We start from the raw sequence: 66,719 nt of genomic DNA, 5'->3' as shown, positions 1-66,719 counted from the left end.
ATGGAGGCTGCAGAATCCAAAATCTGCAGGGTGGGCTAGCTGGCAGGCTGGAGACCCAGGAAAGAGCCAATGTTGCAGTTGAAGTCCAAGTCCAAAGGCCATTTGCTAGGAGAATTCCTTCTTGCCTGAGGTACTTCAGTCTTTTGTTCTATTCAGGCCTTCAACAGATTGGATGAAACCCACTCACATTATGGAGGGCAATCTGATTTACTTGAAATCCACCTATTTAAATGTTAATTTCATCCTAAAACATCCTGTATTAGTCTGTTCTCATGCTGCTAATAAGGACATACTGCAAACTGGGTAATTTATAAAGGAAGGAGGTTTAATTAACTCACAATTCCACATGGTTTGGGAGGCCTCACAATCATGCTGGAAGTTGAAGGAGGAGCAAAGGCACATCTTACTTGGTGGCAGGCAAGAGAGCTTGTGCTGGGCAACCCCCCTTTATAAAACTGTCAGTTCTCATGAGACATATTCACTATCATGAGAACAACACAGGAAAGACCCATCCCCATTATTCAATTACCTCCCGCTGGGTCCCTCCCACAACACATGGGAATTATGGGTGCTACAGTTCAAGATGAGATTTGGGTGGGGACACAGCCAAACCATATCATTCCACCCCTGGCCCCTCCCAAATCTCATGTCCTCACATTTCAAAATCAATCATACCTTCCCACAGTCCCCCAAAGTATTAACTCATTTCAGCATTAACTCAAAAGTCCACAGTCCAAAGTCTCATCTGAGACAAGGTAAGTCCCTTCCCCTCTATGAGTCTGTAAAATCAAAAGCAAATTAGTTACTTCCTAGATATAATGGAGGTACAGGCATTGGATAAACATACCTGTTCCAAATGAAAGAAATTGGCCAAAAAAAGGGGCTACAGGCCCCGTGCAAGTCTGAAATCCAGCAGGGCAGTCAAATCTTAAAGCTCCAAAATGATCTTTGACTCCATGTCTCACATCCAGGTCGCACTGATGTAAGAGGTGGGTTCCCATGGTCTCAGGCAGCTCCAGCCTATGGCTTTGCAGGGTGCAACCCCCCTCCTGGTTGCATTCATGAGCTGCCATTAAGTGACAGCAGCTTTTCCAGGTGTGCAGTACAAGCTGTCAGTGGATCTAACATTCTGGGGTCTGGAGGATGGTGGCTCTCTTCTCTCAGCTCCACTAGGCAGTGGCCCAGTGGGGACTCTCTGTGGGTGTTCACACCCCACATTTCCCTTCTGCACTGCCCTAGCAGAAGTTCACTTCTGAGGGCTCTGCCCCTGTAGCAGACCTCTGCCTGGACATCCAGGTATTTCCATACATCCTCTGAAATCTAGGCAGAGATACACAAACATCAAGTCTTGACTTCTGTGCACCCTCAGACACAACACTACATGTAAGCCACCAAGGCTTGGGGCTTGCTCCTTCTGATGCAACGGGTTAAGCTGTACATTGGGCTCTTTTTGCCACAGCTGAGATGCAAGACACCAAGTCCCAAGACCGCACAAAGCAACAAGGCCCTGGGCCCAGCCCACAAACCCATTTTTCCTTCCTAGGCCTCCTGGCTTGTGATGGGAGGGGCTGCTGTAAAGACCTCTGACATGCCCTGAGACACTTTCCCCATTGTCTTGGTGATTCACATTTGGCTCCTCATTACTTATGCACATTTCTGCAGCCCCCTTGAATTTCTCCTCAGAAAATGGGGTTTTCTTTTCTATTGCATCATCAGGCTGCAAATTTTCTGAACTTTAATGTGCTTCTCTTCTGAACATAAGTTCCAATTCCAAACCCTATCTTTGTGAATACATAAAACTAAATGCTTTTAACAGTACCCAATTTACCTCTGGAATGCCTTGTTGCTTAGAAATTTCTTCTGCCAGATGCCCTAAATCATCTCTCTCAAGTTGAAAGTTTCACAAATCTCTAGGGCAGGGGCAAAATGCCACCAGTCTTTTTGCTAAAATATAGCAAGAGTCCTCTTTGCTCCAGTTCCCAAGTTCCTCATCTCCATCTGAGACCACCTCAGCCTGGACTTTACTCTCCATATCACTGTCAACATTTTGGTCAAAGCCATTCAACAAATCTCTAGGAAGTTCCAAATTTTCCCACCTTTCTGCCTTCTGAGCCCTCCAAACTGCCTGTTACCCAGTTCCAAAGTCGCTTTCACATTTTCGGGTATCTTTACATCAGCACCCCACTCTATCAGCACCAATTTACTGTGTTAGTCTGTTCTGGTGCTGCTAATAAAGACATACCTGTGACTGAATAATTTATAAAGGAAAGAGATTTAAGTGACTCACAGTTCCACATAGCTGGGAAGGCCTCACAATCATGGGGGAAGTTGAAGGAGGAGCAAAGTCACATCTTACATGGCGGCAGGCAAGAGAGCTTGTGTAGGGGAACTCCCCTTTATAAAACCATCAGATCTTGTGAGACTTATTCACTATCTTAAGAACAGCATGGGAAAGACCTGCCCCCATGATTCAATTACCTCCCACTGGATCCCTCCCATGACAGGTGGGAATTATGGGAGCTACAATTCAAGACGAGATTTGGGTGAGGACACAATCTATTGGGGGAACCTGCCCCCAATATTTCAACGTAGGTTCTTTCTGTTTTCCATAAGTGTCGGCCGGCTGAGAAATAAAGAGAGACAGTACAAAGAGAGAAATTTTACAGCTGGGCTTCCAGGGGTGACATCACATATCGGTAGGACTGTGATGCCCACCTGAGTCTCAGACCAGCAAGTTTTTAATAAGGGTTTCAAAAGGGGAGGGGGTATAAGAACAGAGAGTAGGCACAAAGATCACATGTTTCAAAGAGCAAAAAGCAGAACCACTGATAAGGGTCTAACAAAGATCACATGCTTCTGAGGGAACAGGGAAAAGGGCAAAAGCAGAACCACTGATAAGGGTCCAAAAAGATCACAGGGCAAAGGGCAAAAGCAGAACCACTGATAAGGGTCCAATAAAGATCACAGGACAAGGGCAAAAGCAGACCCACTGATAAGGGTCTATGTTCAGTGGTGCATGTATTGTCTTGGTAAACATCTTAAACAACAGAAAACAGGGTTTGAGAGCAGAGAACTGATCTGACCACAAATTCACCAGGGCTGAGTTTTCCCAATCCTAGTAAGCCTGAGGGTTCTGTAGGAGACCATGGCTTATCTCAGTCCTTATCTCAACTGTACAAGACAGACATTCCCAGAGCGGCCATTTATAGACCTCCCCCCAGGAACGCATTCTTTTCCCAGGGTATTATTATTAATATTCCTTGCTAGAAAAAGAATTTAGCAATATGTTTCCCACTTGCATGTCTGTTTATAGGCTTTCTGCAAGAAGAAAAATATGGCTCTTTTTGCCTGACCCCACAGGCAGTCAGACCTTATGGTTGTCTTCCCTTGTTCCATAAAAATCGCTATTATTCTGTTGTTTTTCAAGGTGCACTGATTTCATGTTGTTCAAACACACGTTTTACAATCAATTTGTACAGTTAACACAATTATCACAGTGGTCCTGAGGTGACGTACATCCTCAGGTTATGAAGATAACAGGATTAAGAGATTAAAGACAGGCATGAGAAATTATAAAAGTATTATTTGAGAACTGATAAATGTCCATATTAAGATGAAATCCTCAAAATTTATGATCCTCTGCCATGGCTCCAGCTGGTCCCTCTGTTCAGGGTCCCTGACTTCCCATAACAACAACCCAACCATATCACACCCTCATAGAAACAACCAGAATAATGGTTTTCTTGTCTAGTTTTTTTGAGACAGGGTCTTGATCTGTCACCTAAGCTGTAGTGTAGTGGTGTGATCATAGTTCACTGCAACCTTGACCTCTCGGGTTCAAGTGATCCTCCTACCTCAGCCTCCTGAGCAGTTGGGACTAAAGGAGTGCACTACCACGCCCAGTTAATTTTTTAAAAGATTTTTTGTAGAGATGAGGTCTCACTATGTTGCCTAGGTTGGTCTTGAACTCCTAGGCTCAAGCGATCCCCCTGCCTCAGCTTCCCAAAGTGTTGGGATGACAGGTGTGAGCCACCAACCTGAGCTTCATCAGCCTCTTAACGAATATCCCTACTTCTATCACTACTTGCCTACAGTTTACTCTCAACCCAGTAGTGAGAGTAATTTAAAATATAAGTCAGTATGAGACAAGAACTATGAGAGAAAAATAAAATAAAATAGAAGTCAGGTCATGTCACTGTTCTGTTCACAATCCTCCAATGGCTTCCCCTCATTTCACTTAGAGAAAAGCCAAAGTCCTTACCTTATGTAAGGCCCCATACAACCTGGTCCCTAGTCCTCTCTGCCCTCATCCCTGATCTCCCTCCCTTTTGCTCACTCTACTCTATCCACACTGGCCTCCTTGCTCTTATTAAGAAAATGTTTCAAGCTTGCTCCCATCTTAGGGCCTTTGCACTAGCCATCCCTCTAAGAGTATCTAGTGATATTCTTCCCTCAGATCTCTCATAGTTACTCCCTTACCTCCTTCAAGTCTTTGAGAAAGTGACATCAGGACTGCCCTACCACCCCAATTACCGTATTTAAGGATACATATAACCTGTCCCTACTCTTCCCCCTTACTCTTCTTTTCTCCATACCACTTACCACCTCTGAACATACTGCAAAATCTACTTGATTACCTTTCTCAGTCCTTGTGATGTGGGGAGGGGTTGTCTTGTTTCCAAAGCCTTGTCAGTCATTGTAATTCATTCTTCCGGCCACTATAAAAAAGATGAAAGATGTTTGTTGTTTGTTTTTTTGAGACAGGGTCTCACTCTATCACCCAGGCTGAGTGCAGTGGCATGATCATGGCTCACTGAAGCCTCAACCTCCTGGGCTCAAGCAATCCTCCCACTTCAGTCTCCCAAGTAGCTGGGACCACAGGCATATGCCACTATTCCCAGCTAATTTTTGAATTTTCAGTAGAGATGAGGTCTCACTATGTTACCCGGGCTGGTCCTGAGTTCCTGGGCTCAAGCAATTCTCTCACCTGGGCCTCTCAAAGTGCTGGGATCATAGGTGTGAGCCACAGTACCTGGCCAGAATAATTTTTGACCAAACATTTTGGCACTATGGCCTAGCCAAATTAACATGTAAAATTAACCATTTCAGTTCCTGTGTGTAATAGGTTTAAAACAAAATTAGTTCCTGCCCAATCCAAAATGAGGAATTGGAGCCTTACAGGCCCTTTTAGAGAAAGCCTAGTCTCTGCCTTTTCTGAAGAGTTTGCAGCAGTTAAATGGCTTTCCCAAGGGCATACTGTGCCTTGACATTAGTCCAGAGGAGACTCCTGAAAGTTAGGGCTCTACTCTATGTGACTGTTCTCTTGTTCTACAAATTAGCAGAGTGATGTCTCAGTTTCCTGCGCACTTTAACTGGACCAAATATCTTAGGATTGTATCACTTCTGGGAAGGGTCAGCATCATGGGTACCTGTGCAGTCACCCAGGGCCTACGCTAAGAAGGACGTTGTACTTGGTTTAATGTCTTGCTGTTGCCATCTTGAAATTCTTAATATATTTCTTTAAACAAAGAGTTTGGACCTAAATTGGAAAGTCACGGATGCAATACATGACTAATATTACACCCTTTTCAGGTTTGAGTCAGATCTAAATCGTCTCCCATCTAAACAACTAGGAGTGTTACTCAATTTCCTGTTGGCCTTTATTTTTTGCAGGCAGGAGAAAGGCTAGGTACCCCCTGCCTCATTACACTAAAGTGGCGAGGCATCCAACTTGCTGTACTTAAGATGTGCAAGAAGTCACAGAATCATTGTACAGGTTTTATGGAAAGGAGCCTAAAGACTAAGTCAACTTCCTGGAACATTAAAATCCAGACGAGTGACTTGCCTAGGGTTACTCAGTGAGAGGTTAAATGAGATGATACATGTAAAGTGCCTGGCACACAGCGGTATACAGAGTTGCTTATGAAAGAGTGCTGATCATCTGAGGCAGGAGGATCGCTTTAGCCCAGGTGTTCCAGACCAGCCTGGGCAACACAGTGAGACCTCCTCTCTACGAAAAATTAAAAAATTAGCCAGCCATGGTAGCTCGTGTCTGTAGTTTCCAACTATTTAGAATGCTGAGATGGGAGGATTGATTAAGCCCAAGAGGTGGAGGCTGCAGTGAGCCATGATCCCTCCACTGGTCTCCAGCCTGGATGACAGAGCAAGACTCTGTCTCAAAAAAAAAGAGTGCTGACTTTTCAGCTCCAGGTTCTTAGCGTCACACACGCTGGTTGTCTGCAGATTACACGAACTCCTTTGAAGGGCTGTCAAATTTAAAATTTTCACTTGTGTAATGAGCATCCCTTAATCCTGAATGCGGTTTTAATTAACAGTCTTGTATGTGGCCACTTGGTGCCCTTTTTGTTTTAAAATGGCTAAACGTGTATGCAAATTCTTTTGGATTCAGTACGTTTTTCAAAGCTTTTTTTTTTTCTTGGTACAACTGTTTCATATGTATAAACACTATCCTTTTCATTTTATGGAGAAAGCTAATAATAGTGTTAAATTATAGGGGGCCATTGTTTTGAACTAAGTTCCTGCACTAGGTCTCAACAGATCAGACTAAGAATCAAGAGTCACCCATGCTAAAGTTCCAAGTCACCAAACTAAAACTAAGTTGCATCTGACATTCTGAGAAGTCAGGAAAGAGAGACAACAGCCAATTTTCCAACCAGGCCGTTTCAAAATGCAATCGTCATGACAATTAAGTTTCCTGTTTTAGTCCTTAACCTGGAGTAACCTGTTGTTAACCAATCAGTTACTTCTCTACTGTTGTTTCCCTGTCCCCTCCTCGCAGTGAAAGTAATTTGAAGTGACCAATACGCTTTTTGTTCTTCGCTTCTGCTTTCTTCAGCCCTTTTTCTGTCTATAAAGCCAACTTCCTCCGCTCGACTCTTTGGAACACTTATTCTATTTTATGGAATAAGGTGTTGCCCGATTCTATTTTTTGTTTGTTTCCTCAGAGACCCCTGTTTTAGTGTTGCCCGATAACAGAATCACAAAGTCAATGGAGATCGAGTTGTAAAAAATTACAACTACATTTGTCGTAATTTTTTTGCCTTTTGCCAACAGGAATTCCTTTTACATTAAGTATTCCTCCTTTACAGTAAGCGACCACGATGACCCCTTTTTCTCAAGTAAGGATGAGGAAAGCTTCAGTCCACGCCGCCGCCCAGCCTGGCAGACTTGGATTGCATCCTGCGGATGCCACTGCGCATGCCCGCTGGGGAATGACGTCAATCCGAGCTCTCCCGGCCTCCCCAGCGCCATGCTGGGCTCGCGAGCCGCGGGGTTCGCGCGGGGCCTGTGGTCTGTGGCACTGGCGTCGCTGCCGGGCTGGCGGGGCCGCTCCTCCGCCCTGGCGCGTGCGACTGGCGCGCCCCACGGTGGTGACTTGCAGCCCTCCGCCTGTCCCGGGCCGCGCGGGCGCCAGCTCAGCCTGTCCGCGGCGGCGGTGGTGAACTCCGCGCCCCGCCCCCTGCAGCCGTACTTGCGCCTCATGCGGTTGGACAAACCCATTGGTGAGTGCGGGCGGGCGGGCAGCCCGGGAATTTGCAAGTAGCAGCCTCCGACTCCGCTCCGCGGAGCTGTCCGCGGCGGCCGGCCCGGAAGTGATGGAAATGAGAGCATGAAAGCTTGGGCTTGGCTGCCGACTGCCGTGCGCCCAGGGGCGAGTCGCTTCGGGACACGCAGTCTGGACAGTCTCCTAAAGGACTCGACAGTTTCACGTCTGTCTGCATCCTGAGCACCTGAAGCGGGCAAGATAATTCTCTTTCCACAAATACTTGTTTAAATGGTGACTCAAGCGGAAGGTTCCGTTCTCGTGGCCCTCATTTATTTATTAGAATGTTTGATCCTCCCCGCAATCTTGTAAGACCCACAAAGACAATAATTAAGACAGTTAAGACGCTGAGGAAACTAAGGCTCCTCGTCAGAGCCAGACTAGAAGAACTCTGTGTTTTGATACTGAGTCGGAGCTCTTTTGCCTGTGTCACCCATAAGGCAAAGATTTAATTCATTTGAACGCAGCAGAGACAGCGCTTACGGACTGCCTGTCAGCTCACAATCGCCCCCGACAGGAAGATTTCCCTGACTTTCCTATTTTAATTAACACCTACCAACCTCACTTTCTATCGCTTTATCCACAATTTTTCTTAATAGCACCACTAACCTTATGCTCTTATTGGTTGATTGGCTACTCAAGTAGTGTTAAGTGAATTAATAAGTTCCTACTACATTGTCCGGCCATAGAGATAGAAAGAGCTATGGAAACTCCTTGCTTTCAAGGAACTCTGGTCTAGTTGAAAAAGACTATTTGGTGAGCTAGGAAAATACGGATCAAATATGAGTGGTACAGATAGCAAGTGCTACAGGGAAAAAGAGAAATTGCTGTGGGTCCCTTGCTGGAAAGTTTCAAGAAGAAATTATACTCCAAGGGACAAGTTGATTTTGCAAAGGAGAGAAGAGATCTTAGTGCGAGAAGTGTTTTTGCAAAGAACCAAGGATGGGGTGTTAGAACACTACGATTATAAGCCTGACCTGGAACACCAAGTGGGTGTGGAAAATGGGAAACGAGACTAGACAAGAACGGGTCTGAAGAAGCTGGATAACGTGGAGGGAGAAGTGGAGGATGAACTCCAGCCAATCTAGATGATGACATTTGCTATTGCAGTGTATGGGGATGTATTCAAAGGCCTAGGTACATTCACTCCACTTTTGCCCATACAAGACCCAAATTAGGCCTTGCTTTTGGTATTCTAGATTTATGCACGACCTATTTGGGATTAGAGCACTAAGTTATAACAGTCAGCTATTAAAACATAAAAGCCCATTGAATGATAGGGACAGCCCTGACATCATTGGGAGGCTGTGTATGACCCCCATGCATTTTGGGGAGATTCATGTTGAGAGGCATACATTTCCAAGCCCAGTTCCAATCTGAAGCCTGACTATAATTCTGTTCTTGGAGTCTGTGGCATGGAGTGGCAGTGTAGGCTTATAGATGAACATCTGCCATTATTCCCATTTCCCCAGTTAAACCTCTGGCTTCTATCTTAGTGGCTGGACCTTCCGCCGTGTAACAGGAGGCAACAAAGGGGTTATGAACAAAACTCTGGCGCCAGACCTCTTGGATGTGAACCTCCACCCTGCTTATCTAGGGACCTTGGTTAAATTACTTCACCTCTCTGGGCATCCATTTATCATCTGTAAAATGAAGATACTATTAATGATAATGTGGACTTTGTGAGGTCATGAAAATTCATTAATATATGTTAAGTGCTTAGAACAGTGCCTGTCATAATATGTGCTGAAGAAACAGCCATTATTATCTTAGAAGTGGGGATTGGAGAATATTGTACTTACAGATTGTATATGTTAGGAAGATACTAGCCTGCATGGTTTGGTTCTAAATAAGGTGATCATTACAGGATTTTTCAGAAAACTACATAGTACAATGTTAGAATTCATTTGAACCCCTAACACATGCCAGGAACAATAATTGACAGGAATAGAATTCCAGGTTTGATAATTCTTTATTTAAATTCTTATTTTGTGGGGTAATTGTATGTTCATTGTTTTACTTTATTGAAGTTTTAGCTTGTTATCTTCGTTGATCAATAGCAGGTTTCATTGTTTTTGAGAAGGCAATGGTTTCTTTCAAATGGGCCAAACTACCTTATTCCGGAAAGTTTCAGCAGGTGGCACTCTTTCCACCAAATTGGAAGTGTAATTTTTTGTTTTACCACATTTATGGGTGATGATGTCTTAAAGATCATCTGTCTTTGATCTGCTCATCACCCCTCAGAACTTGCTCATTTTATTTCATCTCCCATAGAGTTTTTTTTTTTCTACAAGAAACATTTCTTTTTGCAATGTACTTGTCTCTTGTCTGTGCTACCTCTGCATCTTTCTTCACAGAAAAGTGTGGGGAATGAAAGTGTCATATGGAAGACAAAAAAATGTTGCGAAGAATCAGTAGGGACAAAAGAACAGGTGAAACTGAAGTGTATGGAGAGATTTAGGGTGTACAGAGTGACAGCGCTGGACTTAGGACACAGACTGCAGCCAGACCATCTGGGTTGGAATACCACCTTGGCCACTTTTTACCTGTGTGGTCCTGGGCACAATTACTCCCTCTCCGCATCAGTTTCTGTACTTGTAAAATGGTTGTAATAAAAATAGTGCCTATCTCATAGGCTTGTTGTGAGAGTCAAAAGTGTTCTTTGAAACCACCTGGTACAATAAGGGCCATGTATCTGTTGTTATTGTTATAACATCATCATTAATATTGTCAGCTCATAACGACTCTTTGAGGTAGCTGTTCTCTTCCCTCATTTACAGATGAAATGAAGACTTAAGCCTTAAGATACTTTACTGTCTAGTGTCACTCAACTTACAAGTGGCAGACATAGAACTGAGAAGTCTTATTTTCCCCTTCACTGTAGGAACCCATGTCATCTGTAGGGGAGCTCTGCAGATTCCTATCAGTAAGTGAATATGGTACTTTTAATACAGATTTTTGGCCAAGCAAGTTTTGTTCCTGATAGAAAACACTATAGGTGGTTACACATCTTTCTGTCTAGAATTTTTTTCTTTTTAGTGGAACCTTTAGTTCTAATTGTACCAGGAAATAATAGCTGTGAAGTGGTATTCTTTCTTCTCTAGCCTAGGAGGATAGGATCAGCTATTCCTCTGTCCCTTGTGAACTATACTCAGAGCTCCAGGGTAAAGAAAGTAGTTACATCTACTATGTTTTACTTAAACCACTCTGTTTATCTGTTTCCTCATCTGTAAGATAGGGTTATTAACAATACCTACTATGTAAGGTTGTTACTTGGGAGGCTGAGGCGGAAGTATTGCTTGAGCCTAGGAGTCAGAAGCTGTAGTGAACTATGATCTTGTTACTGCACTCCAGCCTCAGCACCAGAGCCAGACCCTATCTCTAATATAAATATATAAATAAATAATTAAGTTTAATATAAAGATGTCATTGAAGATTAAATACGTTTAGACATATAAAGCATTTAGAACACTGCCTGACGCTTCATGAACACTCCGTAAATGTTAACCATTGTTACTGTGGGGTGTACCAAGTATGAGTCTGTCCAGGACAACCTGAATTTAGGTCTGGACTGGCCATTTCTCAAGGTGTTAGCTTGAGGCTTCTCCTTAACTTTTTTTTCTGTTGTGGAAATGTAAATCCCCTTTGGAAAAGACACTCTGATTCCTCTCTACCGCCTCCCAAAACTAGCTAACTAACTTGGACGCTTTGTTTTATGCCTTTGAAGGACCCTGTTCTTGTCCTGTTGTTGGATTGATCTTTTATTGTTATTGCTTATTTAACTGCATTTCTTCCTTTTGATTTATGAGCTGCATGAAGGCAGAAGCCACCTCTGTCTTAGCCACCATTGTATTCCCAGTTCTTAGCACAGTTCTGGCACAGAGTATATGCTTCATCAATATGTGTAAATGAATACAGCTTAAACCTAGTGAAGCTTAAACATGATTCCAGAGACTTTGGTCATTTGACCATTTTTGCTTCAGGATCTGAACTTTCTTTAGCCCCAAATCCCTTTTCTCTTGTATCCCTCCGTAGGGAAGGAAAGCTCAGAATGTATCTAATAGGCAGCATATCCAAACATCAGTTGAAAGACTTTCTTTTAGAAGTAGAATATTAAAGTTCATATTTGAAGTCTTTTATATAATCTATTTGTTTTTGTCTTAATTTCATCTAGTTTATTGGTTAAGTACTAAGAACTAACCCCATTTGTACTTGTGGCTGCAAAGTACTCAGTTCAAAATAACAAAAAATCTAACACTTATAATCCCAGCACTTTGGGAGGCTAAGGTGGGAAGATTACTTGAGGCCAAGAGTTTGGGACTAGCCTGAGCAACATAATTACCTGGGCGTGGTGGCTTGCACCTGTAGTTCTAGCTACTTGGGAGGCAGAGGCAGGAGGATCACTTGAGCCCAGGAGTTTGAAGCCACAGTGAGCTACAATTATGCCATTGCACTCTGGCTTGGGTGACAGAGTGAGATGCTGTCTCAAAAAAAAGATAAAAATTAAACTAGACCATCTTAGTGTATTGTACTAACAATAGTAAAGGAAATTTTTGCTAACTTTTTTGAGTAGGTAATGTGTGTATATGATACAATATTCAGAAGGTGCTAGGGTGTAGAGTGAAAGGCAAGTCTCTTACCCCTGTCTCCTGTCCACACAGTTCCCCTCCCTAGAAGCAACCATTATTATCTGTTTCTGGTGTGTTCTTCCCGACATGGTCTGTGAGCATATTAACATTCGTGTATGAATGTTTTATATGTAGGTACATATATATATTTATATACATGTATAAACACACAATAAACAATTTTTAAGTTGTCCTTCACAAAGGTAGGGCCATTTTGTAACCTCATTAGAAATACATAAGAGTGTTCAACTCCTTCGAGTGCGTTGTCAGACATTGGGTTTTGCCATTGATAGGTGAACATTTTTATCTCAATGTAGTTTTCATGTGGTTCTCAAAGTTGAGTATCTTTTCATACGTATAAGAGCCATTTGTATTTTTTATGTGAATTTTTATTATGTGTTTTGTCTAGTTTTTAATTGAACTGTTGATCTCTTTCTTCTCTGCATTCTGCATAGTAAGGAGTCCTTTGTGATTTGAGTTGCAAATTTATTCTCTCAGTTTTGTCTTTTTTTTGTTTTTTTTTTTTACTTATAGTGTCTGTATTTCTTTGGTATGTGGTGTTTAAACAAATGAAGACAGTTAACTGACTTAAATGTATACCTTTTTTGTCTTTTTATTTTTGCTTAGGAACCTGGCTGCTGTATTTACCATGTACCTGGAGCATTGGTTTGGCAGCTGAACCAGGTTGTTTTCCAGATTGGTACATGCTCTCCCTCTTTGGCACTGGAGCTATTCTGATGCGTGGAGCAGGCTGTACTATTAATGATATGTGGGACCAGGACTATGATAAAAAGGTAATTTCATCCTGAAAAGGAATAGAGAGGCTCTTCTCAATTCTGCAGAATAACATAGTGGTATCGCTTTTGAATGCCATATAAAGCAACAAGATCATTCAGTGACTACAGAAATCCAGCATAGAAAGTGCCAGGATCAGTTGAATAGCTGGTATTGCAAAGTGCAGAGTACAATACTTCCTTTCTCAACACAAGAGTAGCCCCAGGGGCAAGGTGTGTACTTTATTATTATAAAGTGAATTGAGAATTTGGAAGACTGAGGATGAGGGAGTTAAAGGTTAGGAGTGAAAGTGAAAAATCCATCCTGAACCTTCAAGTGTCCAAAGATCTGTCATCCCTTCCTTTGAGATGTATTTTAGAGCCCTAACTATTCTTACATAAATCAAGTGAATCAAGGCAGCCCTTGTTAGCGTTTCCTATAATTGTTTCTTTTAAAAACATAACTTTACCCATTTTTTCTCCTTAGAAAAATAATACATGCTTGTTCTGAAAAATGTAGACAATATAGAATTGCAACCAAGGAAAAGTGCAAGTTGTCCTTATCTCCTCCTCTTATCCCCTAGAGAAAACTTCTGTTAAGAGTTTGGTGCATTATTTTTCTCTGGATTTTTTTTGTACCTATTCTAATGCATGTGTATAATTATTTCCTTGTTCTTCAATAGTTATTTTCTCAAGGAAAGGGGCCATCTTATTTGCCTTTTTATCTTAGCAAGTATGCCATAATTAGTACAAGATCATTAAATGCTTGAGTAAATAATCAATTGAAATTTGATTTTAAAAGAAACCCACATTGAATTATAAAAAGTGAATAATCTTACATAAACTTATATAAAGTTAATAATCACTCCTAGTTTGCCTTTTATGTAGTCTGATTTTTCCTTAAGCAAGGCATACCTATAATAATTTTTCGTTAATAGAATAGTGTTACGTGTGTGTGTGTGTGTGTGTGTGTGTGTATTTGAGACGGAGTTTCACTCTTGTTGCCCAGGCCTGGAGTGCAGTGGTGTGATCTCGGCTCACCACAACCTCCGCCTCCCAGGTTTAAGCGATTCTCCTGCCCCAGCCTCCTGACTCGCTGGGATTTCAGGCATGCACCACCATGCCCAGCTAATTTTTGTATTTTTAGTAGAGATGGTGTTTCTCCATGTTGGTCAGGCTGGTCTCGAACTCCCGACCTCAAGTGATCCATCTGCCTCGGCCTCCCAAAGTGCTGAGATTACAGGTATGAGCCACCGCGCCTGGCCATTAATATATTTTTTAATTCAAAAGCATTTATTGGGTACTTGCTATGTGGAAGACCCAGTGGCAGGTTCTAGGATTGCATTGATGAAATACAACATTCCTGACATTCAGGGTTTAGTAATTATAATACAGCAAAAGTCTTTTGAGAATAGTATTCACCAGGGAACTCGCTGAAGACCACTTACCTCAACCTAAGGGAGAGGATTAGAGATAACTTTCTAGGCAGGGGTGACCTTTGAACTCTAAAAGAATAGGATGGCAAAAAAGAGTGGGCTAGAGGGTGAAGGTTTCTCTAGACAGAGGGAACAGCAGGTCCAGAGGCATGGCTGTGAGATGAGTATTTGTTTGATAACAGCAACTACATGGTCTGCGTGTGGCTGGAGGATATGGGGTGTAGTAGAAGAGTGGCAGGAGCTGTATGGTAAAGCATTTCTCTGACACAATTGGGATGCCTTAATTTGCCAGGAGATGCACACTGTCCTTTTTTCTTTTTCTTTAAAAATGTTTTTGTTTTGATGGATTTAGGGGTACAGTTACAGTTGGGTTACATGGATATAGTGTGTAGTGGTGAAGTCTGGGCTTTTAGTGTACCCATATGTAGTATGACCTAATGGGTAGTATTTCATCCTCTGCTTCCCTCCCACCCTCCCACCTTTTGGAGTCTCCAGTGTCTATTATTCCACTCTGTATGTTTCTGTCTACCCGTTGTTTAACTCCCACTTATAAGTGAGAACATGTGGTTTTGACTTTGTTTCTGAGTCATTTCACTAATAATAATAGCCTCCAGTTCTATCCATGTTGCTTTTACAAATGACATGATTTTATTCTTTTTTATGGCCTTGTATTCCACGGTGTATATATACCACATTTTTTAATCTAGTCATCCATTGATGGACACTTTGGTTGATTCCACGACTTTGCTATTGTGAATAATGCTGTCATAAATGTACGAGTGCAGGTGTCTTTTTGGCAAAATGATTTCTTTTCCTTTGGGTCGATACCCACTAGTGGGATTGTTGAATTAGTTGTTCTGTTTTTAGTTCTTGAGAAATCTTCATGCTTTTTTCCATAGAGATTGTACTAATTTACAGCCCCACCAACCATTTATAAGTGTTCCCCTTTCTCCACATCCCCACCAATGTCTGTTTTTTGACTTTCTAATAATAGCCATTCTGACTGGCATAGAAGATGGTATCTCATTGTGGTTTTAATTTGTATTTCTCTGATGATTAGTGATATCTGACTAAGTCCCCAAAAGGAAACACAACAGAAACAAAAATAGACAAATAGACTTAATTAAACTAAAAAGCTTCTGCATAGCAAAAGAAATAATCAGCAGAGTAAACAGACCACCTACAGAATGGGAGAAAATATTTACAAACAATGCATCCAACAAAGGGCTAATGTCTAGAATCTACAAGGAGCTCAAACAACAAGAAAAAAATAACCCCATTAAAAAGTAGGCAATGCACATGAACAGACATTTTTCAAAAGAAGACATACAAGAAACCAACAAACATGAGATACACACTTTCTTGATTTGGAGGTCCACACATCCCGGTCAGTTTTTATTCTGTACACTCTATGAATGAGGCTTCTGGCATATATCACTTCAAGATAACTCTTGAACATGTTAATAGTAGTTCATCACTTAAAAAAATTTCTAGCTTAGTATAAGCCTTCCAGAAAATGAAAAATAGTGCCATAAATTACTAACAGTTTATGAAGCCTGGGTCTGTTTACATAAGTGAACATCTGAGATTAAGTATTTGAAGCCAAACTGCAAAATTCTAAATTGCTTTATCTTATTTAGTAGACAGACTCTCCCCTAAACGTTTACATCCCACACTTTTGACTAGAGTTAAAACTAATTACACAGATTCTGACTTCTGCTTCCAGGAAGATGGACTAGATGGAATAGATGTATTTTTCCTATTCTTTCCACTAAGTATGACTAAAACCCCTGGACATTATACATAAAAAAAACATAAGAGGACTGTGGAGAAAAGGTGGCAGACTGGCCAGGGACCTCAGTACCCAAAGAATTTCCTAGATTTTGTTTTTCTTCATATATCCCAGACTTGGAACTGAAGAAGCCAGAAATCTGGAAATGTCATTGGGCACAGACAGGAAAAAAATAAAAATAAAAAGCCTACTGGGCAGGGACCTGTGGAAACCAGATTGGGAACTTGAACTTGTAACCCCAGCTGGTAGCAATTAGGCAGCATCTCCCACCCCCTTCTTTTGCCAGAGCAGTGTCAAAAAAAGTCAACTGAAATGAAAGGTTTAAATAAGATTCATAGTCTCATGACATAATACTTAAATGTCCAGATTTCAGTTAAGAATCATTTGTCATACCAAGAACTAGGAAAATCTCAACTTGAGTGAAAAAAAGACAATCAGCAGATGAACAACACTGAGATGGCAAAGATGTTAGGATTTCTTAGAAAGATTTTTAAAGCAGCAGTCATAAATATGCTTCAGTGAGCAATTACAAACATGCTTGAAACAAATGAAAAATACCACCTCTCAGCAAAGAAATAGAAAATATAAAGGAGAACCAAATGGAAATTTTATAACTGAAAGATAATAATAATTGTAATAATAATTCAGTGGATGGGCCCGACAGCAGAATGGAGGGGACAGAGGAAGGAATCAGTGAACTGGAGATAGAATAATAGAAATGACACCATCTGGAAAACAGAAAATAGACTGAAAAATTGAAGACCTTTGGACTATAACAAATGATCTAATATTCGTTTCATGAGTCTTGGAAAAGTAGGAGAAAGGGGTTGGGGCTGAAAAATGATTGAAGAAATATTGGCTGTAAAAGCCCCAAATTTAGCAAAAGACTTAAGCCTACATATTTAAGAAGGTGAGCAACCTCCAGACACGATAAACACACAGAATCCTCACCTCAATACATTATAATCAAACTTCTGAAAACTAAAGAAAATTTTAAAATCTTGAAAGCTGTGAGAAATACGAAAAGCACAACCATAAGAGGAAAAATTGAATTTGCACTTCATCAACAAGTTTTTATCTGTTAAGGACCCTGTTAAGAAGATTAAAAGGGCTGGACGCCATGGCTCATGCTTACAATCCTACCACTTTGGGAGGCCGAGGCAGGCGGATCACTTGAGGTCAGGAGTTCGAAACCAGCTTGGCCAATATGATGAAACCTTGTCTTTACTAAAAATACAAAAAATTAGCCGGGCATGGTGGTGGATGCCTGTAATCCCAGCTACTTGGAAGCTGAGACAGGAGAATCGCTTGAACCTGGGAGGCAGAGGTTGCAGTGAGCTGAGATTGTGCCAGTTCGTAAATATTTTAGGCTTTCTCTGTGGAAATTGAACATGTTATAGCTAAATAGCTGATAAGGAAGTTGCTTTGTCTTTTATTTATTTATTTATTTATTTGACACAGGGTCTTGCTGTGTCACCCATGCTGGAGAGCTTGGTGCGATCATGACTCACTGCAGTTTCAAGCTCCTAGGCTCAAGCAATCCTCCTGCCTCAGCCTCCCCAATAGCTGGGGCTATAGGCATACATCACCATACCTGGCTAATTTTATTTATTTTATTTTATTTTATTTTATTTTGTAGAGACAGCACCTCCCTATGTTGCCTAGGCTGGTCTTGCACTCATGGCCTCAAACAGTCCTCCCACCTCAGCCTCCCAAAGTGCTGGGATTACAGGCTTGAGCCACACTGCACCCAGCCAGGAATTTCCTTTGTTTGTTTAGAGATGGGGATGGGAGAAAAGAGAATTAGTGGTGGGAATTTTTAGTTCTTTTCAAAGCTGTTTTAAATATGAAGTTTTGATTCCTGCCAGTACTTAAAATGTTGATTTCTCTCTTCATTCATATTTGTGCCCACCATGGGCCAGTCTCTTCACTAAATGTTTAAGTAAATGATTGAGTCATTACATGAAGTTCAGGTATCTGTTTTTATGTTTTAAGGTTACAAGAACAGCCAGTCGTCCAATAGCCGCTGGAGACATTTCAACTTTTCAGTCCTTTGTTTTTCTTGGGGGACAGCTAACCTTGGCACTGGGTGTTCTTCTGTGTCTGAATTACTACAGGTATATTAAACATGTTTCCCACATCATGTATAAAACCTCTCCTTTGAAATGGAGAAAGTAGGAATAAAATGAAATATCTTTATCACAAAGTTGTTCATTTGCTACTTATCAAGCAACTGTAAGTTAGCAAGTGTAAGTAACTCACCACACATTTTTAAATCTGCTTCAAGAATGCTTTCAGCCAAAGGAGTTAAGAAATGAACATTTGGCCGGGCGCGGTGGCTCAAGCCTGTAATCCCAGCACTTTGGGAGGCCGAGACGGGCGGATCACGAGGTCAGGAGTTCGAGACCATCCTGGCTAACACGGTGAAACCCCGTCTCTACTAAAAAATACAAAAAACTAGCAGGGCGAGGTGGCGGGCGCCTGTAGTCCCGGCTACTCGGGAGACTGAGGCAAGAGAATGGCGTAAAAACCCGGGAGGCAGAGCTTGCAGTGAGCTGAGATCTGGCCACTGCACTCCAGCCTGGGCGACAGAGCGAGACTCCGTCTCAAAAAAAAAAAAAAAGAAAAAAAGAAAAGAAATGAACATTTAATTTGTTTTGAACCACCTTCAGTATTTGTACTACTTTCCCTAAGTGACACAAAGCAATTTCATAGGTTTTCTAAGTGCATGCGTGGATGTGTGTGTATACAGCCACACATATGTGTATAATTTTATTTATGCTGACAGTATCTCTAAAGTAGACTTAAAGCAGAAGTGATTGTACTCATTTTGCAAAAAGAAGAACTATGTCTTTCCCAGGGTGGTGTTACTAATCAATGACTGAAGAAAGAAGTGGGAGGACTCATTCCTATATCTCTTAAATGAGACAAAATGAAACTTTTGTGTATCAGATTGCTATTTACAAAGTACTTCAATGCCAGAGAAGAAAGACAAAAAGAGTTACTTTATATAGAGACTAGACTTAGTTTTGCATGCCTTGCCCTGATAGCATCAATTACATGAAAATACCTTTGGAAGGTTATTTCTGGAAGGGGTAGTGTTAGATAAACTTTGAGGTCCTAAGAACATCTTATTTTATCACATTTTCACAGGTGTTTCCTTTTTTCTAGAAAAGTAACACCGCATCATGCATATAAGGAGGGATATCTTGACTCTAATTATTAGTTAGGACGTCTCAGTTTATTAGATGCCTTAATGTTTGCAAACAGTTCAGAGAGGCAGTAACATTTGGTAGTTAACATTTGGTGGTGGATAGGTTGGACTCTGGAGCCAGACTATCTTAGGTTTGAATCTGGGCTCTGCTATGACTAGCTATATAACAATTAGCAAACTACTTAGTTTCTTTGTGCTTCAGTTTTCCCATCTGCCAAAAAGGAAGAGAATAAACATTCATATTATAATACCTGCCTTTTGGAGTCATTGTGAAGATTATAATGAATTAACAAATGTGATTCACTTAGAATAGTCCCTAATACATGAAAGTACTGTATGTGTTAGCTATTATTTTGTTTGGTTGTTTTATAACATTTAAAGTAGTTTTCTACTCATCCTTTATAATAGGGAAAGTCAAAGTCTAGGAAGATAACTTACATAAAATATAATTTAAGATAAAATATATTTTCCAATTAGTATTACTTATGTCGTTGTCTTAAAGTATTTCGTGGTTTCTAAGAGATAGTGGTAATAATCACTTTAATTGTGTTTCCTCTTTTCAGTATAGCTCTGGGAGCAGGATCCTTACTTCTCGTCATCACCTACCCACTAATGAAAAGAATTACATACTGGCCTCAACTAGCCTTGGGTGAGCTTAAAATAACTCTAAGTATTTCCTTTGATACCTGCAAACAACATTTTTATGGAGAGATAGGTAGGTAGATAGGTAAAGATGAAATGACAAATCAGTCATGTGATTTTCCTAACCAATAGTAGATTTTCACATTTTAAAGGAGAGCAGTTGGCTATTTTTATTAGCTAAGAAATATTGCATGTTTATTAGGGTTATCATCATCATCATCATCATTATTTTTTCCTCTCCTCTCTCCCCCTCTCCTCCCCTCCCCTACCCTCTCCTCTCCCCTCTTCTTCTCTGAGACAGGGTCTTGATCTGTTGCCCAGGCTGGAATGCAGTGGCACAATCTCAGCCTACTGCAACCTTGACCTCCCAAGCTCAAGTGATCCTCCCACCTCAGCCTCCTGAGTAGCTAGGATTACAGGCATTCACAACCCTGCCTGGCTAGTTTTTGTATTTTTTTTGTTGAGACAGGGTTTCGCCATGTTGTCCAGGCTGGTCTCAAACGCCTAAACTCAAGCGATCTGCCTGCCTTGGCTTCCCAAAGTGCTGGGATTACAGGTGTGTACCATCGCGCCTGGCCATCATTGCTTTCTGAAATGCTGTTTTAAAAATCTCGGTATGTCATGAAAAAATGTTTAATCTAGATGCCCTGAAGAATTTTGGGAATGGAGTAGGAAGCCCTCTGTGGCAGGAAAACAAGGGTTAAAGTGTATGTGATAGCCTAGACAGCTCCTGTTCTATGAAGCCTCTCAGGAAGAAGTTAGACAGTCTCTTCTGGGCTACCGTAGGATTCTAATCCGGCACTTACTCATTTCAACAGCATTAATTCAACCAAGAATATGTTGAGAGCCTCCTGTGGTCTCCAGTTAATAAACTGTGGCCCAGCATTTAGCATAGCACTTGGCACAGTGTAGGTACTGAATACATACTTGTTGGTGAAAAAAAAAGGAAGATAGTTAGGTAAGCCAGTATCAGAATCTGTTGCAAAAACGTCTATTCCCAGACTTTTCTATTCCTAGAATATTCCTAGAATGACTCTAGTTCTTTGAATCATTTTTTTCAGTAAATGAAAGAACTAAAAGCAACTCAGGAAACTGATGTGAGCCTGATTTGCGGGAAAGTTGTGGTAGAATATTTATCTTTTTCTAAGATCCTCTCATTGAATGTTCTGTTTATTAAATTTGAAATTATATTCTCAGTATAAGCATTTCCTATCTGTAAGATAATATTAAGAAGCTGGTATATTTACTCCCAACATTTATTGAACCCCTACATTTACTTTGTGCCAGGAATTGCAGCAGGTACTGGGAAAATAAAAATGACTAAAACACACTGACCATCTTTAAGGAGCTGGAGATGGAGATGACAGATCAACAGGTCATTGCAGTACAACGTGGCAGGCAGGAATGCTACGGGACCACAAAGGAGAGGCACTTAATCAGTTAAGGAGGGGACATGAGTGGAAATAGGTAATATAGGAGGAGAAAAGGGGTTTCTGAGAAAAGGTATCTGAGACACATTGAGTTTAAGGTACATGAGCAACTTGCAGGCAGAGAAGTCCAGCAGACAGTTCAGTATGCAGTCTGGAGCTTAGGAGAGTGATCAGGCTTGCAGGTGGAGATTTGAGAGCTGTCAACCTGTAGGTGTTTGTTTACAGTCCTCAGAGACGATGCCCTTGTAGAATAAATCAGTGTTCCTATGTATATTCTTGTTTCTGTAGCTGGTAGGGGAGGCAGAGTGCTAACAGAAAGAACATGGGTTTTTGAGTCAGATCCCAGCATCTACTGTTATTGATAGTGCCACGCACCATACTAGGTGGGATAAATCTTCTCTTTAAACCTACTATTTACTTAATTAGGGGATATTATTCTTTTTATTAGCTCTGTTACTTTAGTTATTCACCTCTCTGAGCCTGTTTTCTTTTTTGTAAAATGGAGCTAATAATTACCACCGAGGGTTGAAAGGGTTTAAGGAAGGAACCCACAGAAAGCAGCACACACTGAGTCTGATACCCAGGAGCACTGAACGCGCTCCGATGCCACTCCTTCCCTTTAGGATTCTAAAGTACGTATAGACTTTCCCCCTTTTTGTGTTTTGCTAATTGTAGGCTTGACATTTAATTGGGGAGCATTACTTGGATGGTCTGCTATCAAGGGTTCCTGTGATCCATCTGTTTGCCTGCCTCTTTATTTTTCTGGAGTTATGTGGACACTAATATATGATACTATTTATGCCCATCAGGTAAGGAAATTATCTTTTTCTTAACTTGGGTTTAGTTGTTGCTGTTTTTAAAGAACCAAATTAAGGAGAAAACCTTTTTTCTTAAATTTGTTGTTGTTTTTTAAGAACCAAATTAAGGAGGAAGAATTTTTTTTCTAAAAAGAAGGTCATTCACAGTTCCATGGCTCCAACAAAATATTTTTTTATGTTTATATGTGTTTACCAAAATTCAACTCATTTATTTTATTTACAAGCAATTAAGTAGTATTTACTATATGCCAGGCACTGTTTTAAGTACTTTACAAACTTAATCCCCCAACAGCCTTCGAGGAAAGTACTGAAACATTAACCTCACTTAACAGAAGAGGAAACATGTGAAGAAGTATTTGTCATGTCAGACAGTTAGTGGGTGGCAGAACTATGATTCAAGCCCAGTGTTCAGACACTGCTTTTAACCACTACATTCTCCTGTCCCTCTAATCGTTGAATTATGCAAGTTTTATACTTGGTGTAGTTAGTGAACATTTTCCTATATTTTTACCAATTCTTTGTCGTTGTCGCTTTAAGACTGTGGACTATGAGATAGTCTATGCCCCAATTTAACATGCCATAAATTTGATGTGCCATAATTGAAACAAATTTAGCAGTTTCTCTATTTTGACTACTTAAGTTGTTTGAGTTTTCACAATTATAAGTAATATTGTTCTAATCATTAATACTTCTTGAATAGGAGTTTTTCAGTTAAAGTTTTAGAAGTGGTATTATTGACGTAAAGGATTATATGCGTTTTTATAGCTTTTGATTTTGCCTTTTTGATAAATTCAATTCTAAAAACTCATTTTTTTCTTTTACATTTATAAACTTCCCCCAGCTTTATATGAGGAGTAATTGACAAATAAAATTATGCACATCCAAGGTATACAGTGTGATGATTTGATAGTACATGTTCTGAGAATGCATTTATGAAGTTTTCAAAAAAGTTTTTCTCAGTATTTTTCTGAAATATGATTATGTATTCTCAACCATTTACTTGAAGAATATGTCTGGATTTCATCCTGTTTTCTTCCACTAAACCCCCTATTCCCCGCTACATTTATAGTATCTTGAAAAGGCAGATCTGTAATCAGCCTTACTTCCAAAGTGAAACTTGACTTACGGTTAGAAGAGATGCCTGTACTTTTTGCAGTAAGGTCTGGAACCAGTGCTTAGGATACCGGTACTCCAATTAGATTAACAACTTCAGGAAAACACCACATACTCATTGGCACTTTTGTGGTTCACATAATTACAGACAGTTTGCACCCTGAAGGCGATTGTAGTATGAAAGGAAAAACAGAAACATCCACAGTCATTGTTATTTGGATTTGGGCCCCAAAGGGAAGCCTGTCAGGTTGCTGTCTGCCTGTAGGTCAGTGCAGAGAGTTCAGCATGCAGCCACTGATCTCACGTGACCATCATTATTTACAACAGTATATGAAGATGCTTACAAGTAAACTTACTGGGAGAAACCAGGCAGCTACATGTGGTTATATCATCAAGACCTAGCTCTACCTAAACAGGATTTGATAGAAAAGGCAAGGGATCGATTGGGCTAGAAGTGGAAAATGAGTGGATGTGGTTAGGTGGTAAGTGAGCATTTTTCTGCATCTGTGACTTTTGCAAGATTGAAACTAAAATGTATGGGAGATTATTGAGATTTGAGAACTCTGAGGTAGAGAGGAGCTATGGGAAGAATTAGAGCTGAATTGTAATCCTAACACTGTAAAAATATAGTTAAGAGTCATTATAGGATTATAACAAATACAATGATATATAGAAATGAAGCTGGATGGTGATTTTAGCAGTGGTATTTAACTTTGATTGACCTGCATATTCATTACTGATCAGCCTGTTTCTGAGTTACTGTCATCTTTCACCGCTTATGGTGTATCTGCATGTTCTTTAAAAGACAATTTCTTCTGAAAGTAGTTAGTGGTAATTGGTTGCACAACCTTGTGAATATACTAAAAAACTCTAAATCTGATACTTCAGAATGTGAATTTTATGGTGTGTGAACTAAATCTCAAAAAACAGTTTATTTTTCTTTCTGATATTAGGACAAAAGAGATGATGTTTTGATTGGTCTTAAGTCCACGGCTCTGCGGTTTGGAGAAAACACCAAGCTGTGGCTCAGCGGCTTCAGTGTTGCAATGCTGGGGGCGCTGAGCCTAGTGGGTGTGAACAGTGGTCAGACTGCTCCCTACTACGCTGCCCTGGGTGCTGTAGGAGCCCATCTGACTCACCAGGTTTGACCTTTTTCTTATTTGTCCCTCATACTTCCTTAGTATAAATTATAAAAATTACTTAAACAGTATGCCCTCTGTTTACCTGGCAAGGAACTTCTTAACTACTTGGCTCATACTACCTTTAACAGAGCCCCCTGCCCTCTGGCCTCAACTTATAAGAAAGCTGGCTATAGTATTTTATTTTATTTCTAAACTTTTTTTTGAAACAGGGTTGTCCAGGCTGGAGCACAATGGTGCAATCACAGCTCACTGCAACCTCTAACTCCTGGGCTGAAGTGATCCTCCCACCTCAGCATCCTGGGTAGCTGGGACTACAGTCATGCACCACCATGCCTGGCTAATTTCTTTTATTTTTTGTAGAAATGGGGTCTTAAGATTTTGCCCAGGCTGATCTTAAACTCCTGGCTTCAAGCAGTCTTCCTGCCTGATCTCCCAAAAGTGCTGGGGTCACCAGTGTGAGCTACCAACCCCAACCAAGCTGTATTATTTAAAAAAAATAATACAGGCCTAAATCCAAATTTTCCTCTCTGATTTTCCTGGAATTACTTCTGAATTCATGGTTGGAAAAATTTCAGTAATATCTGAAGCTTGTGGTTTGAGTTGAATTACTCTAAAAGCAAACTGACAGATAAAGCTTTAAAAAAAAAACTGGGTTTCTAGTGATGATTAGTAGACTAATTATTCATAAATTTGGTTTCTGCTGGCATAAAGACCAAGGCCAGATAAGACAGGAAATGCAGACCATGTGAAAGTTCTGCCAGTAGAGAGCAGGAAGCTGTCATTTCAGGATATTCACCCACACCACATCCCCTACCTGTCACAAACTTATGTTGAGAATCTACATTGTTGACTTGTAAAATGAATGAACTAAATCTAATTTTGATTAAATCGCTTGCTAATAAATTGACTATATTTTTATATCAATGTTATTGTTATTTTCATTAAACAGAATCAAAAAGGTATTCATGGTAGATCACCTGAGGTCAGGAGTTTGACCAGCCTGGCCAACATGAACATGGCAAAACCCCATCTCTACTAAAAATAAAAAAGTTAGCTGGGCATGGTGGCGGGCACCTGCAACCCCAGCTACTCAGGAGGCTGAGGCAGGAGAATGGCTTGAACCCAGGAGGCAGAGGTTCCAGTGAGCCGAGATCATGCCACTGTACTCCAGCCTGGGCGACAGAACATCTCAAAAAAAAAAAAAAAAAAAAAGGTATTCATGAAGCTATATTTAGATGACTGATTTTATACAGATTATTGCCAGTTACTAGCAGTGTAGGCAAGACTTACATAATATGGTATGAAGGAAATCAGAATCTGATGTCTATAAACCATATGCTGTGTCCCCTCCACTGTTTTCCTCACTGTGAAAACTAAAATGTGAATTGGTGACTTTCCAGGATGTCGCCATTTTTCCCTTCAGAATTTCTCAGCATCCCTTTTTGATCATAGCTCAGTTCCATGAGGACTGACATTGTCATTTGATTGTCTGGTCTGGATAATGGGTATAGGTTAATATTTAAACACCTGAATATTAAATAGTACAGGAAGGCAAAAATTATTAAGACAATCACAAATATTATAAGAAATACTCAGCCAGGCACAGTGGCTCACGCCTATAATCCCAACACTTTGGGAGGCCGAGGTGGGCAGATCACTTGAGGTTAGCAGTTCAAAATCAGCCTGGCCAACATGGATAAACCCTGTCTCTACTAATAATACAAAACTTAGCTGGGCATGGTGTTGTGCACCCGTAATTCCAGCCACTCGATAGGCTGAGGCAGGAGAATCACTTGAACCCGGGAGGCAGAGGTAACAGTGAGCTAAGATGGTGCCACTGCACTCCAGCCTGGGCGACAGAAGGAAACTGTCTCAAAGGAAGAAAAAAGAAATACTTGGAGCCCACTTTATATTTTAAATTGCATTTATGGTCCTCTGTCCAGTTTTTTGTTGTCGTCGTTGTTTTTTGTTTTGAAACAGAGTCTTCCCTCTGTCACCCAGGCTGGAGTGAAGTGGTACGATCTTGGCTCAGTACAGCCTCCACCGCCTCCTGATTTCAAGCAATTCTTGTTCCTCAGCCTCCTTAGTAGCTGGGACCACAGGCACACGCCATCATGCCCAGCCAATTTTTGTATTTTTTTAAGTAGAGATGGGGTTTAGCCATGGTGGCCAGACTGGTCTCGAACTCTTGGCCTTAAGTGATCCACCCACCTCAGCCTCCCAAAGTTCTGGGATTACAGGCATGAGCCACCACGCCTGGCCTCTCTGTCCAGTTTTCGATACAGTGTTTAGAGACGGTCATAGCTATCTTCTAGTATTTAAAGATAAAGGAAATCATGATGATTGTAAGTCTGCAGACCACATAATAAAGAATAGTCCCCCATGCCTAAGGAAGATAGGAACATACATGAGACTTCCTTCGTGTTATTTGCAGGGCTAGCATGGGGAAAAAGGAGTATGCTTGTTCTAGATTACTAGCAACAGATTTAGGTCTGTAGCTCCCCTTCTCTAAATGTAGGTCCCTCAACAGGAGAGATTTAGAAATGTGGGAGGGCATTTTTGGTTATCATAATAGACTAGGAGGGGTGACTCTATGGATGATGGCCAGATACAGTCAATATCTTGTGCTGCACCAGATTACCCTGCATCATAGAGAGTTGTCCTGCCCCAATGGTACTTGTTCTCCGTTGAGAAACTGCTCCAGACACTAAAACCACAACTGGAGGGTAGGAGTTGCAGGGAGACGGATTTTAGATCCGTTAGTATAAGGAAGAACTTTCTAAATAGTTAGAACTAAAATTAGTATGGGTTGCCTCACAAGCATTCATGCAGCCCTTAACTGAAAGTTCTTAGGAAACAGCTTGGATGATTCCAACTGAAAAATATGGCAAATTTTTCTTTTTCTTTTTCTTGTTTTTAAGATAGAGTCTCACTCTCTCACCCAGGCTAGGAGGGTGCATTAGGGTGATCACGGCTTATTGCAGCCTTGACCTCTTGGCCTCAAGCAATCCTCCCACCTCAGCCTCTTGAGTAGCTGGGACTACAGGCATGTGCCACCATGCCCAGCTAATTTTTTATCTTTTGTATTTGTATTTTTTGTATTTGTTGTTTCCTCCTCTGTGTTAACATGTTCATTTGTGATGACCCAAAGTCCAGACTAGGTATTAATACAACTTTGTATTCCTCTCTTGCAGATTTACACTGTAGACATCCACAGACCTGAGGATTGTTGGAATAAATTTATCTCCAACCGAACACTGGGACTAATAGTTTTTTTAGGGATTGTCCTCGGGAATTTGTGGAAAGAAAAGAAGACAGACAAAACAAAGAAGAGTACAGAGAATAAAATAGAAAATTAATGAATGAAATTTTTCTAGGAATTATTAAAACATTTTTTTTCAAAATATAATTAGATTTGAATATAAAATCTGATACAATATGTTAAAGAATTAAGAACCTGAAGATTTAGAACATATTTACCTGGATTTTAATTCAATTATTTGCTAGCAAAATTCCCCCGTGTCACAGAAACCAGGGACTCTTCAGGATTTGAGATGGCCTTGAGTATTTTACTTGATACATTCTTCTGCCCATTGTAATTCTCACCTGAAGTTATGAGGATTGTACAAGTTTGGGCACTTTAGAAAAAGCCTGATGTGGGTCTTTCGTAAATGAATGTCTCTATAAGAAAATGGACTCTTTTTTAAGGGAAAAATAAAAGCTGCTGTGGAAAGTTGGGGCTTATTGTTCTTTATTGTGACCTTTAGTCACTGCCAAAAACTGTAATTTAGGAAACCAATTCTGTTTTTTTATGTTTTAGGATAATTTAAATAAGCAAATAGAAGTATTTAGCTGTTATAGCCACACGTACCACTGTTTACCAACCCTGACTTTTATTTGGGAGATTTGGTCTTTTATGTGCAGTCACAGTGACCAGAACAAAGAAGTAGGCAGTCACCAGAGACTACCTTGATTTTCTGTCTATATCTTTTTTATCTTATCCCATTATAGTTTATAGGATAGTGATACTTAAATGTTTACTGTTTTTTCCCTTACCTACCCTCACCTTCAGAATGTTCTCAACACAGAAGCCAGAGTAATTCTCTTAAAACCTAAGTAAGGTCATGTCATTCCTCTCCCCAGAACCCTCCAGGATCTCCCTAGGTCACTCAGTACAAAACAAAAGTCCTACCACCTGCCAGGCCCTCCGTGATCTGGCCTCGTGTCTGACTTCCCACACTCACACCTGCAGCCCCACTGGCCTCACTGTTCCTTAATCAGGCTGGGCAGACTCCTACCCCAAGGCCTTTGCATTTACTCTTCACTTTGTCTGGAAAGTTCTCCCCAGATCATGTCTTACTTCTTCACTGCAGAACCTTTCTTAAATGTCACCTTCTCTAAGAAGCTTTTCTTAGCCACCTTCAAAAATCTCACATATACCACCCATACTTCCTGTCCCCTTGCTTTTTTTTTTTCTTTTTCTCTTCAGCTCTTAACATTAGCAACCTAAAATATGTCTTACTTGATTTAAATTGCTCTCATAGACAGTAGGCTATAGGGCAGACAGTCATTTGTATATGTGGGTGTAGGCAGCAGTAAATATAAAATTGCGTGATGACGACGACGATGATGAAGATGATGCAGCTAACAGCACTTACATATGCCAGGCACTGACAAGCATAGGAAAAATTAACTGTTTACTCAGCAAATACTGAGTCACTGAAAATGACTTGGGTCAGTTGTTGCAGCTGTAACTTTGCTATAGCAGCAGTGAGTTGAAGGGAAGAAGAATTAGGAACATAGTACCCTACTTTTGAGGAAATATGATTGACTTTGATTTTAACAGGATAGACAGAGTTTAAGTGTGTTGGTTTCTGTTTTCTTACAGATATGACCCTATGTTTTAAAATGCTTAAAACATCTTAACCCTTTCCAGTTAAAGATGGGCGAGTACAATGTAGTTCAATTTTACAACATTCTCCTTAGTTTATGAAAGTTAAAAATAGAGCAAATTTTTAAATCACTAAAAATCCTGCAACTTTTTTGTGATCCATGGGACAAGAGAACATAACATTAGTTCATATACGCTCAAAAAGCTTATTCTCAAAAAGCTGCTTAAACGTAATTGAATTATTTTAATTCTTTTTCATTTTCCTTCCTTCTCCCAGTAGAAACACTGAAAAAATAATATAAATGGGTAAGGAACAGATTTTAAAAAAGAAAAAACGATCAAGTACATTATTAGTCTCTAGAATCACAGACTTGCAACTCGAGTTGGAAAGACACACAGCAGTCATCCATCTAGATCAGGAGTGTCAGTCCCTGGGAGAATTGAAAGGAGCATTGCAGGAGTTTGTGATAGTTGAAATGACCAGCATCGCCTTGGGAATTTGTTCAGCGGGGAGGGTCCTTGCCCTACTCTTCTGCGTCAAAGTCACTGTGAGTTTTTCAATAGAAATCATGTGAAAGAACTTTTTAAACTGTGGTCAATGATCTACCACAAATTCATGATGGGGGTGGAGATAGGATGGGAGCCACAGGGTCTAAAAACAAAATGAATACAACTATTCCAGCTCTAACTGACCTGCCCTCTGAATTCCCAGAGCAGTTGGTGGGTGCCAGCGGAGCAGGAGTTATGAATGCCAGTCATGGCCATAGCTTGCCAGGGTTGGAATCTGCTTTAATACCTATCAGTTGGGTGACCTTGGGCAAGTTCCCTGACCTCTCTGTGACTCACTCAGGGATAATCATAATACCTTTCTCATGGATTTCAAAATGTTCTGTCTTCCCCTGTGAGAATGGAGATTTCATGATAAGAGGGACCTTGTATGTCTTACTCATTGAAATGTCCCCAATATACCACATCACAAGGGCTGCCTCTCCCTCTTCCCGGATTTCTTTGCTAAATTGTTTAACACCTCTACCAGATTTTTATAATCTGGCCTCACCCTACTGTTTCCTCCAACTAAAAGTACACCCTCCACCCTCTGGGCTGGTTCTCTCTCTAGGCTGGTGGGTGCCAGGGGAGCAGGAAGTAAGAAAGTTATCATGACGACAGCTTGCCAGGGTTGGAATCTGCTTTAACACCTGCCTACCAGTTGGGTGATCTTGGGAAAGTTTCCTGACCTTTCTGTGACTCAAATACTCAAATAGGTATAATCATAATACCTTTCTCATGGATTTAAAAATTATCTGTCTTCCCTTGCGAGAATGGAGATTTCATGATAAGTGGGACCTTGTTTGTCTTAATCATTGAAATACCCCCAATATACCACACTGTAAGCACTCAGTAAACATTTGTAATTTTTGTACATCAGGTGAACTAACATTAGAGTTATTTGTCAGACCTGGTGTTAGGTGCAACCATTAGAAATTATTAATGCTATTCAACTACATACAAAAAGTTGACTATGTAAGGTAACGTTATAAAAACATTTTCATGTACATATCATCAAAACTATATAAGGATATAAGTAATGCTACTCTCTGCCCACCGGGTGGCCTCGCTCTGCAGGAGCAGTCACAGCTCTAACAACACTGGAGCTAACACTGCCTTTTCGATAAAGGTGTTTTCTTCTACCTCTGGCTTGCCCTTTGCCCTTCTTTCCCGGGCAAAGCCAAGAACCCTCATGGACTAAGCTCCACTTGGGAGCTCATTTGCCCTGTATCAATGGTGACGCCTATTTCTTAGGGTTAATGTATAATTTAGAGACTATGCAACACATTTAATATAGCTGCTGGCATACAGTAACTAATTTTTAACTTTAGAAATGAATCAGGCCAGGAATGGTGGCTCATGCTTGTAATCCCAGCACTTTGGGAGGCTAAGGCAGGGGGATCACTTGAGGTCAGGAGTTTGAGATCAGCCTGGCCAACATGGTGAAACCCCCGTCTCTACTAAAAACACAAAAAATATTAGCCGGGCTCGGTAGCACACGCCTGTAATTCAATCCCGGCTACTCAGGAGGGTGAGTGAAGCATGAGAATTTCTTCAACCTGGGAGGCGGAGGTTATACTATACTTCTTTTTTAAAATCTACTTTTTTCACTTAATATTTTCCCATGTCATTAATGCTTCTTTCAATATATTGGTGTTTTTTGGCTGCATAGGTTTTTATTATATGTATCCACTGCAATTTAATTAATCCTATCATTGAACGCATAGCATTTCAATATTTGCATTTTTTTCCTTCTTACAAGCACTAGGGCCATGAATAGATTTGTATCATTGGACATGTCTGTGAATATTTCCTTAGGAAAAATCCTAGAAGCAGAATGTCTTCGTGTATGTGCATGTACATTTCCAGGGACTGGAGGGTAGGTGTGGAGGGTGGAGTATGGTGGTATGCACATTTTAAAGGTTTTGGATTCATTTTCTCAAATTACCCTACAGAAAGGTACACATTGCTAATAGCAGTGCATGAGAGCCTCTTTCTCAGACCTTGGCCAATATGAAGAGATACTATTTTTAAAACCTTGACACGTAGGCAAGAATAATATGTGGTTTCACTCACAACTCTGTGATTATTAAAGTAGTTGATCTTTTTCAAAGTGTTTATAGAGCATTTTTATTTCTTCTTTGTAAGTTGCCTTCATGTCTTTGCCCATTTGGTTATTGTTGTTGATGTACGCTGTCTCGTTCATTGGTTATATCCCCAAGATCTGATATCTGACAGACTTGTGCTCTCATTTTACAAGATCATCATTTTATTAACTGTGATGGGATTTTGGATTTCATGCTTTATACTGAACTATCTCTTCCATGGAGAAGGCAGCATATTTAACATTTTTATAGTTGTTCCAATTAATATGTATTATTCAGACAGTCATCAAACATTTGTTGAACATCTGTGTGCAGGCACAGGCTAGTTGCTGCAAATGCAGAGATGAATTAGACAGTTTCTATCTTCAATAAGCTCAGAATCAGTAGCTGGGATTACAGGCGTGCGCCACCATGCCTGGCTAATTTTTGTATTTTTAGTAGAGACAGGGTTTCACCATGTTGGCCGGGCTGGTCTCCAACTCCTGACCTCAAGTGATCCGCCCACCTTGGCCTCCCAAAGTGCTGGGACTACAGGCATCAGCCACTGCGCCTGGCCTCTCTCTCTTTCTTTCTTTCTTTTTGTAGAGACAGGGTCTTGCTTTGTTGCCCAGGCTGGTCTTGAACTCCTAGGCTCAAGCAGTCCTCCTGCTTCAGCCTCCCAAGGTGCTGGGGTTACAGACATGAGTCACCTCACTCAGCATAAATATTTTTTTTTTTCCAAATAAAATCGTACATAAAACCCCAACAAATGCATACAGATGGAAATCAGAGACAGTGCCCTTAAACTGTGCCTTCCTTTCTTTTAGGATTGTCACAGAGCCCAGTTTGAAAACTCTCTCGTAGAGATAAGAATGAACATTCAAGTCCCTACCGTTACTAACTGAATGACTTAGAGTGAACTATTTAAACCTCTCCAGCCAGTTTCTTTATATCTAAAATGAGGATTAAAATAGTATCTTCCACATGCTAGTGTTTTAAGAATTGCGTGAGAAAATGATCTCATCTAAACTCCTGACTTTAAATGTTATCTGTACCCTGATTACTCGCAAATGTGCACCTCCAGCCTTAACTTCCCTTTTGAACTTGCACTTGGCAGAAATGAATATTGAACTGCCTACTTGATATTTCAACATGAATGCCAAATAGGCACCTCCAATTCAATATATTGTGAACTCCTGACCTCAGTCTCAAACCTCCTCCTCCCACCCTCCTCGCCATCTCATTAATGGTATCTACTTTTCCTTTTGCTCCGACCAAAACCTTGGAATCAACCATAATGCCTTTTTCCCACATTCCATATTCAAGACATTAGAAAAGACTGTTGGTTCTACCTTCAAAACACATGCAGAATCTAATCTTTTCCTACCACCTCCTCAGCTGCCACCCTGGCCAAGTCCCCATTTTCTCCCCACTGGATTAATGCAATAGCATCCTAACCGGTCTCACTCCCTCTCCCTTGCCCCCTTTCATGTGTCCTCACCATAGCAGCCAGGCTGATCCTGCTACAACCAAAGCCAGCGTATGTCATGCCTCTACTCAGAACCTCCCCATTTCACACGTCCCCGTTTCTCCCAGCGTAAAGCCAAAGCCCTCGGCATGGCTGAAGGACCCTCAGTGAGCTGGCTCCTGCTGCCTCCTGGCTCTTCATCCACTCCCTCCCTCGCCAGTGCCGCTGCAGCCTTCTGGCCTCGTTGGGCTTCCTGGAATGCTTTCTCAGATGTTGCCATGGCTACTTCCTCACCTCCTTCAGTATTTGCCTAAAGGTCACCAACTCAGTGAAACCGTTGTCTTCATTTTCTAAAACTTAACACATACGATTACACAAACTTCTTTTTCTCTCTCGCTGCTTTATTTTTCTCTGTATTAAAACGTATGATATGCAGTCATATGTCACTTACAGATGGAGATACTTCCTGAGAAATGCATCATTAGGCAATTTCATCCCTGTGCAAACGTTATGGAGTTCATGTACACAAACCTAGATGGTCTAGCCTACTACACACCTAGGCTACGTGGTATATAGTCTATTGCCCCTAGGCTACAAACCTGTGCAGCATACCTACTTCATGCTGTAGGTAATTGTAACACAATGGTAAGTATTTGTATATCTAAACATATTTAAACACAGAAAAGGGCTGGGTGTGGTGGCTCACACCTGTAATCCCACCACTTTGGGAGGCCACGGCAGGAGGATCACTTGAACCCAGAAGTTCAAGACCAGCCCAGGCAACATGACTAAACCCCATCTCTACAAACAATACAAAAATTAGCTGGATGTGATGGCACATAGCTGTAGTCCCAGCTACTTGGGAGGCTGAGGTGGGAGGAATACTTGAACACAGGAGGTACAGGCTGCAGTGATCACAACACTGCATGCCAGTTTGGGTAACAGAGTAAGACCTTGCCTTAAAAAAAAAAAAAAAAAAAAAAAAAAACCGCAGAAAAGGTACTGTGAAAATACAATATAATCTTATGGGACCATTGCCCTACATGTATCCCATCATTGACCATAACATTATTGTGTAGCACATGACTGTAACTTGTTTTACTTATTTTCTTTGGTGTGTGTCCTCACTAACAGGAACCTAACTTCATGAGGGCACAGCTATTTTCTGTTTGAATCATCATACTTTATTTCCAGTGTCTGGAATACTGCCCAGTACATAGTAAGTTCTCAATAAATATTTGTGGAATGAATCACGTATATAAAGCTTTTGATAGCATAGTATGTGATTCATTGCCTTCAGGCATTTTTGGCACTCTTTTTCTTCTCCAGAGGATTTATCTTTCCGGAAACCTTCTATGAGGAACTATTCACTTAAGAGGAAGCTGATTTTTCAGGTTCTATTTCAGGAGAACAATTTTAACATTCAGTTTCTAAGCCTGAGTTTCTTAAATGGTGTCAATTTAGGGTGTGGGGGAAAGGTGGAGACAAACAGTGGGGAATTTGTAAAAATTGTAGATGAATTTTAAAACGGATATCCCACCAGCAACAGTGACTCAGATGTGTCTCAAAAAATAAAAAAAAAACAAGGCCAGGCACAGTGGCTCAGGCCTGTAATCCCAGCACTTTGGGAGGCTGAGGAGGGTGGATCACCTGAGGTCAGGAGTTCAAGACCAGCCTGGCCAACATGGTGAAACCCTGTTTCTACTAAAAATACAAAACTTAGCCTGACGTGATGGCAGATGCCTGTAATCCCAGCTACTCAGGAGGCTGAGGCAGGAGAATTGCTTGAATCCGGGAGGCAGAGATTGCAGTTAGCTGAGATCATGCCACTGTACTTCAGCCTAGGGGACAGAGCAAGACTCCGTCTCAAAAAATACATAAATATTTAAAAAATATATATATAGGGATATCCTCCCCATTAATAAAGTATAAATTCAGTGTAAAGAAATGGAAAGTAGTGCATGCAAATGTTAACTAGATTTATATTTGTTTACCTGGTTTAAAACTCTTGAACAATCTTGAAAATTCAAGTTAGTAATTTTTTTCTTAGGCAGCGTCGGCATAGTAACAAACTGAAATAATCATGGCTTTTACTTGCTTTATACTTAAGCAATAGAAATGTCAACACAGCATCTGTGAAAGAATTATTGGGATCAGAGGTCATGTCCCATTGCAGGAATGCCTCATAAACATAAATTGCTCTTGGTTTACGTCATTTCCTTGAAGAGAGGAAAGTGTTAAAGACACACTTTAGAATCTGGAGAAAGTTTATGGCTCTGGTCAGTATTTTTTAAACACTGCTAAAAATACACACTGAATATTTTATTTTATTTTATTTTTGAGACAGAGTCTCACTCTGTGTCCCAGGCTGGAGTGCGGTGGCAAGATCTCGGCTCACTGCAACCTCTGCCTCCAGGATTCAAGCGATTCTTGTGTCTCAGCCTCCCAAGTAGCTGGCATTACAGGTGCCTGCCACCACGCCTGGCTAATTTTTGTATTTTTAGTAGAGACAGGGTTTCACCATGTTGGCTAGGCTGGTTTCGAACTCCTGACCTCAGGTGACCTGCCTGCCTTGGCTTCCCAAAGTGCTGGGATTACAGGCATGAACCACTGTGCCGGGCCAAAATACACACTGAATATTTTAAACAAATCCACTTAAAAACATGTTACAAATAAAAAAATTTTTAGCACAGATTAATTAATTACTAATTGAAAATTGTTAAGATCTCTGACACATGGTGAAGAATGCAGGGAAAGGCATACAATTTTATAATTTTTCCTCATTCATGGATTTATGTTTCTGATTTTCTTCATTCTGTTTTTAACTGGTCTTTATGTGTACATAGATAGGCTCTCCTTTAAAATAAAATGTGAATGAAGTTACACTAACACACGTGAATGTGTTCCAAGAAGATGGAACAGCAAGTGCATAAGCCTTGACACAGGGATGAATGAAGCAGATTCAGGTAACAAGAAGGCCAGATTTCTAGTCTTATTTCCAAAGTCCATAGCCATCCCATATTATAGCGAATGGTGGTGAAGATGTAGAGTAACTGGAACTCTTATACATTGCTTGTAGAAATGCAAAATGGTATTGTCACTTTGGAAAACAGTTTGGCAATTTCTTTCTTTTTTTTAAGACAGAGTCTTGCTCTGTCACCCAGGCTGGAGTGCAGTGGCGTGATCTCGGCTCACTGTAACCTCTGCCTCCCGGGTTCAAGCGATTCTCCTGCCTCAGCCTCCCAAGTAGCTGGGACCACCCACCTCGAACTCCTCAAGTGATTCACCCACCTCGGCCTCCCAAAGTACTGGGATTACAGCTGTGAGCCACCGCGCCCAGCCTGGCTTGGCAATTTCTTATCGTTGACTATGCACTGAGTATATGACTCAGCAAAATCACTCCTAGGTATTTACCCACGAGGAAAGAAAATTTATGTTCACACAAAAACCTGTCCATGGATGTTATTAATAGCTTGATTCATTATAATCCCAAATTGGAAAAAAAGATAAAACTTTAATGTCCTTTAACTGGTGAAAGAATAAACAAACTATGATACATAGTTTGTTTCGTATGTATAATGAAATACTATACAGCAATAAAGAGGAACAGACAGCTGATATATGTAGCAAAATGCATGAATCTCAAATGCATTATGCTAGGTGAAGGAAGGCAGACCCAGAAAACTATATACTACCTGATTCCCTTTGTGTGATAATCTGAAAAAAGCAAAACTATTAAGAACAGAAAACAGATCAGTGGCTGCCAGGGACTGGAGGTCAGAGGAGTATCTGACTACAAAAGGGAAAGAGGAGATTTTGGACGATGATGGAACTGTTCTATATCTTGATTGCAATGGTTTTACATAGTTACAGGCATTTGCCAAAACTCTTAGGATTGTACCCACACATAAAAGGTGAATTTTACTGTATGCTAACCATACCACAATTTTTAAAAAGTGAACGAAAGTCATTTTTACCAAGTGAGGGTGAGAATAATCAAAACACAATTATATCGTTGCCATCCTAATTAAGTTGGGGCTAAATTTTCATTGCTGTAGATATGCCTGCATGTGGAGTTGTGCTCTGGAAAAACCAATTCTCTTCTGAAACCTACGGTCCTTCACTTAATCAATATTTATCAAGTACCTATTATATGCCAGACACTATTCTAGGTTCTGAGGATACCTCAATGAACAAGACATATCCCTACCCTCCTAGAACTTGCATTTTAATAATAAGTGAATAACTCTGTAGGTAAATAAGTACATAGGCTACTTTAAGTAATATAACATGGTGGTAAGTTGTTATAAGGAAAACTAAAGCCTGGTGAAAGAGAGTTTTGGGGAAATGAGGCTATTTTTGATAGAGTACTAAGGAGGGATTTCCGAGTGACAGTTGAACAGAGGTTTAATTGACGTGAGGGAGGAAGTTATGTGAATACCTGACGGAAGAGAGTTCCAGGAAGGAGGAAAAGCAAGTGTATCGGCCTTGAAGCAGGAATGAATCAGGCAGATACAAGGAACAACGGAAAAGCTGGATTTCTGGTCTTGTTTCCACAGCCCATTACCATGCCAAGCTAAATGGAGATAATTTTTAATTTATACTTATCATAATAGTAAAATCCCAGGGAAAATTTGTTTATTCCTCCCAAAATGACCACTTGAAGGTACCATAATGCACAACTACTGTCAAAAAAAAAAAAAAAAGGTGGGAAACTACAAATTTGCCAGTGTTCTCAGTTGTAAACCGCTCAGTTTAGGCACACATTTTCTCTAGAGGACATTAGAAAACTCACAGAAATGCTGGGAAAGCTGAGGAACCAGTGTGCTAGTTATTAATTTATTGCCTCTTAGCTCTCAATCCATCCTTCATTATCTACTCTGCAATAGTGGAGTTGAATCCTGTAGACATTTCTCCTTTGCAGTGAGCGGGGTGTCAGACTTTTTCAGTAGAGGGCGCTAGAGGGACACTGCAGGAGGAATGGGCTTCTTCCTGGTCAGGTGTGCTTCCACTGGCTTCTTGCTTCTGCTCCTGGCTGTATGCAACGTATGGCAGGGACATCCAGTAATGCTCCTCCCCAACTATTACAGGCTAAATTGTGTCCCCCCAAAATTCATGTTGACATCCTAACCTGCAGTACCTCAGAATGCTACTGTGTTTGGAGATAGGGTCTTTAAAGAGGTGATTAAGGTTAAATGAGGTCACTAGTGTGGGCCCTAATTTGATATGCCTCATGTCCTTACAAGAAGAGGAGATGAGGACACAGACTCACACAAAAGGAAACATGTGAAGGCACTGGGGGAAGACAAGCCAAGGAAAGATGTCCCCAGAAGAAACCAGCCCCGCCAACACCTTGATCTTGGACTTCTAGCTGCAGATTGTGAGGAAATACATTTCTGTTGCTGAAGCCCCCCAGTCTGTGGTCCTCTGTTGTGGGAGACCTAGCAAAGTAACATACCAGTGTGCACAGAGAGGGCACAGTCCCTTGGCAAGCCAGCAGCTCCAGCTCTGTGACCACCCGGCTGCAGCCCTCCTAACACCAGGCCTCATGACAAGCAGTCAGTAAAGGGGTTCTTGATGCCCTCAATCTTTGCACAGGTCCATCCTCTAGCCTCAGCCCTCCTACACCTTGGAGTGGTTTCCCAACCTTCCCACGTACATTCCAGAGACATGTTTCCCACTTGCTTGTCCTAACTGTGGTTTTCTGGCCAGCTTCTGTCCCCCTACTCCCTAGAAGAATATTACCTGCCTGTCCAGTGACTTAGACTGCCTCTGGCCTGGGTCAACCCAGCAAACTTGTCCACCCTCCAGTGGACTGCAGCCACTCCTTCTCCAGCAGAGCTTGAATTCCAGCTTGACGAGAGGAATCCCTTCCAAGTTTGCTTCTTCCTCAAGTACTTTTCTCAGCTCTAGAGTATTCTTTAGCATTCTGCTTACCCCTTTTAGTTATTTCCCTCCTCTAGTTAATAATTCTATTTATTAAACTTTCCCTGTTCAAATTATACTCCGATTCTGGACTAGTACAGAATCCAACTGCCACAAACTGGTGCTGGGAGCAGTCCTAGGAGATAGACCTGTGGAGACGGGATCTGAGGGTTGACCCTGTCCTTGGAGTTCAGCACAGCACTGAGCTCCTTAGCAATGGGAAATGGAAAGCTAGTGACCTGTGGCGTGCAGGGACATCACACATCAAGCTAGCACTTGTGGCTAATTGTAATGAAGTTATAACTGAAGCAAGTGTCTTAGGAGCCAAAATGGCAGTTGCAACTAACTGTTGCGGCAGTACATGATGACTGTAAGGGATGTGCTGTGAGACGGACTTTTCTGAGCATACTTTAGTATTAGCAGAAAGAAAAATGACAAGCCCAAATCCTTTAACTCTCAGCTCAAGTCATTGTTAGCGGACCACAGAGCTTTGAGGATAGCCCTAAAAGAATCTTTTATTGCTTACAGCCAGAGGGCTGATACTGCTAATGAAAGGAGCTGGGCACATTCCTCAGCCCCCGGGCTCGAAACTCCCTGAGCCTAGTACAAACACATCCCATCCTCCCATCCCACCACATACTGCCATATATCTCTCAAACTCCCTGAGCCCAGTACAAACACCACCTGGAAAGTCTCCGATAAGGAGACAGCCGTTCAAGGTTACTGAAAGCGCGGGAGCCAAAAGAATTTCTTTGTTCCCCTGCAACTTTCGGGCTATAAAAAGCAAACGCTCGCATTGATCGGGGCCCTCTTGTATACTGTGTAAAGGAGGGACCAGGTTCGAACTTGTAGTAAAGATCCTTGCCACTTGGCTTTGACTCTGGACTCTGGTGGTCTTCTTTGGGGAACAAATGGTCTGGGCATAACATCTGGGGGCCCGTCCAGGATTCCCCAAGCCCACCAGACCCCTGGTCAACGGATCTGCTAAGATCGATCTACTGATAGGTGAGCTGGCTCGTCTCCGTTTGTCTGTCTGTGTCTGTGTGTCTGTTCTGAATCTGAATCTGTGACTCGCGAGGTCTGAAACTGAGGCTGGCACAGTCCTGGCGGACGCGCTATAGGACGGCCAGTGGAGACTGGTGGGAGACGTCCCCTGGCTCTCTTCTGATTTAAATTGCGATCTGAGTTGCCGGAGCGCGTTCGCGATCCGGGCAACAGCTGACTCTGACCCCAGTTCCTGGGTGCGCGCTTGCGGTCTGAATTGCCCCGGTCCCCAGGCGCGCGCTTGCAGTCTGAATTGCCCCGGTCCCCGGGCTCCCGGCTTCTGGCGCCGCACTCCCGGCCCCGGTCCCCGGGCTGCTGAGGCACGCCTGCAACTAGCTATCATTAATAAGTCAGATCAGATTTCCTCTATAGGGATTCTAACCCACATTCCTTTACAGGAAGAGACACAGAAAGTGAGACTGGGGAGAGGGAGAAAGTGAGAAGGGAAATCGGAAAGAGAAAGGGGAGGAAACGGCAGACGTGGAGAGTCAGAGAGAGAGACAGAAAGAAAAAGAGACTGAGTGTGAAGGAGAAAGGACACAGGATGACAGAGAGAAAGAGAGCGCGCGCGAATGAAATAGCGGGAGAGAGCAGGCGGAGGGGAGGCGGCCGGCACTCACAGGCCTGCTGAAAGGGAAAGTAACTTTGAGGGGCCGGTGGGGCGGACGCCAGGGCGCACTTCGCGGACTAGCCCCCCCCAGCCACCTGACTCCATGGTGGCTTTACCCCTCCGGGAAATAGGACCCCCAGATGACACAGGAATCCCCAGGCTCCAGTACTGGCCATTCTCCACCAGTGATCTGTATAACTGGAAAACTCAGAGTGCTCGGTTTTCAGACAACCCCAAAGATTTACTGGCTTTACTGGATAGTGTCATGTTCACCCACCAGCCCACTTGGGATGATTGTCAGCAGCTCCTCCGAATCTTGTTTACCACGGAGGAGCGAGAGAGAATACAGGTAGAAGCTAGAAAGCTGGTCCCGGGGGACGATGGTCAACCGACTGCCAACCCCGACCTCATAAACGCGACCTTTCCTCTGACCAGGCCGGCGTGGGACTACAACACGGCAGAAGGTAGGGGACGGCTACACCTTTATTGCCAGACTCTAATGGCAGGTCTCCGGGCAGCTGCTCGCAAGCCCACTAATTTGGCTAAAGTATATTCTATTCTGCAAGAAAAGACAGAGAGCCCAACCACCTACTTAGAAAAATTAATGGAAGCTTTTAGACAGTACACCCCCATAGATCCAGAGGCTCCAGGAAGTCAGGCAGCTGTTGTAATGTCTTTTGTAAATCAGGCAGCCCCAGATATTAAAAGAAAACTCCAAAAATTAGAAGACTTAGAAAGAAAGCGGATCCAAGACCTCCTTCAGATAGCCCAGCGGGTTTACAATAACAGAAATACTCCAGAGGAAAGGCAATTTAAGGCCACTGAAGAAATGACCAAGGTCCTGGCAGCAGTGGTACAGAAAGAGCATCTACAGCCAGAGTACACCCAACCCGGGCGGCCCCCCAGGCATGATAATCTGAGAAAAGACCAATGTGCCTACTGCAAGGAGGCTGGCCACTGGGTAAGAGACTGCCCCAAAAAGAAACAACGAGGACAGGGACCCCCTAGGTCTACACCTGTACTAGTCACTCAAGATGAAGACTAGGGAAGACGAGGTTCGGATCCCCTCCCCGAACCTAGGGTAACTTTGCAAGTGGAGGGGTCCCCGGTCCAGTTCTTGGTCGATACGGGGGCACAGCACTCAGTCTTAGTTAAAACTAATGGAAAATTATCCTCCAGGTCCTCGTGGGTACAAGGGGCCACAGGAGTTAAGAAATACCCATGGACCACACAAAGAACAGTAAACCTCGGAGCCAAGGATGTAACCCATTCTTTCCTGGTCATCCCTGAGAGCCCCTGTCCCCTATTAGGGAGAGACCTGCTAACTAAAATGGGAGCACAGATCCATTTCCTCCCTGAGGGGCCCGTCGTGACAAACTCCCACAATCAACCAGTGTCCGTCCTGACTATAACCCTAGAAGATGAATACCGGCTCCACCAGGTGCAAACGGGCCCTGACCAGGACATACCAACCTGGCTCCAACAATATCCAGAAGCTTGGGCGGAAACGGGGGGCTTAAGACTAGCAAAACACCGTCCTGCTTTATTTGTTGAACTTAAACCTGGGGCAGACCCCGTGCGGGTACGCCAATACCCGATGCCCCTAGAGGCCAAGAAAGGAATTGCCCCGCATATCCGCCAGCTCCTTGACCAAGGGGTCCTTTGCTCATGCCACTCACCCTGGAATACTCCGTTGTTGCCAGTACGAAAACCTAATAGTGGAGAATACAGACTTGTACAAGACTTAAGAGAAATCAATAAGAGGGTTGTGGATATACATCCAACTGTGCCTAACCCATATACCCTCCTGAGTACCCTAAACCCTAAACATCAATGGTACACCGTTTTAGATTTAAAAATGCTTTCTTCAGTTTGCCTTTAGCCCCTCAGAGCCAAAAGCTCTTCGCCTTCGAGTGGAACGACCCTGATAGAGGCATAAGTGGCCAACTGACATGGACCAGACTGCCGCAAGGATTCAAAAACTCTCCTACCCTGTTCGATGAGGCCCTCCATGAAGACCTGGGATAACAACAACCTTAAACCCTGCCTCGCTGCTGCCCAACCCGGACCTGGACGCCCCACTCCACGACTGCACCGAGATACTAGCTCAGGTGCACGGAGTTCGAGAAGACCTGCAGGACCGCCCACTTTCTGACGCCGACCTCGTCTGGTTCACTGATGGGAGCAGCTTCATGCATCAGGGCCAGAGGTACGCTGGAGCGGCAGTGACTTCAGAGACTGAGGTAATCTGGGTGGAACCCCTGCCCCCGGGGACATCGGCCCAGAAGGCCGAACTGATAGCACTCACCCAAGCTCTTACCTTAGGGGCGGGGAAAAAGCTGACGGTATATACAGACAGCCGATATGCTTTTGCAACAGCGCATATACATGGGGCCATCTACAGGGAGCGGGGGTTACTGACGGCTGAAGGAAAAGAGATAAAAAAAAACAAGCAAGAAATCCTAGCCCTGCTAACAGCCCTATGGAGGCCAGAAAAGTTAGCCATTGTGCATTGCCCAGGGCATCAGAAACTAACTACTCCAACTGCTCAAGGCAACTTTCTGGCGGACCAAACTGCAAGAAAGGTGGCAAAGGCTCCCAGTCAACTCCTTGCACTCCAGCTCCCTGACCCGGGCCCCTGGGACTTGCCATATTTCCCTGATTATTCAGAACGAGATCTCCAGTGGATTGACAAGCTTCCCCTGAAACAGATCCAGAATGGGTGGTGGACTGATACTAACGACCAAACCATCCTACCAGAAAAATTAGGACAACAAGTGTTAGAACACATCCACTGAACCACCCACCTGGGTGCTCGGTGGATGATAGACCTGATCAGACGCTCTAAGCTCAAATTCAGACATACAGCCGAGATGGCCAGCAACATCGTGACAAGTTGCAAAGTCTGTCAGCTTAACAACGCCCACCCCCAATCCCAGGCTGCAATGGGAACAAGGCTCAGGGGAACCAGGCCCAGTATCTACTGGGAAGTAGATTTTACTGAAATAAAGCCAGGAAAGTACGGGTATCGGTACTTACTTGTCTTTGTAGATACTTTTTCAGGGTGGACTGAAGCATTCCCCACCAAGAAAGAAACTGCTCAGGTTGTAGCAAAGAAAATCCTGGAAAATATCCTCCCCAGGTATGGCTTCCCCATCCAGATAGGGTCAGATAATGGGCCGGCCTTCGTCGCTAAGGTAAGTCAGGATTTGGCTTCCATCCTTGGGGCAAATTGAAAACTACATTGCGTTTACAGGCCCCAGACTTCAGGACAGGTAGAAAGAATGAATCGGACCTTAAAAGAGACCTTAACTAAATTAACTATGGAGACTGGCGCTAATTGGGTGGTCCTTCTCCCCTACGCTCTGTTCCGGGCCCGTAATACCCCTTACAGACTGGGCCTTACTCCTTATGAAATTATGTATGGCAGACCCCCACCCTTAGTTCCCGGCCTAAAAGATGATCTGCTCAAGTCTGAAACAGAAAATGTCTCTGAACTCTTATTTTCCCTACAAGCCTTGCAGAAAATTCATCAAGAAATCTGGCCCAAGCTGAAGGAACTATACGAGACCGGTCCCCTGCCGACACCCCGTCCGTACCAGCCGGGAGACTGGGTCCTAGTCAAGCGACACCGACAAGAGACCCTAGAACCCAGGGGGAAAGGACCACTCCAGGTACTCCTAACCACACCCACCACCCTGAAGGTAGAAGGCATCGCATCGTGGATCCACTACTCCCACGTCAAGCCAGTAGACCCAACCTCCGATCTTCTGGGACCAATCACGGCGGCGGCTGAAGCACCGGACACATGGACTGTGGACAGAGCTAGGAACAACCCCTTAAAACTCACCCTGCGCCAGCAGCATAGCTCACTGCAAACATGCAGTTAGGTAGTCTAACCCTAACGTTAGTCGCCCTAGTGGCCGCTGGAGAAATCACAAAACCAGTTCATAATCCCTTTGTCTGGAGATTCTGGCTTTATGAAAACCGAACCCACCCTGGGCAACCTCATAAGCCCGGAAAATTATTGGCCAGTGCTGATTGCCCTTCCTCAGGGTGCAACAGCCCAATTCTACTAAATTTTACTGTTTTTCAAATAGCCAAACCTATGACACCAATAATATGCTTTGAGTTTGATCAGACTAAATACAATTGTAAACACTATTGGTGGCACCAAAATGCCGGCTGTCCTTATAACTATTGTAACATCCATAGACCCCGTTATTGGGGAGAGAGAAAACAGTTAGACCCTAAGTGGCCCTTCCATCATAGACGGGATAGAGACTTTTCATATACATGAATAGTTAGAGACCCCTGGAACTCCCGCTGGACCACGCCTCAACATGGGGCTGTATACTACTCCCCCTCCTCCACATGGCCTAGCAGTCACCTCTATCTGTGGCGAGGCCTAGTGCAAGTACTGCCCCTGGTCCACAGGAATATCCAACGACAGGAAAACAGACTAACACAAGACTTACGTCCTTTCTCCTGGTTAAAGTTATTACAAGAAGGACTAGAACTTGCTAACCTTACAGGACTTCATAGCCTGTCTGGCTGCTTTCTGTGCGCCACTCTAGGGCGTCCACCGCTAACCGCTGTCCCTCTGCCATGGGGATCCTCTACCTTTGCCCAAGTTAACAACCTCCGAAACCTCTCGTATGCTCCTATCCTGAACGTGCCCCTATGCCTAAACCCCAGTCAGAAAAAGTTTCCCTACTGTTTCTCAGGAACCAATTCCAGCCTCTGCAGCATCACTGCAACGCCCCCTAATATCACCTTAAGGGCTCCATCAGGCATATTCTTCTGGTGTAATGGAACCTTATCTAAGAACCTACCTAGTCCTTCTGTTAATAACCTACTGTGTCTCCCTGTCACATTAGTTCCCCGGTTGACTCTACTAACTGCTGGCGAGTTCCTAGGGTATACCGGTAACTGGACTAGTGCTGCTATTCACCCAGACCCTAGACCAAGACCTGCACGAGCCATATTTCTCCCCCTCATTGCAGGAATCTCCCTCACCGCATCCTTCATTGCGGCCGGACTGGCGGGGGGAGCCCTAGGTCACACCCTCATAGAAAGTAACAAGTTGTACCAACAATTTGCCGTTGCTATGGAGGAGTCGGCTGAGTCCCTTGCCTCCCTTCAGCGGCAGCTCACGTCCCTAGCTCAGGTAACCTTGCAGAACCGGAGAGCCCTAGACCTACTCACTGCAGAAAAAGGTGGTACATGTATATTTCTAAAAGAAGACTGTTGTTTCTACATAAATGAATCAGGACTTGTAGAGGACTGGGTCCAACAGTTACGCAAGTTAAGCACTGAAGTAAAAACACGGCAGTTTGCTTCAGCTGCAGACCAATGGTGGAATTCCTCTATGTTTTCTCTGTTAGCCCCCTTCCTTGGACCCCTGCTAAGTCTACTATTTCTGCTTACCGTAGGACCTTGTGTTGTTAACAGAATTTTACAATTTGTTAGGGAGAGATTTGACACCGTACAACTCATGGTCCTCAGAGCCCAATACCAACCTGTAAACGCTGAAACAGAATCAGACTTATAAGACCCAAGATTGGCTCTAAAGATACCTGAAAAGAAGGGGGGAATGAAAGGAGCTGGGCACATTCCTCAGCCCCCGGGCTCGAAACTCCCTGAGCCTAGTACAAACACATCCCATCCTCCCATCCCACCACATACTGCCATATATCTCTCAAACTCCCTGAGCCCAGTACAAACACCACCTGGAAAGTCTCCGATAAGGAGACAGCCGTTCAAGGTTACTGAAAGCGCGGGAGCCAAAAGAATTTCTTTGTTCCCCTGCAACTTTCGGGCTATAAAAAGCAAACGCTCGCATTGATCGGGGCCCTCTTGTATACTGTGTAAAGGAGGGACCAGGTTCGAACTTGTAGTAAAGATCCTTGCCACTTGGCTTTGACTCTGGACTCTGGTGGTCTTCTTTGGGGAACAAATGGTCTGGGCATAACACTAAAACATTAAACATACAATTTAAGAGTGTGGGTCACTGACTTACAACAAGAGTTGAATGCATAGTTTTGAGCTTCCCTCTCCTGTGGAAGTAGCTTGCTCTCGGTAGAAGACTAGCTTTCCTCTGCTTAAATATCTGTGATAAGCTCATCTGGAGACAAATGCCTTAAAAGGAGTTACTCATTCTGCTCTAAATCTACCACAACCACCCCGTGTTGCCACTAGACTCATGATTATTGCCAAATCTCAGCACGTTCCAGTAGGACAGGGACCCACCATGACCCAGGAAGAAATAGTTTATACGCCAAAAGAATTGCCACACTTTTCTAATGTGTATCTTCAGAGACCTAGGGAACATGTGTGGAAGTACATCCTAAAGATGTTCAAACAAGAATAATGGAATAGAACACTAGAGCAGGCTAAATTCATTCACATGAGCGCACTTACTAGAGAGCTTTCCTGTCACAATATGGAAGAGAGACTCCAAAGGCTTAGGGAGATAGGCATGTGGGACTGGATTTACCATGTGCAACCTGCACACCAACCTTCCGGCATGTTCCAGGAAAAGAACCAGGAGACAACTTCCTGCACTAAGGCACCTGCAGACTGGAAAAGCTCTGTGGGTGTCTCTTTTGCAGGTTGAGGTGAAAAAACCCTCAACCCTGGTCTGGAGGGCCTGGAACTCCAGCTCACGCCCACCACAGTGTGAGTGATGAGGAAAGCACAAGGCAACTGGATCCAGTGGCAAATCTGCCATTTTGTGGGGCTTATGATCTTGTCTTTTCTTCTTTGAGAAAAGAGGCTTCTGGAAAGCTGTACCTGGTGCCTGTGTGTTCATGATGCTACCGTACTGATAAACTCAGACCTTCCTAGGTGGGCATGTAAGGCCTGCTTATCCCCCAGCTAGGGTGACCAAACCTCCTGGTTTGCCAGGGCATGGGAGTTTCTGCACTAAACTATGAAAATCCCGGGCAGACCAGCACCCCCAGAATCCGGCAGTCCAGCCACCACTCAGCTGCTGCATTGTTTGGGAGGGAGGACAGCAAAATAGTACGGTGATTTGCTGAAATTTTCTCTCTACTATTTTGAATCTGTTAAACAAACTACAGAGACTTTTGGCTCCACTTCAGGATAGAATCAGGTATGTTAATGTAAGTGTAATTTTTTTGTAAAGCATACATACTTTCGAGTCTACGTATTATTTGGCCATTAGTGTAGATTCCAATTAGAAGATGGTGGAACATTTACCATAAGCTCAATAGATGGAAAGTTCATTGAGGCAGCCTCGTGGCCCAGAACTACGTAAGGTCTGTGATACATTTTCTTTGTAAACAAACCTGAGTTAAAAATAACTTTATGGCACCTCTGCTTCTCAAAGTGGTTCATGCCTATAATCCCAGCACTTTGAGAAGCAGAGGCAGTGGATCACTTGAGCCCAGGAATTCAAGACCAACCTGGGTACCCCAAGGAGGTAAAATAGAGTAACAGTTAAGAGTGGAGCCTGCGACTCCTGACCACCTATGGTCAAATCCCTGCTCTGCGTCTTCCTTAGGAGTGGTGGCTTTATAATTGTCGACTTGGCTAGACTTGGCTAGACTGAACTACATGTCCCAGAATTCTCCTGCCTGCATGGCTCTGGTTAGGGTGGACCACCAGAGACATTCTTCAATCAAGGCCCTCTGCATCTGTAAAGTTATTAAGTCTGAAAACTGGGTAAAAGGCTGTGACTTTCCACTATAATGATGCAAGCTACATTTTTGACTACCCATCCATTTTGTTCCTAGGAACACTATGATCAGTTACCACCACAGGTCTTTGTGAGCTAAGGCAACTGGTTAGCAATACGTTCCTGCTGCCCTGTATTGTAAATATGCCCACGCTTCTTGTCTTTGGTGGTTAAACGCAGTCACTCTGACTCTGCCTCTCTGGATTCTCTGGGATTCCATTTCTTTGTAAATAAACCTGAGTTAAAAATAACTTTATGGCTGGGTGTGGCGGTTCATGTGGTGGCGCATGCCTGTGAGTCATTCCTCATTCACAGTAGGGACAATTTGCATTTATGGAAAGCAAACTGGAGGGGTGGCCTGAGCCCACACTGCCCATGGTAATGACTCCTTGCAATGCGAATAACCAAGGTGAGGCAGGTTGGGCAGGTTTTATCCTCCCCACAAAGGCAAGCCTTTGTTCCACAGCCGGCACCTGGCAGAGTGGGAGAGATGGCAGAACCAGAGCTTCTCATTTCCCTCCATCAGGCTAGAGTAGGTCAGTGGGATCATGGACCGAAAGAAGACATTGAATGGGCTGGTCTGTCACTCAGAAATGGGGTCCTGGAGCTGGAGTGGCATGGGTTGGGTGGGGAGAGTAGGTGGTATGACCCCCCTAACCAGACAACTAGAACCAACCTCCCCCTTAGCTGCCCACCCCCAGTGAGTTCTGCCTCAGCTTCCTGCGAAAGCCCTTGTAGGATGCCCTCTAGGGCAAGACTTCTGGAGGGGGTGGCCCTGCCCTGAGCCATCCTCACCTGAGGGCAGAGCAGTTCATGGATGCAAAGGGCATCTTGCTGACCGCGCCCATCTGCTGCTTCTGCCACACCTCTACCAGCAGCATTGTCCCTGGCTGACCACTGGCAGGGCATGTAACCCATTGCCACATTCTTCTTCAGGTTGGGCAAGGGACAGCCACTGGTCACAGTACCAGTCATGGACCCTCAATGCTCAGGTGGGACTGTGTGCCTGCATCAGGGCCCCCTCACACATCAACCCCACAAGCCTCCACTGCACTTCCCCTTCAGCTGGGGACCAGTGACCTTGGCTCCAGGGAAGTCAAGAGCAGCTCGGTGGCACTTCCCCAATGTCCAACTGAGGCTGCCCTCCACAGGGGTAGTGTGTTCACCAGTGTCACTCCCATACAGCCAGAGGCCCGCCTCCAGGCACAAGCTGCCAGCACTGCCAGCTTCGCCTCTGGGTTTTTCAGAAAAGCTGATGCCGGGTGAACTGCCCCCACTGCTGGCACCAAGATGTCCATGCCATTCTCTCCTGTGCAGCCATAGTGGGTAAGGTGGCGGCCAGACATGTCAAACACCTCCATCACAGCACTAGTCATGAAGGCAGTTTCCTCAGGTCAGCTGCCGCGCCGGCCTATAGCACCTGAGCCACAGGGGGCCCTTGCAGGGCTAGCAGGGCAGTATCTACCACCTCCAGGCCTACATCTCTGCCCTGCCTCTGAGGTTCTCTGACCTTGACCTGCATGAAGGCCAAGTCTTTTTCCCAGCAGCCAGTGTTGGACATCACATATAGATGCCCCTCAGAAGTGCTGGTCACAATCAAGTCATCGGTAAACAGCAACAGTGTCCTCTGGTTTGGCCTTAGCTTGGCAATGTCTCCAACCACTAGACTCTGCGTCAGCTTCACCGGGTCGCCACCATGTATCTTGGTCTGTGCACAACTAAGTGGATGACACAAGACAGGAGGGAATGCCTGCAGGAGAAAACCCCGATGGGCCACTGTGCTCACAGCCCACTGCATTGTCCCCTTTGATGGGTGCAGATGGTGCACAGAGGCCACCACTCTGCCACACACGCTGGGAGATGTAGTTCTTAGCATATTTAAACACCAGCAAAAACTACAGTTATTAAAGGGAACAGGTAAGTATATAGATAAACTTAATGCACAGGAAGTGAGGAACTCTCTTTTAGACTTTCTTTCGAACACTGCCCATGGAGTGCCTTTTTCTTTAAAAAAAAATTATTGCTCTCTCTTTTTTTTTTTTTAAATTATACTTGAAGTTCTAGGGTACATGTGCACAATGTGCAGGTTTGTTACATAGGTATACATGTGCCATGTTGATTTACTGCACCCATTAACTGGTCATTTACATTAGGTATTTCTCCTAATGCTATCCCTCCCCCAGGCACCCAATCCATGACAGGCCCCGGTGTGTGATGTTCCCCACCCTGTGTCCAAGTGTTCTCATTGTTCAGTTCCCACCTATGAGTGAGAACATGCAGTGTTTGGTTTTCCGTCCTTGTGATAGTTTGCTCAGAATGATGGTTTCCAGCTTTATCCATGTCCCCACAAAGGACACGAACTCATCCTTTTTTATGGCTGCATAGTATTCCATGGTATATATGTGCCACATTTTCTTAATCCAGTCTATTGTTGATGGACATTTGGGTTGGTTCCAAGTCTTTGCTATTGTGAATAGTGCTGCAATAAACACATGTGTACAACGTGTCTTTATATTAGCATGATTTATAATCCTTTGGGTATATACCCAGTAACAGGATCGCTAGGTCAAATGGTATTTTTAGTTCTAGATCCTTGAGGAATCGCCACACTATCTTCCACAATGGTTGAACTAGTTTACAGTCCCACCAACAGTGTAAAAGTGTTTCCATTTCTCCACTTCCTCTCCAGCATCTGTTGTTTCTAACTTTTTAATGATTGCCATTCTAACTGGTATAAGATGGTATCTCATTGTGATTTTGATTTGCATTTCTCTGACGGCCAGTGATGATGAGCATTTTTTCATGTATCTGTTGGCTGCATAAATGTCTTCTTTTGAGAAATGTCTGTTCATATGCTTTGCCCACTTTTTGTTGGAATTGTTTGTTTTATTTTCTTGTAAATTTGTGTAAGTTCTTTGTAGATTCTGGATATTAGCCCTTTGTCAGATGGATAGATTGCAAAAATTTTCTCCCATTGTGTAGGTTGCCTATTCACTCTGATGGTAGTTTCTTTTGCTGTGCAGAAGCTCTTTAGTTGAATTAGATCCCATTTGTCTATTTTGGCTTTTGTTGCCATTGCTTTTGGTGTTTTAGTCTTGAAGTCCTTGCCCATGTCTATGTCCTGAATGGTATTGCCTAGGTTTTCTTCTAGGGTTTTTATGGTTTCAAGTCTAATATTTAAGTCTTTAATCCATCTTGAATACATTTTTGTATAAGGTGTAAGGAAGGGATCCAGTTTCAGCTTTCTACATATGGCTAGCCAGTTTTCCCAGCACCGTTTGTTAAATAGGGAACTCTTTCCCCATTTCTTGTTTTTGTCAGGTTTGTCAAAGATCAGATGGCTGTAGATGTGTGGTGTTATTTCTGAGGCCTCTGTTCTGTTCCATTGGTCTATATCTCTGTTTTGCTACCAGTACCATGCTGTTTTGGTTACTATAGCCTTGTAGTATAGTTTGAAGTCAGGTAGCGTGATGCCTCCAGCTTTGTTCTTTTTGCTTAGGATTGTCTTGGCTATGCAGGCTCTTTTTTGGTTCCATATGAACTTTAGTTTTTTTTCCAATTCTGTGAAGAAAGTCATTGGTAGCTTGATGGAGATGGCATTGAATCTATAAATTACCTTGGGCAGTATGGCCATTTTCACAATATTGATTCTTCCTATCCATGAGCATGGAATGTTTTTCCATTTGTTTGTGTCCTCCTTTATTTCATTGAGCAGTGGCTTGTAGTTCTCCTTGAAGAGGTGCTTCACATCCCTTGTAAGTTGGATTCCTAGGAATATTATTCTCTTTGTAGCAATTGTGAAAGGGAGTTCACTCATGATTTGGCTCTCTGTTTGTCTGTTATTGGTGTATAGGAATGCTTGTGATTTTTGCACATTGATTTTGTATCCTGAGACTTTGCTGAAGTTGCTTATCAGCTTAAGAAGATTTTGGGCTGAGACAATGGGGTTTTCTAAATATACAATCATGTCATCTGCACACAGGGACAATTTGACTTCCTCTTTTCCTAATTGAATACCTTTTATTTCTTTCTCCTGCCTGTTGCCCTGGCCAGAACTTCCAACACTATGTTGAATAGGAGTGGTGAGAGAGGGCATCCCTGTCTTCTGCTAGTTTTCAAAGGGAATGCTTCCAGTTTTTGCCCATTCAGTATGATATTGGCTGTGGGGTTGTCATAAATAGCTCTTATTATTTTGAGATACCTTCCATCAATACCTAGTTTATTGAGAGTTTTTAGCATGAAGGGCTGTTGAATTTTGTGGAAGGCTTTTCTGTATCTATTGAGATAATCATGTGATTTTTGTCTTTAGTTCTGTCTATGTGATGGATTACATTTATTGATCTGCATATGTTGAACCAGCCTTGCATCCCAGTGATGAAGCCAACTTGATTGTGGTGGATAAGCTTTTTGATGTGCTGCTGGATTTGAAAGGAATGAGGCACATCCCCCATATATCTCCCACCTTCCTGAGCCCAGCACAAACACATTCCTCCATATTTCTCTCAAACTTCAGAAAAACACCACCTAGGAAATCCCCGATAAGGACACAGCGGGAACCAATAAAAAATGCTAAATGTGCTGTAACTGAGAGAATTACCTTGTTCCCCTGTAACTTTACATATCCTGTTTACATCGGGCTATAAAAAGCAAGCACTCGCATTGTTCGGGGCCCTCTTGTATGCTGTGGAATGGAGGGACCAAGTTCGAACTTGCAGTAAAGATCCTTGCCGCTTGGCTTTGACTCTGGACTCTGGTGGTCTTCTTCGGGGAACAAACGGTCTGGGCATAACAGATTCAGTTTGCCAGTATTTTATTGAGGATTTTCTCATTGATGTTCATCAGGAATATTGGTCTAAAATTCTCTTTTTTGTTGTGTCTCTGCCAGACTTTGGTATCAGGATGATGCTGGCCTCATAAAATGAATTAGGGAGGATTCCCTCTTTTTCTATCTATTGGAATAGTTTCAGAAGGAATGGTACCAGCTCCTCTTTGTACCTCTGGTAGAATTCGGCTGTGAATCCTTCTGGTTCTGGACTTTTTTTGGTTGACAATTAATTATTGTCTCAATTTCAGAGCCTGTTATTGGTCTATTCAGAGATTGAACGTCTTCCTGGTTTAGTCTTGGGAGGGTGTATGCATCCAGGAATTTATCCATTTCTTCTAGATTTTCTAGTTTATTTGCATAGAGGGGTTTATAGTATTCTCTGATGGTAGTTTGTATCTCTGTGGGATCAGTGGTGATATCCCCTTTATCATTTTTTATTACATCTATTTGATTCTTCTCTCTTTTCATCTTTATTGTCTTGCTAGCAGTCTATTTGAAGGGGTGGCCTGCCCCTCTACACCTGTGGGTGTTTCCCGTTAGGTGGAACGAGAGACTTGAGAAAAGAAACGAGACACAGAGACAAAGTATAGAGAAAGAAAAAGTGGGCCCAGGGGACCGGCGCTCAGCATACAGAGGACCCACGCCGGCACCAGTCTCTGAGTTCCCTTAGTATTTATTGATAATTATCTTTACCATCTTAAAGAAAAGGAAGTGGCAGGATAATAGGATCATTATAGGGAGAAAGTCAGCAGTAAGACCTATGAATAAAGTTCTCTGTGACATGAATAAGTTTAAGGAAAAGTGCTGTGCCTTGATATGCATATATAAACATCTCCATAAACCTTTTTAGTGCACAAAGAGCAGCATTGCGCTAGCAAGTCCCGCCTTTCGCCCTAAGGCGATTTTCTCCTTTCTCAGTAAACAGAACATACAATCGGGTTTTACACCAAGATGTTCCATTGCCCAGGGACGGGTAGGAGACAAATGCTTTTCTCTATCTCAACTGCCAACAACCGCCAAGAGGCCTTCTTTCCTCTTGTACTAGTCCTCCTCAGCACAGACCCTTCACGGGTGTCAGGCTGGGGGACGATCAGGTCTTTCCCTTCCCACGAGGCCATATTTCAGACTATCACATGGGGAGAAACCTTGGACAATACCTAGCTTTCCTAGGCAGAGGTCCCTGCGACCTTTGGCAGTGTGCGTGTCCCTGGGTATTTGAGATTAAGAGAATGGTGATGACTTTTAACCAGCAAGCTGCCTTCAGGCACAGCCCAAAATCCTTTAAACCTTGAGTCACCATAGCACATGTCTCTTGCAAGGACAAGATTGGGGGTAGAGTCACAGATTAACAGCATCTCAAATACAGAACAAAAATGGAGTCTCTTATGTCTACTTCTTTCTATATAGACACAGTAACAGTCTGATCTTTCTTTCTTTTCCCCACACTATTAATTTTGTTGATCTTTTCTAAAAACCAGCTCCTGGATTCATTGATTTTTTGAAGGGTTTTTGTGTCTCTGTCTCCTTCAGTTCTGCTCTGATCTTAGTTATTTCTTGCCTTCTGCTAGCTTTTGAATTTGTTTGCTCTTGCTTCTCTAGTTCTTTTAATTGTGATGTTAGGGTGTTGATTTTAGATCTTTCCTGCTTTCTCTTGTGGGCATTTTAGGGCTATAGATTTCCCTCTACACACTGCTTTAAATGTGTCCCAGAGATTCTGGTAAGTTGTGTCTTTATTTTCATTGGTTTCAAAGAACATCTTTATTTCTGCCTTCATTTCATTATGTAGTCATTAAGGAGCAGGTTGTTCAGTTTCCATGTAGTTAAGCAGTTTTGAGTGAGTTTCTTAATCGTGAGTTCTAATTTGATTGCACTGTGGTCTGAGAGAAACTTTGTTGTGATTTCTGTTCTTTTACATTTGCTGAAGAGTGCTTTACCTCCAACTATGTGACCAATTTTGGAATACGTGTGATGTGGTGCTGAGAAGAATGTATATTCTGTTGATTTGGGGTGGAGAGTTCTGTATATGTCTATTAGGTCTGCTTGGTACAGAGCTGAGTTCAAGTCCTGGATATCCTTGCTAACTTTTTGTCTCATGGATCTGTCTAATATTGACAGTGGGGTGTTAAAGTCTCCCATTATTATTGTGTGGGAGTCTAAGTCTCTTTGTAGGTCTCTAAGGACTTGCTTTATGAATCTGGGTACTCCTGTATTGGGTGCATATATATTTAGGAAAGTTAGCTCTTCTTGTTGAATTGATCCCTTTACCATTATGTAATGGCCTTCTTTGTCTCGTTTGATCTTTGTTATTTTAAAGTCTGTTTTATCAGAGACTAGGATTGCAACCCCTGCTTTTTTTTGCTTTCCATTTGCTTGGTAGATCTTCCTCCATCCCTTTATTTTGAGCCTATGTGTGTCTCTGCACATGAGATGGGGCTCCTGAATACAGCACACTGATAGGTCTTGACTCTTCATCCAATCTGCCAGTCTGTGTCTTTTAATTGGGGCTTGTAGCCCATTCACATTTAAGGTTAATATTGTTATGTGTGAATTTCATCCTGTCATTTTGATGTTAGCTGGTTATTTTGCCTGTTTGTTGATGCAGTTTCTTCCTAGCATTGATGGTCTTTACAGTTTGGCATGTTTTTGCAGTGGCTGGTACTGGTTGCTCCTTTCCATGTTTAGTGCTTCCTTCAGGGTCTCTTGTAAGGCAGGCCTGGTGGTGACAAAATCTCAGTGTTTGCTTGTCTGTAAAGGATTTTATTTCTCCTTCACTTATGAAACTTAGTTTGGCTGGATATGAAATTCTTGGTTGAAAATCCTTTTCTTTAAGAATGTTGAATATTGGCCCCCACTCTCTTCTGGCTTGTAGAGTTTCTGCCAAGAGATCCGCTGTTAGTCTGATGGGCTTCCCTTCGTGGGTAACCCAACCTTTCTCTCTGGCTGCCCTTAACATTTTTTCCTTCATTTCAACCTTGGTGAATCTGACAATTATGTGTCTTGGGGTTGCTCTTCTTGAGGAGTATCTTTGTGGTGTTCTCTGTATTTCTTGAATTTGAATGTTGGCCTGCCTTGCTAGGTTGGGGAAGTTCTCCTGGATAATATCCTGAAGTGTGTGTTCCAACTTGGGTCCATTCTCCCTGTCACTTTCAGGTACACCAATCAAACTTTACTTTGGTCTTTTCGCATAGTCCCATATTTCTTGGCGGCTTTGTTCATTTCTTTTTGCTCTTTTTTCTCTAAACTTCTCTCACTTTATTTCATTAATTTGAACTTCAATCACTGATACCCTTTCTTCCACTTGATCGAATTGGTTACTAAAGCGTGTGCTTGTGTCACGTAGTTCTCGTGCCATAGTTTTCAGCTCCATCAGGTCATTTAAGGTCTTCTCTACACTGTTTATTCTAGTTAGTCACTTGTCTAATCTTTTTTCAAGGTTTTTAGCTTCCTTGTGATGAGTTCAAACATCCTCCTTTAGCTCGGAGAAGTTTGTTATTACCAACCTTCTGAAGCCTACTTCTGTCAACTAGTCAAAGTCATTCTCTGTCCTGCTTTGTTCCATTGTTGGCGAGGAGTTGCAGTCCTTTGGAGGAGAAGAAGTGCTCTGGTTTTTAGAATTTTCAGCTTTTCTGCTCTGGTTTCTCCCATCTTTGTGGTTTTATCTACCTTTGGTCTTTGATGTTGGTGACCTACAGATGGGGTTTTGGTGTGGATGTCCTTTTTATTGATGTTGATGCTATTCCTTTCTGTTTGCTAGTTTTCCTTCTAACAGTCAGGTCCCTCAGCTGCAGGTCTGTTGGAGTTTGCTGGGGGTCCACTCCAGACCTTGTGTGCCTGAGTAGCACCAGTGGAGGCTCAGTTGGAAATGCAGAAATCAGCCATCTTCTGCGTCAGTCACACTGTGAGCTGCAGACCAGAGCTGTTCCTATTTGGCCATCTCGGAACGGGAAAAACTCTTTTTTTGTTTTTAACCCCATTTATTCCTTCATGTAGGAAGACTGATAGTTAAATGTCTAAAAGGCAGACAACAAATAAAGGCCAAGAGAAAAGTAATTTTTTTTTTAATCCTGGCATCACAGGCTTAATCATGTCAAGTTTCAAAACAACCCCAGTAGCCATCTGACCCTGTTCCTGCAGTTAACTTGTGGAAGGGTAGTGTCAAGAGTGATAAAGTGTAAGAGTATTTACCTGTGGTTTCCTTCTTAAAATAAAGTGGAGGCCAGGCACAGTGGCTCACACCTGTAATGCCAGAGCTTTGGGAGGCCAAGGCAGGAAGATCCCTTGAGGCCAGGGGCTCAAGACCAACCTGGACAACATGGCAAGACCTCATCTCTACAAAAATTTAAAAATTAGCTGGGTGAGGTGATGCATGCCTGTAGTCCTAGCTACTTGGGAGACTGAGGCAGGAAGATCATTTGAGCTCAGGTGTTTGAGGTTACAGTGAGCTATGATTGGCTCATTTTACTCCAACCTGGACAATAGAGTGACACTCTATCTTTTTTAAAAAATAAATAAATTAATTAATTAATTGTAACAATAAAATAAAGTGAAGAAGATTCAAAGTCCCACTATCTAAGGTCTGTCAAGAGAAACAGATAATAGGGAAATGATAACAGCTGGCACCCACAGTGCTACTTACTACCTGCCAGGTGCTGTCCTAAGCACCCTACATCTGCCAACTCATTATTCAGATGAGGGAACTGAAAGAATCTTTGCTTTCAACCATCAGTTATATTGCCTTTTCACAGGCAAAGCGACTGCAGTTATATTGCAATTTTCAATTGCATCTGCAATCAGATGCAAAGGAATTGCTAAAGACTCAGTAGTTGAGGGCCATCTTTTGATCCAGGACCAAAGCAAAGAAGAACTACTTTCATTTATAACAAGGGCCCAGATGCAGAAGTAGACCTCTCAGACAGTGTGGTGTGAGAGCAGTATGGGATGGCAAAAATAGGATCCAGGCCATCCTGGAAATAGTCCCCTGACCACAGAAGTGAATTGTTACCATCAGTGCCTTAGAAAGGAAGAAGGAGCGACTGACATCAGGACTTCAGAATTGCATCAAGTTCAGAATAGATGCAGTCATTCTTTACTTCTTTTGTTGTCTTCACGAAATCGTGAATTATGAAATTCCTCTGGGAATATTTATATGTTGATACCTGCACAAAATAGACCCTACCTAGTAATAATCATCTCTATTTTGGTGCATAGTTTTCTGTATTTCCTGTGTGCATGTGTGTGTGTGTGTGTGCATGTGTATGTGAGTGTGTGTGTGTGGTATGAATGTTTTCAATATGCATAAAGGGCCTGGACAATGTGATATATGCGTGTTTGTTACTTTTAACCTAGAAATAGGAATTTAGCATTTGAAGTGCCCTAATCAGGAATATACTCTCCAGGACAGGTTTGAAATTTTTTTTTTTTTTTTTTTTTTTTTTTTTGAGATGGAGTCTCACTCTGTCACCCAGGCTGGAGTGCAGTGGTGTGATCTCGGCTCACTGCAAGCTTCGCCTCCCAGCTTCATGCCATTCTCCTGCCTCAGCCTTCCGAATAGCTGGGACTACAGGCACCTGCCACCACGCCTGGCTAGTTTTTTGTATTTTTTTAGTAGAGACGGGGTTTCACCGTGTTAGCCAGGATGGTCTCGATCTCCTGACCTCGTGATCCGCCCATCTCGGCCTCCCAAAGTGCTGGGATTACAGGCATGAGCCACCATGCGTGGCCTTGAAATGTTTTTCTCAGATCTCCACATTCCAGAGGACCTATTACAAGTGGTTTGACTATTGCTATCTCAATGTACGAGTTGTTAATATACTTTTTAAATGATAGAAATAGTTTTTAGTTGGCAAAATATGTGGTGTTTAAAATATGTGGATTAGCCAGGCACAGTGGCGTGTGTGTGTGTGATACTACTCAGAAGGCTGAGGTGGGAGGATTCTTCGAATGCAGGAGGTTTTTGTCTGTTTGTTTTTGTTTTTGTTTTGTAGAGATGGTGTCTTGCTATGTTGCCCAGGCTGGTCTCAAACTCCTGGCCTCAAGCAATCCTCCTGCCTTGGCTTCCCAAAACACTGGGATTATAAGAATGAACCACCATGCCCAGCCAAGCCCAGAAGTTTGAATCCTGCCTGGGCAACATAGCAAGACCCCATGTCTAAAAAAAAAATAAACTTAAATTTAAAAAATAAAATGTGTGAGGCCAGGCGCAGTGGCTCACGCTTGCAATCCCAGCACTTTGGGAGGCCAAGGTGAGCGAATCACGAGGTCAGGAGATTGAGACCATCCTGGCTAACACAGTGAAACCCTATCTCTACTAAAAATACAAAAAATTAGCCGAGCGTGGTGGCGGGCGCCTGTAGTCCCAGCTACTCGGGAGGCTGAGACAGGAGAACGACATGAACCCGGGAGGCAGAGGTTGCAGTGAGCCGAGATCGTACCACTGCACTCCAGCCTGGGTGACAGAGCGATACTCCGTATAAAAATAAATAAAAATGAAATAAAATATGTGGATTAATGAGCAATACTGTAGAAGAATTTGTGTCCTTACATGTATAGGAGAGCATAAAATTTATGAGCCCAGCTGCCTATCTATATCTTTCAGAGTGGTCTTCATGGCTTAGACTCTGATTTGGACCTGAAGATTCTCGTACCTATTCTGAATAGTAAGTGAGCTTAACTTGCCTCTAGAATATTATTGCATCTGCCTTGATTAATTCTTTCCTGCAAGATACTTGGCAGTGTGCCAATGGTAGAGACAACCAGCTTTCTACCAGATAGTCCATTCTCCTCTTCTTCCTAGGGGCTTGGCTACCCCACCCATCCAGCTCACCTAAGAGATAGCTGTAGTCATGTGGCTAAGTTTCACCCGATGGCATGTGAATAGAAGAATGTATACCTAGATTTCTGGGCCTACACCTTAAGAACATGAATATGCCTCTCCTGAGGCATATTCCCTTCTTGTTCCCTTCCTGCCATTTGGTTGGCTAGAACTTTACTATGCAGACAACAAAAGGCCCAGCCAGTAGTGCAGAATCATGCTGGAAGGAACCTGAGCCCCTGAGTGGCTCATGAAGCAGACCACCTGCCACCTTGGAACATTCACCTCGGTCTCTTGCTTTAAACCGCTGTGTTATTATTACAGCAGCTTTTCCTTATCTCAACTGATACAGTGCCTAAGGAACTGAGCTGAGCTTGTAAGAAGAGGATGCCTGCTTGCTAATGATGACAGAGGTAGCAGAATTCCATCTAGGGCTGGATACCAGGGTAACATGCCAAAATTTAGTGAGTTTGGAGGGAACAGCAACACAAAGCCCTACCCTATCTCTTACATGTAGAGGCCTTCAGCATCTCCCAGTAAGAATCTAACAGGTGTTTTTAAATGCAGACTTTGTTCACAGCTAATATTTTACACTACAGTGAAAATGGAAAGCCTTTCTTCTAAGATCAGAACAACACAAAGATGTCCATTCTTGCCACCTATATTCAACATATAGTATTGGAAATCCTAGCTACAGCAATTAAGCAAGAGAAAGAAATAAAAGACATCCCCCAAATAGGAAAGGGAGAAGTTAAGTTACACCTGTTTGCAGATAACGTGTCCTTATATATAGAAAACCCCAGAGACTCCCCCCAAAATCTGTTAAGATAAACAAATATAGTAAAGTTGTAGGATACAAAATCAATACACTGAAAACTATTAAAAAATCATTAGAAAAATAGAAGAAGACACAAATAATTGGAAAGATAGCTCATGCTCATGGACTAGAAGGATTAAAGTTGTTAAAATGTCCATATTACCCAAAGTGGTCTATACAATGGCATACTATTCATCTACGTCTGGGTGCCTTAGACCACAGAATTATCTGCCCAAACCACTTGGAGCCTATTTACAGGGCCAGTACAGCCTCTTTCCTGATTAAGTCCTCCTAAGGGCAGACTGCACAGCTGGAGTACACAACCCTAGAGGCTAAGGAAGCCCAGGGGACACACATTTTATGAAGTGGGTGTGGTTACAGCTTAGCTGTGCAGCATCAGGTGTCCACACATGTGTCCACAAAGCCCTTTGCGGTGTAGGATGGGGCATAGGTAGAAATAACAGAGGAACTGCCCTCAGACCAGGGATGGGCAGCCAGGGAGCCAGCTAGCTCCATAATCTGGAGACCCCAAGGAGTCTGAGAATTCTAAATAGGATCCTGCCCTTCCAGATCATTATAAAAGTATATTTGTCAAGATGTGAGGGTAGAACATATTTTATTTAACAGCTTGTTACAAATATTTAGACCTGGCCGGACACGGTGGCTCACACTTGTAATCCCAGCACTTTGGGAGGCCGAGGCAGACAAGTCACTTAAAGTCAGGAGACCAGCCTGGCCAACATGGTGAAACCCTGTCTCTACTGAAAATACAAAAAAAAAAAAAAAAAAAAAAAAATAGCTGGGCATGGTGGTGGGCACCTGTAATCTCAGCTACTCAGGAGGCTGAGGCAGGAGAATCACTTGAACCCAGGAGCAGAGGTCATAGTGAGCCAAGATCGCGCCACTGCATTCCAACCTGGGTGACAAAGCAAGACTCTGTCTCAAAATAAATAAATAAATATTCAGACCAATGTTATGTTGGCTTCTAGGTCCAAAGCAAGACTTTGTCTCAAAATAAATAAATAAATATTCAGACCAATGTTATGTTGGCTTCTTGCCCCAGACCTAGAGGTGTTGAGGGAAACAGGCTCCCAGAGGAAAGATGGCATTGGTGAGCCCTGATTTATAGCATGTGCCAGTTTACACGATATAAATACCCATCGGTGATTTTGCACTATCCACTTGATGTCATTGAACGTGGAATTGACCCAGTTGGCTCTCTTGAGCCAGTATGAACAGGCCAAAACTCATAAATAGTGGGGGCTGGTGTCCTAGTCTGTTCCTGCTGCTAACAAAACAGCTGAGACTGGGTAATTTATAACAACATGCATTCAATACTGACAGCTCTGGACACTGAGAAGTCCAAGATCAAAGCACCAGCAGGTTCTGTGTCTAATGAGGGTTCAGGCTCAGCTTCCAAGATGGAGCCTTGAATACTGTGTCTTCACATGGTGGAAGGCAGAAGGGCAAAAAGGGCAAATACTGTGTGAAGCCTTTTTTATAAGGCATAAATCCCATTCACACGCAAGGAGCCCTCATGACTTAATCACCTCCCGAAGAACACACCCCTTGATATTATATATTGGTGACTAAGTTTCAACGTATGATTTTGGGGCACACATTCAGACCATAGCCACCATACTGGCCCTGCATTCTATCCTCTTGCTTGCTTCTCTTCTTCTTATCCAACTTTTTCTCTTCCCTCCTTTTCCATTTCTTTTCCCTCTTAGGAACAACATGGCTTCTTCTCCAGAATGTGCACAATAATTCTGTAACTATCTTCTGTTGCTTGAGCCGGACCTTGGTCTTATCCTTTACCCTCACTGGTTCTTTAAAGGTCTTTTTTTTAGGATTTCAGGAATGTTGTCATTGATACATAATAATTATACAAATGACTGATATTTTGATACATGCATACAATGTATAATGATCAAATCAGAGTATTAGGATATCCATCACTTCAAACATTTATCATTTCTTTGTGTTGGGAATATTTCAAATATTCTCTTCTGGATATTTTGAAATATGCGATAAATTATTGTTAACTATAGTAACTTTACTCTGCTGTCAAATACTAGAACTTACTCCTTCTGTCTAGCTGTATGTTTGTACCCATTAACCAATTTCTCTTCATCTCCCTACCCACTACCCTCCCCAGCCTTCAGTAACTGTCATTCTACTCTCTACCTTCATGAGATCACCATTTTTATTCCCACATATGAATGAGAACATGTGATATTTGTCTTTCTGTGTTTGGCATATTTTATTTAACATAATGACCTTCAGTTCTATTCATTTTGCTGTGGATGATGGGATTTCTTTTTTTTTTTATGACCAAATAGTATTTCATTGTATATATATATATATATACACCACATTTTCCTTATCCATTTATCCATTGATGGATAGTGAAGTTGATTCCATATCTTGGCTATTGTGAATAATGATGCAAAAAAACAAGGGTACAGATATCTCTTGTATATACTGATTTCCTTTCCTTTGGATACCCAGTATTCGGATTGCTGCATCGAATAGTAGTTCCAGTTTTAGTTTTTTGAGAAACCGCCATACTGTTTTACATAATGGCTGTAACAAATTATCTTCTCACCAACAGTGTGTGAGTTTCCTTTTCTCCACATCCTCACCAGCATTATTTTTTTCTTTTTTATAATAGCCATTCTAATTGGGGTGAGATGTTATCTCATGGCTTTGATTTGCATTTCCCTGATGATTAGTGATGTTCAACATTTTTTTTTTCAAATACCTGTTGGCCATTTGTATGTCTTCCTTTTTTTGAGACAGGGTCTTACTCTGTCACCCAGGCTGGAGTGCAGTGGCGTGATCACGGCTCACTGCAGGCTTGTTCTCCCAGCGTTAGCCTCCTAAGTAGCTGGGACCATAGGCATGTACCACCTCAAGTGATCTTCCCACCTCATCCTCCCAAATAGCAGGGACCACAGGCACATGCCACCATGCCTTTTTCTTTTTTTAATAGAGACAGGGTCTCACTATGTTGCCCAGGCTGGTCTTGAACTCCTGGGCCCAAGCAGTCCTCCTGCCTTGGCCTCCCAAAGTGCTGGGATTATAGGTGTGAGCCACCGTGCCCAGTTTGGATGTCTCCTTTTGAGAAATGTCCATTCAGATCCTATGCCCACTTTTTAACGGGATTATTTGAGGGTATTTTTGTTTTATTTTGTTTTTGCTATTGAGTTGTTTGAGTTCCTTATATATTCTGGATATTAGTCCCTTGTCATATGAATAGTTTACGAGTATTTTCTCCCGTTCTACAGGTTGTCTCTTCACTCTGTCTTTTCACTCTGTTGATTGTTTCATTTGCAGAGCAGAAGCTTTTTAGTTTAATATAGTCTCATTTGTCTATTTTTTGTTTTTGTTCCCTGTGTTTTTAAAGTCTTAGCCATAAAATCTTTCCCTAGGCCAACGTCCGAAAGCATTCTTCCTACATTTTGTTCTAGTAGTTTTGTGTTTCAGATCTTATGCTTAAGTCTTTATTGCATTTTGAGTTGATTTTATAAGTAGTGAGAGATAGGAGAGATAGTTTCATTCTTATGCATATGACTATCCAGTTTTCTGAGTATCATTTATCGAAGAGGGTGTTCCTTTCCCAGTGTATGTCCTTGGTGCCTTTGTCAAAATCAGTTTGCTGTAAGTACATGGAGTGTATTTCTGGTTCTCTATTCTGATCCATTGCTCTATATGTCTATGTGTATACCAATAGCATGTTGTTTTGGCTGCCATAGCTTTGTAGTGTGTTTTGAAGTCAGGTAGTGTGATGCCTCCAGCTTGGCTTTTGTTCAGTATTGCTTTGGCTATTCAGAGTCTTTTGTGGTGCCATACCAATTTTAGGGATTTTTTTTTTTCTATTTCTGAAAAGAATGTCAGTGGTATTTCAATAGGAATTGCATTGAATCTGTAGATTGCTTTGGTAGTATGGTCATTTTAGCAATATTAACTCTACTGATCCATGAGCATGGTATGTTGTTCTGTTTTTGCGTTCTCTTCAATTTCATCAGTGTTTTACAGTTTTCCTTATAGAAGTCTTTCACCTCCTTAGTTAAATTTATTCCTAGGTACGTTCTTTCTTTCTTTCTTTAGCTATTATAAATGGAGTTGCTTTTTTTTTTTTTTTTTTTTAGTTTAAGTACATTTTATTTTTAGACAGCCTGACATAGTTTTCTTAAAAACTGCCTTCACTCCAAATAAATCATAGTCAAAATAAATGAAGAGCTCAAGATTATATCAGTCCCATCCATCTTAAGTACTGGTGTTGTATGGATGACAAGCAGCAGCCAGTTATGATGACAGGTGATAGATCCAAAGAAATTGCCAACTTTGTTACCATTTTTTCCATTTCTAAATCATCCTTAAAGAAAATCATATATGAAGTCGTACCATTCTCATGGTAGTTCAGTAGGGCAACCATGCCATCTGGATTCATGTTTTCACCAGTAAAGAACTGGAGTTTTTGAAATTAGCAAGGGTGTGCTTGATTGTTCTGTAACCTCTGTCACAGAATGTTTTACTCTTTCTGGTCTCTATTCTCCACATTTGCCTTTGATTGATTTCATGTAATCTTTGATGTACTTCTTGTAGGCTTCTTTTGTGAAGCTGGTTTCCTGTAAGTGAGGTTCCTGACAATATTAACACCAGTGATTACTGTGCTTTAGGTACCTTTGCTCTAGGGGGCCTTCAGCAGAGGCATTTCCACCAGTGAACAAGTCTTGAGTGTTACCTTCTGTCCTACTTACCATCTTTTCCTCCACCTCCAGGCAAGCCTGTCTGCAATCTCCCAAATCTTATACATGTTGGAGAACTGTTATGACTGATGATGCCAGGGTAGATAATCATGATAGTGGCTAAAGGGAGACCATGGGGGCACTAACTTAGCAGGAGCCTGGAGCTCAGAGTGAGTGCAGGGTAGCCAGAGTGGCACTAGGTGGGGAAGTGGGTGGAAATGCGGGATTGCTTTCTTGATTTCTTTTTAGTTAGTTCATCTTTGTTGTATGGAAACACTACTGATTTTTGTGTATTGGTTTTGTATCCTTCAACTGTACTGGATTTATTTATCATTTGTAAGAGTTTTTTGGTAGAGTCTTTAGGTTTTTCTAGGTATAAGATCATGTCATCTGTAAAGAGGGACACTTTCACTTCTTTTCCAACTTGGATTATGCCTTTATTTCTTCCTCTTTCCTAATCGATCGGGCTAGGACTTCCAGCACAATATTGAATAAGAATAGTAAAGGTGAGCATCATTGTCTTATTCCAGTTCTTGGAGGAAAGGCTTTCAGCTTTTCCCCAAGTGGTATGATGTTAGCTGTGGGTTTGTCATATATGGCCTTTGTTATTTTGAGGTATGTTTCTTTTATGCCTAACTTGTTGAGAGTTTTTATCATGAAGGATGTTAAATCTTATCAAATGCTTTTTCT

General features: G+C 42.4%; 1 protein-coding gene and 2 pseudogenes across 1 annotated transcript; 1 reads left to right on the top strand and 2 right to left on the bottom strand.

Annotated features, from left to right (window-relative positions):
• The first annotated feature begins 7,106 nt into the window (after positions 1–7,106).
• On the top strand, positions 7,107–28,288 carry LOC105496864 (coenzyme Q2, polyprenyltransferase). Its single transcript, XM_011767507.3, is given in 8 exon segments — positions 7,107–7,248; positions 7,251–7,523; positions 12,820–12,986; positions 18,189–18,310; positions 19,971–20,056; positions 22,155–22,288; positions 24,364–24,552; positions 27,747–28,288. Coding segments are annotated over 8 exon segments (1,263 nt in total). The 5' UTR covers positions 7,107–7,121; the 3' UTR covers positions 27,912–28,288.
• Positions 28,289–49,613: 21,325 nt separating this feature from the next.
• On the bottom strand, positions 49,614–50,620 carry LOC105496889 (aminomethyltransferase, mitochondrial pseudogene; annotated as a pseudogene).
• Positions 50,621–61,671: 11,051 nt separating this feature from the next.
• Positions 61,672–66,141, bottom strand: LOC112429369 (translationally-controlled tumor protein-like; annotated as a pseudogene).
• Positions 66,142–66,719: the final 578 nt, after the last annotated feature.

The sequence above is a fragment of the Macaca nemestrina genome, chromosome 3 (assembly GCF_043159975.1).
Source record: "Macaca nemestrina isolate mMacNem1 chromosome 3, mMacNem.hap1, whole genome shotgun sequence".
Lineage (NCBI taxonomy): Eukaryota > Metazoa > Chordata > Mammalia > Primates > Cercopithecidae > Macaca > Macaca nemestrina.
Note: the sequence above shows the minus strand (reverse complement) of the source record. Positions and strands in the feature narration are given on the sequence as shown.